This window comes from Sciurus vulgaris (assembly GCF_902686455.1).
Source record: "Sciurus vulgaris genome assembly, chromosome: 10".
Classification (NCBI taxonomy): Eukaryota; Metazoa; Chordata; class Mammalia; order Rodentia; family Sciuridae; genus Sciurus; species Sciurus vulgaris.
The window spans coordinates 117090925-117163013 of record NC_136470.1 but is presented as its reverse complement, the minus strand read 5'-3'; the positions used below and the strand labels follow the sequence as shown (position 1 = coordinate 117163013).

At 40.5% G+C, this 72089-nt stretch overlaps 2 protein-coding genes across 2 annotated transcripts; both read right to left on the bottom strand.

The window, feature by feature from the left end:
- Positions 1-781: 781 nt before the first annotated feature.
- On the bottom strand, positions 782-3634 carry IQCF3 (IQ motif containing F3; the record flags this gene model as incomplete). Its single annotated transcript, XM_079100446.1, has 2 exons — positions 782-1174; positions 3602-3634. 2 exons carry the CDS (start codon positions 3632-3634, stop codon positions 782-784), a joined length of 426 nt encoding a protein of 141 aa, XP_078956572.1.
- A 9048-nt stretch (positions 3635-12682) lies between these two features.
- On the bottom strand, positions 12683-68375 carry LOC306638011 (IQ domain-containing protein F5-like). The gene is made up of 6 exons (XM_079101059.1): positions 68084-68375; positions 66973-67051; positions 47878-47964; positions 21066-21143; positions 15848-15949; positions 12683-14787 (listed from the first exon to the last, which is right to left on the bottom strand). The coding sequence occupies exons 2-6, from the start codon at positions 67006-67008 to the stop codon at positions 14359-14361; spliced, it is 732 nt and encodes a 243-aa protein (XP_078957185.1). The 5' UTR covers positions 67009-67051; positions 68084-68375; the 3' UTR covers positions 12683-14358.
- Between the last annotated feature and the right edge of the window lie 3714 nt (positions 68376-72089).

Sequence of the window (72089 nt, the reverse complement as noted above, 5' to 3'; positions counted from 1 at the left end):
TCAGTCAGCATACTATAGAGATACTAGCATACCCATGTTTATTGTGACACTCTTTACACTAGACAAATTATGGAATCAATTAGGGCATGATAGTAGAAGGAGGATTATGAGAGAAAGGGAAGGGGACCAGGGGGAGGTGGGTTAAGAAGGAGGTAGGGAGGATGGATATGATCAAAATATGTTATATGCATGTATAAAATTGTCACAAGGAAATCTATTTTGTACAATTAATATGCACTAATAATTATGGAAGAAGTCAGTGGCACTACAGCAGTGACAAATTTTTCTGAAAAGGGTCAAATATTAGGTATATTAGAATTGATGTTCATGCAGTCTCTGGTGCAACTATTTGGCTCCAGGCCATAGTTCTCTGACATTTGTCTTAGAGGATAGAAGGCAATAAAAAATGAGACACCAGGGTGGCTAATGTGAATATTGTTGCAGTGAGCATTTATAAAGTGGTACCCAGAATCATCAGGAATTCGAATCCCAATCCCTCCCAATTACAAGTTCAGAAAACAGGAACAGTGCTGGGGTTCTATATAGGACACCTGGATCTGCATATATGCAGCTTTGGGCAACAATTTTTTGGTTTGAATGTGGGATCAGACCAAGAAGGGGTCATAGGAAATTGTTGGAGGTGTAAGACTTTCCCCAAGTAGAGGACAGGAGCAAAGCCTGAATGCCTGAGGTCCTCGTGGTTGTGGCAATCACTGAGAATCACAAAATCAGGTCAGACATTTATTGAGGCACTGGAGCCAATTCTTGATGCTGCAGGCCTTTAGATTGATACAATTTCAATGTGGAACTCTGGTTGCTTGGAAACAACTTTACATTGTACCTGCAGAACATCACTGTTCTGGAAGATAAGGCTGCTCTTTGGGGTTTGGGACACAGGGAGAGTGTATTCCGGTTGGTAATATTGACGGCACTGCCACATACGAACACAGGACTGGAGTTTGACGGCTGACTTCTCCTGGATTACATACAGCCTCAGAAGGCATTTCTGATGCTTATGTGCCCGCTGCAGCAGGACCATCCTCCACCAGCCCTGAATCATCCAGGCCCTGAGGGCAGCGACAAGCAGGGTCCGTCGCACCAGGTGGCCACGCCACCAGGCCTGAATCTTCTGAGCTGCCCGGACCCTTTTTTTGTGGCGTTTTTTAAGAAGCAACTAACCAAGCAAAGCAGAGAATAGCCAGTGAATTTGTCACCATCAAAAGCAGGCAGTTCTCTTAACAGCCCTTTCCCTGGAGGTGGTTCTGAGAACCCCAGAAAGCTGGGTGGAGTTTTGCCTTCATTTCTGTCTTGCCCATGGGTATGGACATATCTGCTCACCTTCTAAACCACAGGGTCCTCATCTATGAAATGGGGATATGCTTGCTCTGTGTACTCACAGGTTCATGGAGCCAGGGCAAATACTTTCTGATCCAGAAGTCCCTCTGCAGGTGTGAAGACCCAAGGGATCCTCACAAGGAAGAACCTCTGCATCTATGGGCTGCATCTCAGTCCTAAGTCAGCCTGTCATGCTGCCTCCTACAGCCTCATGTAGTGCCACAGCCCTCTGGGGTCTTCCCTTCCCTGACTTCTGTGGACATCCACTCCTGCCTTTCCATCACTCCCTAGCCTTCACCTGCTTTTCCACTTCTCATTGCACTGTGCCACCTTCCATGTGGTTTGTGCACAGTTCGCCCAGGATAGGGAGAGGATTTAGGGGACAGGAGAGCAATGCTGAGCCAACCCTGTGGGAGCAGAGGGGAGAAGATGGCTCCTCCACTTCCAGGGACCCTGAGGTCAAGTAGGGGGAATCAAAGACCTCCTCATGTCCCTTGTTTCAACCTACCTTCTTTTGCCTTTCGCTCTCAGTTACTTGTATCTCTGGACCACACTTCTGCAATCAAAATGGTGGAGGGGGGCATATGTGAGGACAGCCTCTGTGCAAAACCCCCACAGCCCCAATGCCCCCTGCTTTGCCTGGGTTTCCCTCTGATATGGACATCTCCCTATCCCTGGGGGAGTGAGTCTGATGGAGTCTTACACAAAATTTACAGCCCATGGTGGGGGGCAGATGCTCAGGTGGTCATCCCCCGTTGGTGGTTTTTCCTCTAATCCCATCAGGGGCAGGATGGGTGGTGGAGGAGATGGCCATGATGTCACAAGGGCAACTGTTACCCAGGGACCAGGATGTTTTCTTCAGGCTCACAAATGATGAATGGAAAGAAAACACCTGCCATCTCCCTCCTTCCAGGGATGAGTCCTCAGGACTAAATCTGCTTTGGCCCAAGGATGACCTCTGGTCTGTCCCATCCTTGGAATCATCCTATCAGTCATCAAGGAGAGCAGCCCATGTTTTCACAGCAAGGAACATGGGGCTCCCACTACTCTGACTCAAGCTGTCTCCCCATTTCCCATGCTTTTCTACCATGGTGCCCTTCCTTGGGAATGGGAAAGCCCTTCTTTCAGTGGATACCTCATTGATTGTGGGAAGTAAATATGGGGGCCGGGAAACATCCTTGAGATACCTTAGCCAATCTCTACTCTCCCTCCTGCTATTGGCTAGCTTACCAACCTATGTCCTGTAACACAAGCCCTTCCATTCTGTGTCTGAATCTTCTTGGGGCAGAGGGATTTTCCAAAAAGAAGTCACTGTGTATGAGAACAGTTCCCATCCACCGTAGAGTCCTCAGGTGATGGCAGTGGTCATGTTTCAAGGGCCCATTTGTACTCCAGGCATCTACAAACCAGCCACTTCTGGCTGTTTCCACTGCCACTTATAACTGTATTTCCCAGCTGTGACATGGCCTCTTCATGTCAAGACACTGCTGATCACCTTCCCACATGGAAGGGAGAACTGGTGGCTTCTGTCCCTCCCCAGACAACCCAGTTGTCTTCCTCAACTTCCTGTGAGGAGATTTGAATTTGAGGTCAGTTCATGATTTAGTCTTCACGTTGTCGTAACCATGAGAGTGCAACTGAGGGCCATGCCGGGAGCACGTTCCAGTTCCCCATTGTTTCCTGCACAGCACCATGAAATCCCTTTTCATCAGGAAAATGTTGACATGTATACAACTTGACAGACAGGGACCCATGACCAGCATGTCTCCTATCTTCTTCATTGATGAATTAAGATCCGTGTCACCTCCAGTGATTTTCTATAGCACTCATGCCAAGATCAGTGGCTCACTGATGTCCCCAAGTAGTTGTAGGAGGTGTCCTGTAGGGTACATATCCTGGGTGACCTTGCTGACTTACAGGACAGGTTACACAGAATACCACTAGGTCCTGACAGATTGATCTCCACAGTGGCACCACTGGCCTAACCTGTGTCTAGCCTCCTGTTATTTGCTGAACTGTAAGATGTTTCATGTGTGTTTCTCTGAAGAGGGATATGATACAGTACCTGGGCTCCAGTCCTGACATAGCCTCTGCAGGCTAAGTGTACCTGAGCAAGTCTTCCAGGTTCTTGGTATCTTGTCTCCTGCCTTGTAAAGAGATAGTACCACCTCTTGTGGCTCTAGGTGAACTCATAGGCAAAGAACCTGGGTGGTGCTGGGTCCTCGAACCTGCTCAGTGTCTTCTAACTCTTTTCGTTGATACATACTGGCCATTGGAGTCTCTGTGTTGATTGACCCATTTCGTCTTTGATCTGTTTTTCTACTGATGCCTATTTTTCTTGTCTGATTTCCTTGGATAAAAGTTTTGCTAATACCCTTTGCCAGAAGGTCCTCTGACTTTTAGCTTTTTTATGTATCTTTTTCTTTCATTCCACAGTCTTACTTTTAGTTTGAGGTCACCTAACACTTAATTTTAATCTTAATATAAAAGAATTTCATGAAGCTAGTTTTAAAAATTTACTCTACAATGCTCACCAGTAAAAAAGTAAAAAGCAATCAGCAGCCTCCTGCCTCATTCCCTCTCCCAAAATTCTATTGCTGAGATCATTGCTTTTTTTTTTTATATATATAGTTCTGTGATTTACCTCAATTACGTGCTATATTGAAAATTTTTATTTTCTATCTTTCCATGCTGATGAAGACTTACCTTTCTTGCCTTTCTCCCCTCTCTCAGTATAATTATAGCCACACTTTTGAAGATAAAATTAGTAATCAGCATCACCTCATTGTGATCACGTGTACTGTTCAAGGCTCAACAAGGGTATATTAGTACATTTTCATTCATGAACTTTCTCACCATTCTTCTGGGAGCTAGTAATTGTCTTGTTTCTATTAATTCATCCCCAAACTATTCACAAACTTGTTATTGGAATAATTTCCTTTTTCGTGGAGCTCTATTGCCTTTCTCTCATCTGCCTCAGCTGTTCTTGTGTCTGCTACCTTGTCCTGTTTCTGTAGGGCCCCTCACCATTTCCTTCCCCTCTCCTGGGAAGACCCCTAACCAATGGGATTACATCAGGGATGCAGAGCCACTGTAGGATAAAGGATTACTGCAGTAACTGGACCTTATTCAAATGTGCCAACAGCTGAGAAGAGAAGGTCTGGAAGAACAGACTGCCAGACCAGAGGAAAGGCCCTGGGCAGCCCTATCATTGCCCTGTTGGTGACTTAGTTGGAGCTTCCAGGGGAACCAGACACATCCAATTGCTGACATGACACTGTGATGTGGAAGATCAGGAGAAGTCTAGGAAAGCTTTGCCTAGCTGGGTACATCATCAAGTATCATGTGGTTGGACTGGGGCTCAGTTGGTTAGCAGGCAAGGAGAAAACCTGGATGCAGAGCAGGGAAAGCAATAAAAACTAGAAGGCTCTGGACATTTCTGTGTATCTGCCTCCATATCTCATTGCAGGAAGACCTCCTGCCTCTCAAGTCTAATGCAGGTTCCCATCCTCCCATTCAATCCCAAAGCCACCAGGAACAGGCATTCTGGGAAATATGTTTTTTTGTTAATTTTTTTTATTTAAAAAAATTTCATACTTGTATATGGGGTAATATGTCTGTCTCATTCTGCCATCCTTTCCATCCCCACCGCCCACGCCTCCCCTCACTCCCCTCTGCATAATCCAAAGTTCCTTCATTCTTTCCTGCCCATCCCCCACTATGGATCAGCATCCACTTATCAGAGAAAACATTTGGTCTTTAGTTTTTTGGGATTGACTTATTTCACTGAGCATGATATTCTCTAGTTCCATCCATCTACCTGCAAATGCCATAATTTCATTCTTCTTTAAGGCAGAGTAACATTCCATTGTGTATATGTACCACATTTTCTCTATCCATTCATCTGTTGAAGGGCATCTAGGTTGGTTCCATAGTTTAGCTATAAACATTGATGTGGCTGTGTCACTATAGTATGCTGATTTTAAGTCCTTTGGGTATAAACCAAAGAGTGGGATAGTTGGGTCAAATGGTGGTTCCAACCCAAGTTTTCTGAGGAACCTCCATGCTGCTTTCCAAAGTGGTTGCTCCAATGTTTAGTTCTACCAACAATGTATGAGTGTACCTTTTTCCCCACATCCTTGCCAACACTTATTATTGCTTGTATTCTTGATAATTGCCATTCTGACTGGAGTGAGATGAAATCTTAGAGTAGTTTAGATTTGCATTTCTCGGGATGGCGGGATGGGGAGATAGCTCAGTCAGTAGAGTGCTTGCCTTGCAAGCACAGGCCCCAGGTTTGAACCCCAGCACTACATACACACACACACACACACACACACACACACACACACACACACACACGTGCGCGCGCGCACACACACACACAGATTAGCATTTCTCTAATTGCTAGAGATGTTGAACCTTTTTTCATGTGTTTGTTGATTGAAATTTCTTCTTCTGTGGAGTGTCTGCTCAGTTCCTTAGCTCATTTATTGACTGGGCTATTTGTTTTTTTGGAGTTAAGTTTTTTGAGTTCTTTATTTATCCTGGAGATTAGTGCTCTGTCTGTGATAAAGGTTTTTCCCATTCTGTAGGCTCTCTCTTCACACTATTGATTGTTTTCTTTGCTGAGAAGAAGCTTTTAGTTTGAATCCATCCCATTTATTGATTCTTACTTTACTTTTTGTGCTTTAGGAGTCTTGTTAAGGAAGTCAGGTCCTAAGCCCACATGATGAAAAATTGGGCCTACTTTTTCTTCTATTAGGTACAGGGTCTCTGTTCTAGTGCCTAAGTTTTTGATCCATTTCGAGTTGTTTTTTGTGCTTTTTGAGAGATAGAGGTTTGATTTCATTTTGTTACATATGTATTTCCAGTTGGGAAATGAGTTTTTAAACAAATGTTTTCTCAACCAGGTTGAAAGTTTTCTGTTAGATTCTGATTTACTGTTTACACTGAGATCTTCACCAAGTGATAGGAACACAGTCCCACATACATGACTCCCTCTTTTTTTGGATATCATCTCCAATTTTCATAGCTTCTTAGAAAAGCATGAGTGGAAATAAATTATAGAGTGTTGCATGTCTAAAAATAACTTCTTGCATGTCTAAAAATAACTTCTTCTTTGGTGACTTTACAGAGTATCAACTTTCAGATGGAAAATTATTTTCCCTCAGAGTTTTGAGGACTTAATTCCAATTTCTTCTTTAAGTCTTATTTTAATCATCTGTTTCCTTTTTCTCCAAACTCAGACCTGTTTTTTCCTTCTGGAAACACTTAGAAACTTCTCTTTAATCCTGTTATGAAGGTTCAAAATGAAAAACATAGAAATGAGATCTCCCCCACTTCCTTCCTTTGAACATTCATTGTGTTGGACACTCGATTTCCTATTGGTTTAGAAATTCATATCATTCAACTCTGGCAAATGTTCTTGTATTAGTTTCTTGATAATTTCTACCCTTCAATGTTCTTAATTTTCTGCTTTTAGAAATTCTATTAGCCAAGCTGGGTGTGGTGGGACACATGCAAGTTCGAGGTCAACCTCAGCAACTTAGTGAGACACTGTCTCAAAATAAAAAAATAAAAAGGGCTGGGGATGTGGCTCAGTAGTAAAGTACCCTTGGGTTCAATCCCAGTTGTTGTTGTTTTACTTTTTCTGTTCTGTTCCCAATGTTATTTCTTTTAAGCCCTTTAGCTTTGTTTTTTGTCTTCAATATTTCATGTTAGAAGCCTTATGTTGATGATCCTTGGTTGACTTGAGTAAGTAATGACATTTATCTATAAGCCTTAACTTCAGAGGAAGTCAGTAAACTTAGTGGAACTTATTTTCTGGTGACATTCAATATAGATTTGATAAGGTAGAGAGGTTTTGCTTCAGTTGGGAATCCCAAGTATCTATATCCATTAATTCTATTCCTTGATGTTTCTGGTAGATCATGTTAATGACCCTAAATTCACACCTTTTGTTATTGGATTTTGATTTTCTTCCCCAAAGGAGATGGGATAGATCTTCCTGTGCCTTTCGTTATGTGACTTGATTGGCCAATAGATAAGGTGGAATGATGGTGTGCAAGTTCTGGCCTTGAATGCTTTTGCACATATATCTTTGCTCCTTTGCACTTCTTCCATTGCCAAGATAACAGGTTGTCCGGAAGGCTGCTGGGAGGGGGAGGATGAGAGTCTTGTGGAGCAGAGCTTCTCCAGCCACACCACCCCAGCTGCATGTTTAGGTGACATGTCACTGAGGCTCAAAGTTGTTTGTTATGCCGCATTCTTGTTGCACTATGGGACTTATTTGGCCTTTCCCTTTCTGCCTGTGGAGGCCTGTTGGGATCAGAACTTCTAAAAGGCAAATATGTCTGGAAGATTGTGGTACAAGGCCATTTTGTTGGCTGCAAGTGGGGTCTTTGGAACCAAAAGAGCACTCAGCTCTTCTTAAAATTGAAGGTGTTTATGCCAGAGATGAAACTGAATTCTACTTGTATAAGAGGTGCTAATGTGTACAAAGCAGAAAAACAACCCAGGGGCTTCTGCAGGAAAGCCAAACAAAACCTGGATAATCTGAGAAAGGTAACTAGTAGCCATTGAAACAGTGGAATGGTTCATGCCAAATTCAAAAGTAACCTTCATGCTAAGACCATTGTTCTTACAATCCATATGATGCTGTGCTCCTTAAAGATTTGAACCAAAGAAAAGTGAATAAATAAAAGTGGATTTGTACTCTTATAAAAAAAAAAAGGAATTTATTCCCCAGAGTCTCAGATTCCCCAGAAAGTGAGCCTAGAACTTCGAACTAGAGAGTAGGAGAGTGAAGCTTGGCTGGAAGCCCTCAGGAAGGGATTAGAGGCCTCTCGTTTTAGTCTGCACACTTCCACTTATTGCCTGTTTTCTATATGGTGCTTCACCCCTGCCCTCAGTCATGCCTGAATTCCCTAAATTCAGAGGTTGTCTGATTCAATGTGTGCAGAAAATCAAACTTTCTGTCAGGTTACCTATCTAGAGGTTGGAAGTAGGAGAAGAGTGGACCCAACAAATCCATAAGTAAATATTTATTGCCCACCTTAGATTCTTAACTGCACACTGTTATTCTTATGGTTTTGTAATGCATTTTAGTGCGACTGAGCATGTTCCTTTCCCTTGTCTCTTCTTTCTTCAAAATACTTGCCTATAGCCAACTTTCATCATTTGATATGAATTTTTTTGCATCAGTTTGTCAGTTTCTCAAAACTCTGGAAGTTGACTTTAATATTATTTAATTGGAATCTATATTTAACTGATTAACTTGAAGAGGACTAACAACCTTACAATATTAAGTTATTATGTCAATGAATATAGTATATATCTCTATTTATTTGCTCTTCTTTTATAGCATTCTGAGCTGTGAGCAAATAATGGCTCATGGAACTTAATAGACATGCCCTTAAAGAGAAAGAGGAGAAATACCAGTTTAGTTTTGTTTTTAAATTTTTTTTAGTTGCAGATGGACACAACAGCTCTACTTTATTTATTTATTTGTTTTTATGTGATACTAAGGATCAAATCCTCACACTTGCTGGGCAAGTGGTCTACCACTGAGCTACAGCCCCAGCCCTCAGTTTAGTTTTAATTTGCATTTCTCTAATAGCTAGAGATATTGAACATTTTTTCATGTACTTGTTGAACATGTATTTCTTCTTTTAAGAAGTGCCTCTTTAGTTCCTTAGCCCATTTTTTGATTGGGTTATTTGTTTTGTTTTGTCAATCTTTTTGAGTTCTTTGCATATTCTGTAAACTAATGCATTATCTGAGTTGCGGGTGACAAGGATTTTCTCCCATTCTGTAGGCTGTCTCTTCATGCTCTTGATTTTGCTGTGAAGAGTTTTGTAGTTTGATACCATCCAATCTATTAATTTTTTATTTTACTTCTTGCACTGTAGGAATCTTGCTGAGGAAGTTGGTTCCTAAGCTGACATGTTGGAGTATTGGGCCTATATTTTCTTCTAGTAAGTACAGGGTTTCTAGTCTAATACACTGAGATTTCACCTCACTTCAGTCAGAATGGCAACTATCAAGAATACAAGTAACAATAAATGCCAATGAGGATATGGGGGATAAAGGGTACACTCCCTGCAAATTGGTGCAACCACTCTGGAAAACAGTATGGAGAGGTCTCAAAAAAACTAGCAATGGAACCCCATTTGACCCTGTTATACCACTTCTCAGTATTTATCCAAAGGAGTTAAAATCAGCATACTACAGTGACACTGCCACATCAATGTTTATAGCACTTTAATTCATAATATCTAAGCTATGAAACTAACCAAGGTGCCCTTTAATAGATGAATGGATAAAGAAAATATGGTATATATACACAATGAAATATTACTCAGCCATAAAAATGAATGATTTCATGACATTTGCTGGTAAATGGATGGACCCGGAGATTATCATGCTAAGTGAAATAAGCCAATCCCTAAAAAAACAAAGGTTGAATGTTCTCTCCGATAGGTAGATGCTAACACACAAGGGAGAACAGGGAAGGATAGATGTTCACTGGATTAAACAGAAGGTAATGAAGGGAAGGCAGGGGGGGATAGGGATAGGAAAGACAGGGGAGTGAATATGACATAACATCTCCATGTATATATATGAATGCACCACAGTGAATCTCCACATCATGTATGTCCACAAGACTGGAATCCTAATTAGAATGATGATATTTTTAGAAACATGGCATACTCCATGTTTGTATAAATATGTCAAAATTGACTCTACTGTAATGTATATCTAGAAAGAACAAATAAAAATGCAAAATATAGAAGGAAGACAATCTCTTAACATGTTCAGTTATATCCAAAAGTATATTAGAACCAATAAAACTAAGTTTTCTAAAAAAGAAAAAAAAAGAGAAAGAGGAAGTCTTGGTTCTTGTCTCTCTTTCTTGCAGCTGATTGAATTGTGGATATAATTATTAAACAGAAGGATCATTCTTGGATCATTAATTGACCTTGGAATTGATGGCAACATAAGACAGAGTAGAATGGTTGCTGGGCCGACTTACTCACCCTGCAGAGCATCCTACTGAGCCTGGACAAGCTATTTGTGTTTCAATGTAGGAAAGAGAAATATTTTATTAGTTCATACCACTATAACATTAGTTGTGCTACTATTCAAGTTACCTTAATCCTGATATAGCTAAGCTCTGCCCTGTGATTATCGAAGAAGGGTTCCCAGGACCGTAGACAGACATGTCATTACCTGGAAACTTCTTAGAAAAGCACATCCATGGATCCCTGGCATGTGGAATAAGAAATGCTGGTTTGGGCCCAGAATTTCAGAAACCCTCCCCATGCTATGTTTGTATACTAAAGTTTGGAAAGCACTTTTTTTATTCTCTCAGATGCAACCCCCACAACAGGATCTCTCTATATGGAGACTGTAAACTTTCTTTAGGAAGCAGATTTCAGAGGTTTTCCTGGAAGCTGCCCTATGCATGCTTTGCATGGGAAGAGTAGAGGCCATGAGAAGCCTCTGTCTCGTTTATCTATTCTTAATGTTGTGTTTTCATCCACGGTTGATGAAGGCCCCTGGCTCCCCTCTGCTGGCTACTTAAAAGAGGCAAATTTTAAAACTCTTAAACTACAGCTAGCCTAAATTCAGGCATGAATCCAGAGTCTGAATGGAAACCTCATGAGTTAATCTCTCTTTCTATGCCTTGGCTGTACTTTGTTCTGTATGTTGCTTTCTTAGCAGCTCTGTGTTTATCATCTTTATAGGAGGATCCTTGTGAAGGAGTTATGGATGTTCCCTCTCAAGCCACATTGTATATAGGTTACTTCATCCTGAAATCCTGAGGCCCTGTAACTTCAGAAGGGGCCACTGGCTGTCTATCTCTACACCCAGCAAGACATAAAAGATTATTTTGAAAGGGGTGTCTTCTCTATCAATGTGGGAAAATAGCTTTATTTAACAGAGACTAGTATTTGGGACTGTAATGAACCTAAAAAATAAACTAATCAGTTGAATCCTTTTCTTACACTTGCTTTATTACCCTCTTCCCTCTTACACACATTTCCAGAATTTACTAGACTACTCTGGAAATCTACTTGTCCTGTTATTCTTTCAAGAATTCCTTCATGAATTTAAATGATAAAAACATCTTGCTTTGTTTATGTCTTCAGACATATTCTTGTGAAGATCCCATGTACAGGTGAATTTAATAAAACTTGTACACTTTTCTCTTATTTATCGGTTCTGTATTAATTAAGTCCTAGATCCAGTCAAACAGCCAAAAAAATTAACTAAGGGATGGTAGAAAGTATCTTTCTTTCCTAAACTAGTAAACACAGAAGTTTCAACCTAGCACCAGACCTGACTGTCCTCGTCCTGGCTTTTTTAAATCTCTGAACCAATCATATCAATTATCTATCTATCTATCATCTCTCTATAATCTAGCTATATTCTCATATTCTTAGTGCTTGCATAACTTAGACTGGGCCTTGGTAAGTAATGCCTTAAGCACCCAGGAACAATAACATTGGTGCTTTTCTGAGGTGTCTCCATCCCTTCTTGTGGGGCTATCAAGGAAAAGGGGCCAACTGCACACTGTGTCTGAATATTAGCAGATTAAATATTAATGAGCTTTACCAGAAAATACACACTCAGACAATTCATTGAGTTATATGCAAGAAGACATCAGAAAAAATGTTGACAGGTGGGGAAAAACCTGAGGGAGAAAAATACTGAGAAACAAAGTAAGGATAAGGATAAGGATAGTGAAAAGACCACATTATGAGTGGTAAACAGAGACAGTCATAGACACACACAAAGACCAGTGAAGATAATGGGTTGCACAGATGAAATGGAGGGACAGCAATGGACTCTTATTCATCAACCCTTCCCACCACAGAGACATTGCCAGATATAAATGATAACTCAGAGAGGCTGAGGACAACATGCCTCTTGGGTATGAGGGGTCTGGGGTATTTTCTTTCTTTTTAATTTCTTTTGTTCTTTACTCTTAGTCTTAGAGTCAAAATCTGCTCTCACTCCCCCCCCCCCCATATCTATCTTTTTATCAGTGCACTATAATTATACATAATCATGGTATTTGTTGTTACATATTCACACATGCACATGATATAACACTATAACATGGTCTGTATTGTTCCCAGTATGGGATGGTTTTCTGAGAGAATTGTCCAGGGATTGTGGGACAGTGGTTCATAAGGAATAGTATTTGAACTAAAGTGAAGCCACAAATTCAAAACCAGGGTAGAATGGTGAATCATGTATTTGTTCATTATGGAAATATTTATTGAAACAAAAAGATAAACACATTTCAATTAAAATAATTTCCCAAGGGCTTGAATAAACATTTGTCCAAAGAAGATACTACAAAATGGCCAATAATACATAAGGATGTTCAATATCTTTAGTCCTTACAGAAATGCAAATCAAAACCAAAATGAAATATCACTTTCACACCAGTAATTTCAATGAATGTCAATGACGTAGAATATGTGGAATATTTGTACATGACTGGTGGGATTTTGAAATGGTTGCCACTGCTAACTATTCATAATGACATTATTCAAAAGAACTAAAAGGTGAAAACAATTCAAATGTCCATCAATAGATACTTGAAAAATAATGTGATTTATCCATATGTTGGAATATTATTGTGTAATGAAGTACTGATGCAGGCTACAACTTGAATACCATATTCAGTGAAAGAAGCAAGGGAAAATGCTGTACAAGTGTGACTCTATTTATAGCAAATAGGCAGAATAGGTAAATCTGTGGAGATAGCACATACATTGGCAGTTGCCAGGCAAGCACTCTACCACTGAGCCACAACCCCAGTCCTGTTTGTTTGTTTTTTAAGACCAGGTCTCACTAAATTGCTGAGGCTAACCTTGAAGTTGTGATCCTCGCATCTCAGCCTCCCTAGCTGCTGGGATTACAGGTGTGCACCACCATGCCCAAGCAAGGTTGGTATTTTTCTAAGTGATGGTCAATTAGCCACAAGAGGAGACACAGTAGCAGCTCTGGAAAGTAGTTCATTGCATTCACAGGTGTGGGAGAAGGGGTGGAAGTGTGCCATGGAGAGCTCTGGGTTTTGTGAGATGGCATCAGACAGGAGCCCAGGCATTTCCATGGAAAGGCGAGGCAGGCCAGTCAAACAGCTTAGGACAGAATAGTTGCAAAAGACAGAACCACTCAGTGTCAGGCACTCTGCCAGGTGCTGGCCCCAGAGTCCTGCTCCCCTGCAGCTCACCCTCTAGGGGGAGGGAGAAAACAGACAAGCAATGAGGTAAGATGACCTCAGGTCCTAATGAGAACTGAGCCCACAGGAAAGCAGAGTCAGGAGCTAGAGCCAAGAAGAGGTGGGCAGGGAAAGTCATCTGCATCAGGTGGACAAAGGAAGCCCCTCAGAGGGAGCATTTGTGTAGACAAATCTGAGTGGAGGGAGAGCTCCTTCAGAGGAGGACACCCTAGGGTTGCAGGTGGCAAGTGCAAAGTTCTGAGATGGGACACATTTGGGATCTTCTGCTTGGGTGTTTGATGGATAGCAGAGCATTGGGGGAGGACATTGGTGTGGGGGGGGTGATGGCTAGAACCAGAACATGCCAGGTCACATGGACCACAGGGAGGGATTTTGAATTTATTCTAAATGGAGTGGGAAGGTGTTGGAGGATGAAGGGCAAAGGATGGCCCAGGCCTCCGCTTTGCACAACTACAGGGGTGTCATTTGCATAGGCCACAGTGAAGGAGTCTATCTGGAGCTGGCCTCCTTGGCCACCTCCTGACCCCAACCCTCCCACCTATGGCAGACCTTGCTGATGGATCTCAGGCTCTGCTCCTCCAGGAGGGGCTCCCACCTCCTTAAAGACTCCAGCACCCAGACACACCCTGCTGATTCCCCCAAGTAATCATGCAAGACGCTTTGTACCTTCCATCATTGTCCTGGCCCTTTGCTGAGATGTGGACCTCCAGGAGCTTGTCTAACAAAGATCTAATGACACACGTTTGGAGCAGACCTGGTCAGTTCTTTATTGGGAAGGGGATGCAATCTGTGATCCGACAAATGTGTGATCCCATAGAAATGTCAAGACGAAGGTTTAGCTGATTTTCTCTGAGCTCATAGTTGCCCTGGAAAAATCCATGGTTCTGACATGTTTGGTCACGCCAATAATCCTGGGTGATGCGAACAGCAGTACATAATCGACAGTATTGCTGCCGTACAAGCCACATTCGAATCCAGGACTGCAGCTTAACAACGGCCCTTGTTTCCTGTGCATACAACTCCAGTCCTGTCCTCTGCTTCTCTTCCCGCAGCCTCATCGATATCTTCCTCCACCAGCACTGAATGATCCAAACTCTCAGGGCAGCATGCAGCAATGTACGACGCACCAGGGTGCCCCGCCACCAGGCCTGGATCTTTGTGGCAGTGAGCTCAGAGTCAGAAGGCACCTAATTTTTGAAGAGGAGTTACAAGAAAAAACAAAATGATACTCAGGATGTATTCTCTGCCAACCTCAAATACGGGGAGTGCCAGGAAAGGGCCCTTATTCTCTGTCAATAATTGTCCCTTTCTCTGAAGTTCATGAGCACTGAGAATGGTCACACCTGGACACGGGAGACCAGGAAATTGTCCTGCTTCTGACTGCCTCCCTCTGCTATGTCAGTTAATACACATACACACTTCATCTTGACCTCTGAGGTTCAAAAGACCCATCTATAGGATGGGATTCGCATCAACTGGTTTGCCATGGATTTGGTTTGCCAGTGCAGAGCAAGAACCCTGTAATCCATATGCTCCACTTGAGCCTGACCATCCCCTTCATGTCCTCCCACCTGCTGGGGAAGTGTCATCCTTTGCTTGCCCTGCCCTTTCCTGATTCCACCTCAATCTACAATCTGCTCCTCCTTTTGTTAGGTCCTCATATTAAAAGTTTCCCTGCTCCATACAGTTTGGGGTCTCTCTCATCTATTTATCACTTTCACTTCCTTTGGTTCCTACACCTAGACCTTTAGTTAACACACACACACACACACACACACACACACACACACACACACACGCATGCATGTGCTCACTCTCACCCACGCAGTTCTGAACTTGGGGCTCCCTATACTTGGCTATGCATTCCCCGACCACAGCCCTCCAAGTTTGCATGGTCCAGTTCTCACTATTTGGGGTTTCTCCTCCCACAACTCAGAGTTTTTGCTTCTGTTATTTGCCCTTCTCAAGTTGCTAAGGCAACTGAAGAAGAAGACAGCCAAGGACAACTCAATACATATTCATTCCAGCCTTGTATAAGGCAACCATTGTCCTGGTAGGTTTGGGACACTCTTGGTTTCTGATTGTTGTTCTGATTAATAGCTAATACCCCACCTTTCATTCTCAAGATGGACATAGTCCATGATCATCCATGCTATGAGCCACAGAGACCACCATCACTCTGGGTGTCATGGACAGAGGTATGGCAGGTCAGAGGTCATCCCCACCCTTGTCATCTTCACCACCTACCTCTGATTCCTGTGGGGGTTCTTCTGCCTTACTGCTTTTGTCTTTTGTGGACTTTTTTCCATCATCATCATCATCTTTGGTTTTTTTATCCTTCTTCTTTTTCTGTAATTGGAGTTGAAGGGAAGACATGGGGATAGGCTTTTGGTGTACAATGTGTACAATGTGGTGCCAATCCTAATATACACACAAACTCCTTATTTGCCCAGTGTTCCTTGTCATAAGGCTTGTATCCTTATTAACTGTGGAAATCTATTTTCTCCTATATGTGAATTTAGGTGGATTTGTTGTATCTTACCAAAGTTTGTCCCTTGCAGGTAGATGGTTCAAATCCCCTAAACTAGCCATGGCTGTGGGCAAAAGAGCTCCATTTCTTTAAAGTCCACATTCCTTTGGTCACAGGTCTTGCAGAAAGAATAGGGGAATATATCCAGGCACAAGGAAACTTGTGATATAAAATAGACACAATGTAACCATCTGTCCTCTATTAGATTTTCATTACCATAATGAAATCCCAGGGCAACTAACCATCAAGAGAAAGGATTTATTTTAGCTCATGCTCCTAGAGATTTAAAACCATAATCAGGTGACTGCAGGCTTTGGGGCTCTGTAGGCAAGGGTGGCATATCATGGTCGGTGCATGTGGCAGAACAGATCACTCACCTCATGATCAAAAGGAAGAAGACTGTGGTTGCAGAATTCCATGGAGGACATACCTCCCAGTGACCTGTGGGCCTCCCATAGGGCCACCACCTAAAGGTCCGTAGCACCTCTCAATACCACCATCCTGCGGACCAAGACTTTTACACAAGGACCTTAAGGGATAGTCAATATTCAAACAATAGCACTTCAATAGGGATTTCAATGACATGTATTTTAGTTCAAACAATGAAACCAAATGAACTTGTGGCAAAATTACAAAACAGAAGCTTTGCAAAAGACTCATGAATGGCTCTGAATCACATGAAAAGATGGCCAACATCATTAGTCACAAGGGAACTGAAATGAGACCACCATGACATACATACCCATAGACATCCTAGAGAATGGCTTAAGTAAGAAACACAGAGCAATGAATGTTGGCAGGGTCACAGCAGCAGCAACTCTTCCATTCTGCTGGTGGGAAGGTGTGGAACAGGAGAACCACTGTAGAAAATTGTTTGGCAGCTTCTAAAAAGGTTGAATACATATCCACCATAGATTCTGCAGTTCCACTCCTAGGTACTCACAGATGAAAGATGAAAACACTGTCTACAAAATGTGCATGCATGAATGTTGATAGCAGCTTTTGACCAACAGTCAAAATGGAAAATAACCCAAATGTCCCAACAGATAACTAGATAAAGAATTAGTCATGTATTCATATAATTAACTAATACCCAGCAATAAAGATGAACACACTAACACAGATTAACATAGATGAATCTGAAAATTTGTATACTAAACTAGAGAAGTCTCACTTAAAAGAGTACCTTCAGGAGGGAAGGATAGAAGTTCATTGGATCAAACAAAGAGGAATGAAGGGAAGGGAGGAGGGACGGGAATAGGAAAGAGTAGAATCAGACTTACTTTTTCCTACATTCATATATGAATATATAACCAGTGTAACTCCCATGTACAACCACAAGAATGGAATCCTAATTAAAATAAGTTATACTCCATGTATGCATAATATGTCAAAATACACTCCATCGTCATGTATATCTAAAAAGAACAAAATTTTGAAAAGAATAAAAGAGTAACTTCCAGGTGATATCAGGTGTATAAAATGCTGAAACAGATAAAACTAATCTATAGATAATATAAATTGCCTGTAAATAGCACAAAGAAACTGAGAAGTATACTATATCTCTTCTTGGTGGTGTTTATGTGGGAATATGGAATTGCAACAAATCATCAAGAAAAGCATGTTTATTGGTACTTTTTAGTTATACATGACAACTGGATCCATTTAGATACAATTATACAACATGGAATATATCCTTTTCTAATTAGGACCCCAGTCTTATGGATGTACAAGGTGGTGGGATTCACTGTGGTGTATTCATATATGTACATAGGAAAGTTTGTCAGATTCCTTCCACTGTCTTTCCTTTTCCTGTCCTCTCTCCCTTTCCTTCATTCCCCTTTGTTCTAATCCACTGAAGTCTGTTCTTCCCCCAATCCCTATTGTGTATTAGCAGTCACATATCAGAGAACATTTGACCTTTGGTTTTCTGGGATTGGCTTATTTTACTTAGCATGAATCTCCAGATCCATCCATTTATGGCCAATGCCATAGAGCCATTCTTCTTAATTGGCTGAGTAATAGTCCATTGTGTATATATACCACATTTTCTTTATCCATTCATCTATCTGTTGAATGGCACCTAGGTTGGTTTCATAGCTTAACTCTTATGAATTGTGCTGCTATAAACATTGATGTGGTGACATCACTGTAGTGTGCTGATTTAAAATCCTTTGGGTGTATACCGAGGAGTGGGATAGCTGGATCAAATAGTGGTTCCATTACTAGTTTTCTGAGGAATCTCCTTACTGCCTTTCAGAGTAATTGCACAAATTTGTAGTCCCACTAACAACATATGAGTGTACCCTTTTTCCCACATCCTCACCAACATTTATTGGTACTTGTATTCTTTTTTTTTTTTTTTTTTTTTTTTTACAGAATGTCTTATAATTTATTAACTCTTTTTTTCAGAGGCTTTCCAAGTATTTACAGATTATATTCACTATCTTACAAACCATAGTGCAACACATGTCCTATGTTTATACATACTGTATTTTCTATCTTGATAATTATTCTGTCTGGAGTAAGATGAAATCTCAATGTAGTTTTAACTTGCATTTCTCTAACTCCTAAAGATGTTCAACATTTTAAACCCCTTTCTATATTCATATGCATGTGACATAAAGTCATTATTAAAAAAGGGGAGGATGAAGATTAGGAAGAAATACACAATAAAAATTGAGCAATGAGTTGGGTATGGTAGTGCACATCTGTAATCCCGGCAACTTTAGAGGCTGAGGCAGGAGGATCACAAGTTCAAGACCAGTCTAAGCAACTTAACAAGGCCGTAAACAACTTAGTGAGACCCTCTCTCTGAACAAAAAATAAAAAGGGCTGGAGATATAGCTCAGTGTTTAAGTGCCCCTGGGTTCAATCTCCAGCACCAAAAATAATAATAATGATAAAGATAATAATAATAATAAAATAAAATTAATCAGTGATTTTCTTTGATGAGGACAGTGGGATTGAGGGTAACACTCTATTCATTCACTGTGGCTATATACCCTGTCTGGCCTATCTCAGGGGCACCAGTTTTCAGTCTCCTGGGACACATGCAGGCCAGAAAATCCTTGAGGCCCCATTTAAGGTTGAAATGTCTTTGTTTTGTTTTTCTCTGTCCTTGAGGGCCCCAAGGTCACAGTCAGGAGGTGGGTCAGGGAGGCCAGTATAGAAGCAGGGCTCCATCTGTGCCTACTGCTGGCCCCTTAAACCCCACCTGGAGCAGCAAGGTCATTTGGAGCACAAGGGCCTGGGGGTGGCCCTGAAGCCCTGGTCTCCTCAGAGCAACTGCAGCAGGGGTCACTGAGGGGTGCATGCGGAATGTGCAGGTGAGAACGTGGATGGCTGGGTGGGGCTGCAAGGGAGCGTGGGGAATGGCAGAGGCCCTTCAGGCTGGGGTGTCAGTGTGTAGCTAGTGAGATGAGGGTCACTAAGGTGGAGGACAGGGGAAGTGTTGGCAGGAACACCTAGGACAGGGAAGGTGCAGGAAGCATCTGATGGGCAATACAGGTGGGACAATCCCAATGCCAGGCTTGAGCTCTGGACTTCTCTCTTACTTTGGATCATGGCCCATTATCTTTAAAAATTTTTTTCATTTAACTTTATTCAAGCAGAAATTTTGAAAATAAAAACCGTGATCAGCTTTTCCTGTGGTGTTTGGCTAGAGTTGAACAGACCTAGTCTAAAAGATTTGTCATGTTCTTCTGCCTTTTTCTGGTGTTCTGGCTAGAAAGGCCTTGTTGTGATGTTTAGGATGTCCCTTTATCTTCACCCATTGCTATTTCCTGGTTGACAGCCTCCCTAGCTCTGCACCTGTGACCAGTTGATATAAGTGCAGAGTCTAAAAACGAACATGTATAACCTTTTATAGCAAATTGAAATAGTAATATTATTGTTGTTCCACCTCAAGATTAAACACATAGGTCGTATTCTGTGTGGTTTCTCCATGTAAATATTTCTCAAAACTTTTTTATTGTTTTATAAAGGAAATGGTTTGTGGTGTATTAGAATTTTTTTAAATAGTCACTCAGGAATCAGGGATCTAAGATGAGATCACAGGGTGGGTGAGCAGGAGGAAGTTAAAGTCACTGGGAAGTGAGAGGCAAGTGGTTTGGGAGCACCATCCAGTGAGAATTGAAGGTATTAAGAATGGTGCCACGCATGGGGAAGGAGACAGCCCGGAGCCTTATGTGTGTTCAGCACCTTGGGAGGCTGGTACTGAGGAGGGGGAGGGAAGAGGGAGACTGGACCATTTATCCAACATGTTCTGCAAGAAGCAACTAACCAAACAAAGCAGAGGATGTCCAGTGAATTTGTCACCATCAAATACAGGGAGTTCTGCTAACATGCATCCTTCCCGGATGGTTCTGAGAACCCAGGAGAGATGGGTGGAGTTTTGCCCCCACTTCTGTCTGGTCTGTGGCTATGGACACATATGCTTACCTTCTCAGGTGTAGTATCCTTGCCTATGAAGCGAGACTATGCTTGCCCTGTGTACTCACAGGTTCATGGAGCCAGGGCAAATACTTTCTGATCCAGAAGTCCCTCTGCAGGTGTGAAGACCCAAGGGATTCTCACAAGGAAGAACCTCTGCATCTATGGGCTGCATCTCAGTCCTAAGTCAGCCTGTCATGCTGCCTCCTACAGCCTCATGTAGTGCCACAGCCCTCTGGGGTCTTCCCTTCCCTGACTTTTGTGGACGTCCACTCCTGCCTCTCCATCACTCCCTAGCCTTCACCTGCCTTTCCACTTCCTCATTGCACTGTGCCACCTTCCATGTGGTCTGTGTGCAGTTCACCCAGGATAGGGAGAGGATTTAGGGGACAGGAGAGCAATGCTGAGCCAACCCTGTGGGAGCAGAGGGGAGAAGATGGCTCCTCCACTTCCAGGGACCCTAGGATCAGAGAGTCAATGGTTTCTGATGGTCTCACCTACCTTTTCTTTTGCTTTTCCTTTTGATTTTGTTTCCTTTTCTGTTTCGGTGTTCTCTGAATTGGTCTCTGAATCAGGCTTCTGTAATCAGAATAGGGGGTATGGGTGAGGACAATCTCTGTGCAAAGTTCCCACAATCCCAGCTCCTCATGCTTTGTCTGAGTCCCATGGAGTCTTGAAGGGCTTCCCTCTGACAGGGGACATCTTTCTACCCCGGCAGAAGTGAGTCTGATGGAGTCTTACACTGCTCTTACTGCCCATGGTGGAAAAAGAGAGGCTCAGGTGATCATCCCCTTCTGGTTGCTGCTCCTCTAACCCCAGCAGGGGCAGGACAGGTGTTAAAGTAGGAGATGGTCATGATGTCACAAGGACTACTGTGACCCAGGAACCAGGTTTTCTTCTCCAGGCTCATTGGTGTTGGATAAGGAGGATACAGCTGTCTTTTCTCCTCCTTTCAGTTATGGACCAGAGTCCTTAGGGCCTGTGAGCCTGTCCTGGCCCAAGGAGGACCTCTGGTCTATTCTCCTCCTACCTTGGTCTCATCTTGTCAACAGCTCATGTTATCACAGGAAGACACATGGCCCTCACAACTACACTGACTCAGGCTGGTTTTTTGTGTCCTCTGCATTTCCGCCATGGTGCCCTTTCTTGGTAGGGCATCATGGTCTTTCCTTCCTCTCTCCCTCCCTCCCTCCCTTCTTTCCTTCCTTCCCTCCCTCTCCTCCCCCTCCTCCTCCTCCTCCTCCTCCTCCTCCTCCTCCTCCTCCTCCTCCTCCTCCTCCTCCTCCCCCTCCTCCTCCTCCTCCTACTCCTCCTCCTCTTCTTCTTCTTCTTCTCCTTCTTCTTCTTCTTCTTCTTCTTCTTCTTCTTCTTCTTCATTTATATACTGGGAATTGAATCCAGGGGACCCACATTCCCAGTACTTTTTATTTTTTATTTTAAGACAGGGTCTTACTAAGTTGCCTAGTGTCTTGCTAAGTTACTGAGTCTGGCCTCAAACTTGTGATCCTCCTGCCTCAGCCTCCTGAGTTGTTGGGATTACAGGCATGCACCACCATGCCCAGTGGGAAAGTCCTTCTTTTAATAGCAACCAGAGTGAGTATGGAGGGCAAGCAGGTGAGACTGGGAAAGCATTCTGATAAGATTCCTCAGTCAATATCTACTATATCCCTCCTGCTACTGTCATCTCCTTCCATTTCTTCTGTGGCTATGGTACCTTAACTTTCCAACCTATGCTCCTTAACATGAGACCTTCGTCCTGTGTCTGAAACTAACTGGGGCAGAGGAGTTTTCCAAACTGAAGCTACTGTATGTGAAAATAATCCCCTGTCCTATGTGGGCTCCTCTGCCATATTGGTCATGTTTTAAAGCATCAATAAATTCTCTAGGCTGCTGCAAAACAGCCATCTCTGGCTGTCCCCACTGCCACTTCTGACTGCATTTCTCAGCTGTGATGTAGCCTTCTCATGTCAAGACACTGCCTACCTCCTTCCCATAGGGAAGGAGAGATGGTGGCTTCTGCCCTTCCTGGATGACCCATGTGTCTCCCTCACCTTCCCATGAGTTCTGAAATTGAGATCAGATCATGATTTAGTCTTCACATTGTTGTGACCTTGAGTGTGCAACTGAGGGACATACTGGGGGCACACTCAGATTCCCTTTAGTTCCCACACAGCCTCATAAAAGCCCCTTTCATTAGGAAACTGTTGAAATGTATACAATTTAACAAAACAAGCAGTGACTCGGTAGGAACACATGTCAAGAACGTTTCCTATCTTCTTCATTGATGAGTTAAGATTCAGGTCACCTCCAATGATTCTTTACAGTATCTATGTCAGAACCAGTGACTTTCCGCTGTCCCCCAGCAGGTATGGGAGGTGCCCTTCAGCACACATGCCCCGTGTAGCACTATGGAACCATAGCACAGGTTAGGGTTACTGTCTTCTTCAAACTCTTCAGTGTTTATTATTTTCATTGTAGATGCCCTTCTCATCCTTAGTTAGGTTTAACCTAAATATTTTAATTTTTATGTAACTCTTGTGAACAGGATTACTTTCCAGATGTATCTCTCAGTGAGTTCATTATTGGTGTATAGAAAAGCTACTGATTTTTGTATTGGTAATGTTTCCTTCTACTTTACTGAATTTGTTATCAGTTCTGATAATCTTTATGGAGAGTCTTTAGTTTTTTGTATGAAACAGGAATAATTTGACTTCCTCCTTTCCTATTCGTATGCCTTGTATTTCTTTCTCTTGCCTAATTGCTCCGGCTAGAATTTCTAGTAATATTGAATAAGAGTGGTGAGAGCAGACACCATTATCTTGCTGCTGATCTTAAAGGAAATGCTTTCAGTTTCTCAGTTTGAGATTGGCTATATATATATGTCCTTTATTATGTTGAGGTATGATCCTACTATATCTAATCAAATATCCTAGTTCACAAAAAAACTAATCCATGTAAAATAACTGGTTTCACAAATGCTAGAGATGAGAAGAAAAAAAATAGACTGAATAAATATTTGTGTACCATTAAGGTCACAATTAAACAGTGAAAAAGAATTTAAAAAAAAAGAAAAAAAATATTGATGAAAAGCTAAAGAATTCTTTCCATTGCAATTTAAACATTCTCAGCTTCTCTTCTCAGCATTTTTATGTGGGGTCTTCTGGAGTGTGGTGCTCCATCCTCTGGATTGCTGGAGTGAGGGGGGTAATCCCGTAGATGGAGTTCCTGGAGACAGGGTTTAGGCTTAGGCAGGCTCCAGGCTCTTTGCTGAATGCTAATTGTTCTGGAGATTTTAAATCAACACACCTCCAGCTTCCAGTACTTGCTGGTCCATGCTGGAGGACTTTACCCCAGGGCTCTCCCCTGGGTTCCACTCCTTTGGTGGGGGAGCCAATTCTTAGTCCCTTTAATTCCCTTATCCCTCTACTATGCTCACAAAGGGAGCTCTCTGGCTGGAACTTCTGGCCTGACTGTGGCAGTGGCTGTGCCACTGGGGATTTTTTCCTCATTTTATTGTATCCAACTTCCTGTGCTCTGAATGTCCAGTTTTAGGTTCCAGTAAAGTCCCTCCCACCTTTCTTTTGTTCACCCACCTTGTGGAGGAGCTGTCTGTCTGCTTTCTTGGTTTCACACCATGGAGCAGCCAGGAACTCAACCTCCTCTATTCTGCCATCTTGGATCTCCCTGATCCTACTATATCTAATTTATTCAGGGTCTTATCATAAACGGATATTGAATTTTATCAAATTCTTTCTTCTGCATCTATTGAGATTGTCAAGTAATTTTTATTTTTTATTCTCTATGTGCTGTATTACATTTCTTGCTTTGCATATGATGAAATATCCTTGCATCCCTGAAATGAAACCAATTCGATCATGGTGTGTGATCTTTTTAATGTGCTGCTGAATCTAAATTATAAGTGTTTTGTTAAGGACTTTTGCATCTATGTTCATCAGGAGTATCGGTCTATAGTTTTCCTGTCTTTGTTGTTTACTTGTCAGATATAAGTTACAGGGCAGTGCTGGCTTAATAGAATGGGTATGAAATGGTCCCCTCCCTTTTGATTTTATGGAATAATTTGAGAAGCATTGGTTTTAGTTCTTTAAAAGTTTGGTAAAATTCAGCAGCAGAGCCATGCGGTCCCATGCTCTTCTTTACTGGGAGTTTGTGTGTTTGTGGGGTGTGTTTTACAGTACTAAAGACATGGGTGCTCTACCACTGAGATACATTCCCAGCCTCTTTTATTTAATTTTTTTAAAACTTCAAGACATGATCTCACTAATTTGCTCAGGTTGTCCTCGAACTTATAATCATCCTGCTTCAGCCTCCTGAGTAGCTGGAATCACAGGCATGTGCCACTGTGCCCAGCATTAGGAGTCTTTTGTTTGGTTGTTTACTAATTCAATCTTATTACTTTCTTATTGGTCTATTTAGACTTTAAAATATCTTCTTGGTTCGATTTTGGTAGATCATATGTGTCCATACATTTTCTATTTCTTCTAGTCCAATTTGTGTCAGTTTTCCAAACTATTCCCTAATGATCCCTTGAATTTGGGTGCCCCCCACCTGGCTCTCATTTTGGTTAGTTTAGCTAATGTTTGTCAATTTTGTTTATCTTTTCAAAGAACCAGCTTTAAAAAAATTGATCCTTTGTATCTTTTAGCCTATTTTTCATTTACTTATGCTCTGTTCTTATTATTTCTTCTACTGATGTGGGGTTTGGCCTGTTCTTGCTTTTCTAAGACCTTGAGATGCATCATTAGGTTATTTATTTGAGATCTCTAGTTTTCTTAATGTAGGCATTCATTTCTGTAAACTTTCCTCTTAGTAGTATTTTTTTTTTCTGTATTCCACATGTTTCCCTATTTGTTGATTCAAGGAATTTTAAAATTTCCCCTCTGAGGGCTAGGGTTGTGGCTCAGTGGTGGAGCCCTTGCTAGCACATATGAGCCACTTGGTTTGGTTCTCAGCACCACATAAGAAGATAATTAAAGATATTTTGACCATTTACAACTAAAAAAATTTTTAAATTCTCCTCTGACTTCTTCAACTACCTGTTTGTTCAAAGGTGTTCAATTTCCATGTCTTTGTGAAATCTCTGTAGTTTATCCTGTTGTTGATGTCTAGTTTCATTCTATCATGATTAGAGAGGATGCAGGATACTATTTTAATTTTTTAAATGTGTTAAGAACTGCTTTGTGCCTAATATGTGGTCTATTCTATAAAATGTTCTATGCACCATTGAAAGAAATATATATTCTGCAACTGTTGGATGGAATAATCTGTAAATGACTGTTAAGTTCATTTGATCTAGAATGTAATTTAACTCTGAGGTTTCTTTATTGATTTTTTTTGAGGGGAAGTCTGGATGATCTATCTATTGGTGAAAGTAGAATATTGAAGTCATCCACTTCTATTGGGTTGCAGCTTATATCTTACTTTATGTCTAAGTAGTGTTTGTTTTATAAAATTGGATGCTTGGTGCACACAAATTTATGATCATTATATCTACTTGATGAATTGTTCCCTTGATCAACATATATAGCATCTTTTTACTGTTTTTGTCTTACAGTCTATTTTTTCACATATAACTACTCCTGCTTGATTTCAGATTTCATTTGCTTGTAATATCATTTTACAACCTTTCATTTTCAATCTGTGTATGTCTTTACAGGTGAGGTTTCTTGTAGGTAACATATTATTTGGTCTTGTTTTTAAGCCATTCAAATAGCCTATATCTTTTAATTGGAGAATTGAGGCCCTTTAAAGTCAGAGTTGTAACTGAAAGGTACGGGCTTGTTCCTGTCATTTTGTTGGTTTTTTTTCTGGTTATTTTGCATATTTTTGTTCATTTATTCCTCTTTCATTCATCTTTGAGGTATGATGGGTTGCTGAATTGATAATATTTGATTCTTTTTTTAGTCCTCACCTCACTTACATATCTGCACTTCTAGTGGAATTTATTCTTTCCTTTGCTCCTATGATTGCTCTTTTCTTTCTTCCTCTCCTGGGTGTAGGAGTACCTAAAGCATCTTTTTATTTATTTATTTATTTTAGTTGTCAATGGACCTTTATTTATTTATTTATATGTGGTGCTGAGAATAGAATGCAGTGCCTCACACATTGCTAGGCAAGTGCTCTATTACTGAGCCACAACCCCAGTCCCCTTTTGTACTGATGGTATAGTAGTCATGATTTCCCTTAGTTTATGTTATCTTGGAAGGTCTTTCTTTCTTTGTCAATTCTGAATGATAGCCTTGCTGGCTATAGTAATCTTGGTTTCAATTATTTTCTTTAATGATTTGAAATGCATCATTGCTTGCCCTCTTGGCCTTTAGAGTTTCTGCTGAGAAAACTGCTCTTAGTGTAATAGGTTTGCCTTTAAAGGTAACTTGGCACTTCTCTCTTACAGATTTTAATATTCTTTCTTTTCCTGTACCTTTGATAATTTACCTACTATATGTCATGGAGACATTCTTTTTGTAGTTCTGAATGCATTCTATACCTGAATGTCCTTGTCTTTCCCAAGATTTGCAATATTTTCTTATATTATTTCATTGAGTAGGTTTTCTATTCCCTCAAGGTTTGGTTCTCCCTAGGGTATACTGATGAGTTGGACACTTGATCTTCTAATAGTGTCCCAGATATCTATTAATACTCTCTTCATTCTTTCTTATTTTGTCTTCATTTCTGTATGAACATAATATTCTGAAGACCTGTCTTCAAGCACCAATATTCTTTCTTTCACTTGGTCTAGTCTGTTGCTGAGGTTTTCAACTGAAAATTTGACTTATTGACCTTGTCATTTACAAAATTTCTATTTGGTTCTTTTTCAAAATCTCTATCTCTTTACTGAATTTCTCACTCATATCCTGTAATATCTTTCTTATTTCATTCAACTGTTATCTGTTCTCTTGGATTTCATTGAGCTTTTAAAAGTCATTCTTTTAAATGTTTTTATCCAGCATTCCATCTGCACCAATATCTCTGTTACTAGAGAGATCTCTGTTACTAGAGTTATGAACTTTAGCAAATGTCATAGTGCCTTGTTTTTTCCTACTTCTTATGTCTGTATGTTGAAATTTGCACATTTGTTGTGATGGTTGTCTCTTCCATTTGATGTGATAACCTTCTTAGGAAGCAGCTTTCTCCTGACAACATGCCTTAGGGTATGGATTTGTTGTGTAATGTTAAGTTTATTTCCAACTGGACTCTGTAGTGTAAAATCTCTGTAGCTTTCTCAGTTGTGATTCATGGGTTTGGGTACATACAGCCCAAATTAGAACTAGACAGACTCACTGTCTCTGCAGGTCACTTTCAAGAGAGAGAACACTATGGCAAATCAGGAAGATGTGTAAGCAGCAGGTTGTATTAAATGCACCCTCCTACAATGGAAGTGTTAGCCTCTATCAGGTGTCGAGTGTTTCTGCAGGACTATTGATATTGTCTCTGTTACTTGAAAGCAATTATGATGCTGGTTGCTCCAGTCATAATGAGGGGCCTGAACCTCATGTCCTTTTATTGGACATAAATGCAGATCCAGGTGATGCATGGAGAGAGAAGAGTAATGGAATCACATTCTTGTCAGCAATGTGTGCTCTGCCAAGGTGCAGATGTAAGTGATGTAAAGAACCTGTATAGGTATGGTTTCATCAAATGTTGTTTTTCCTCTCTGCTACTTCTTTGAAGGTGTCTTCCCAGGGGCAGGACCTCGGAATTCCCCAATCAGCTGTGCCTCCCTGGGGATGATTGAACAACTGGGTTCTGATATTCTTTCAGTAGAAATGTTCATCAGGGTTCAGGCAGGATAGGGTCATAGCTAGAATTTGACACTATTCCTCTCAGCTGGGCTGGGAGTATAGCTCAGAGACAGAGCATCCACTCAACATGTGAGGCCCTGAGCTCAATCCCCCCAAAAAGAAAAAAAGTATAAAAATAAAAAAGAGAAAACATAAAAATAAGAAATGATAAAATTGGAGAATGAAGAAAATTAATTAAAATTAATATAATATAGAGAAAAAAGAAAAATTAAATAAAGGAAAAATAAAAAATATTTTAAAAATAATAAATTAAACAGGAAGAGCAAGGAGAAATATATATATATATACACACACACACACACACACACACATATATATATAATTTTTAATTTTAAAAATTCTTCCTGAAGCTCTTGGAAACACCAGCCAGGGTGGATGATTGCAGACTTTGATAATCAAAGCTTCTCTCCAGTCTTCTTAGGTTGTGAAAGCCAGAAGCAGGAAACTGGCCAGGGATTTTTCGCCACCATCTTCTTCTGTTCTTTCAGCAGTGATACTCACTAGGAATCAGTGGGAGTGAGTCTCAGCTGCAGCTTCTTGAAATTCCTCTCACCTGAATTTCATGCTAGAAAGAAGGCTGAATTTGAGCATAGGTTCTCTCTGGAGCTTCTTGTGCTGCATGCTCCAGGGGCAGGGCAAAGGCTGTAACTGCAGAGAACCTCCAATGCCTCCAGGGGCAAGTGGGGGGCCAGTGGCAGCAATGGAATCATAAAGTTATGTGCTGATGGTGGGCAGTAGGAACCATGCAAAGTGCCACTCTCGGTCGTGGCGTCTTCATTCCTGGCCTCCATGTGAAACCACAGGGGCTGGTCACACTCCAGTGTCACAGGGCAGATTCCCTAATACATGGATCCCAGAGGCTGGTGCCCTCTGCTGTCTGTGTTGCAGCCCATGCTCTCTTCAGTACAGAGTTCTTGGAGAGTCTGTGTCCGAGTCACTGCCCCAAGCCAAGACCATCTTGTGAGGACACCTCGTTTCCAGGCAATCCAGCAGAGTGTCACAGGATCCCAGAGATTTTTCTGGGAGTTCTGACCTTGAGAGCAGTACAAACTTGGATAAGAGGACCCTTCTCAGGTGGCTCCTGACTATATCACTTTAGGGGATGACTGAGAGATGAGTACTCTGGAGAGCCAGCAGTTCCTAACAGAGCTTACCAGGTCTCTGAAGTATACCTGCTGTGTAGACTCCAGGCCTCTTATTTATTTAGACTCTGTGTCTTCAAGGTACAGGCTTCTATGTTAGCTGGAATACTCTCACCTCTATCCCCTCAGCGGGGAGAATTCCCCTCCCCCAGCCACATGTAACTACACCTCTGTTGCTGTGGTTCTGTTTGGGAGAGGAGCAGTCAAGTGCTGGGTGTAAGGCAGCTTGGGACCCGTGGCGATTCTAGCCGCCCCTGCGCACTCTTGCTGAACTGCCATCCACTCTCTCGTCTGAGTTGTGGCTCGCCAATAGCTCCCAGAAAAATGCACCACGGATACGAGTTCTCACGCAAGAGACTTTATTATGCAGACGACTAACAAGTCCGCTCCCGATGAAAAGAAAGAAAAAAAGAGAAAGATGGCATGTAGCTTCTCCCAGATATTGGAATCTCGCGGGCTGGAAGGAACCAATAGCGGAGGAGAATACTTACAAGCTGACTGGTAAACCAATAGCTATCTAGTATGTTAGGACATAACGTGGAAGCAGGAAAATGGCGGCAGTGTAAGCCGGAAATTCCTGCAACGTAAGAGGCAGGCAGAGCACAGATTGACAAGTGGTTGGGAGGCGGAGTATCGGCTTTATATTACACTGGGTGCCTCTATTCCACCATCTTGCCTCCTCTTCTGCCAGGTTTTGGAAAGTGCTGTTACCTGGCTGTATGCATGAAGGATGGAATAAACCCACCAAATCCATAAATATATGTTTATTGTCTACCTTAGATTCTTTTTTAAAGCTTAGAATCTTCATTCTTGATATTTTGTAATATGTTTATCCTAATGTGGTTACACATACTTTCATTTGGCTAGGGGCACTCTTCCAAACTTGCTTAAGAAAGTATGATGATAAAATTATACAACCTGGTGGAAAGCAAGTCCATGAGATAACACGACTTATAAAATTGTCAGGTTTCAATTAGAACAACCTAGAAAATAGGGCTAAAACATTCAGTAATCACTTCCAGAATTGTTATTGCCAAACTATTAAAATGAGGTGGGTAATGGGGGAGTGGCGCTCAGTGGTAGAATGCTTGCATAGCACGTATGAGGCCCCAGATTCTATCCCCAGCACCATAAAAAAAGGGGGTGGGTGGGAAAAGTAATGCATAAGAGACAGTGCTGATAGGCAGGTGTTTAATGATACATTGCTCTTCACAGAGATGACTACAGAGACTTTTTAAAACTATAATTTAGAATATATAATCATGCATTGCAGATCTGAAATAAACTAGTTTCTTACCACAACTACTTTGTAAACATTGCAATCTTTCTTCTCTCCAAAATGACCCTTAGGGGTGATATTATATCACATAAAAAGTTATCAATTGGGGAACCAGAAACCTAGATTTATGGATAAAACTATAAACAAAAGGAAAAATAGTAATTCAGTGGCTTGGTAAAAGCAGGGAATTCAGTGCCCTTCAGCAGGCTGCTCTTGCTCTTTTTGTCTCTCCAGCCCATCCATGTTAGCTCTCAATGCGTTTGAATAAGCCATCAGAGACTTATTCACTTCTTTGTTGCTCACCATTGTGCTGATCTTTTTCCCATCCATTGCTGTGAATGGACACGTGTCTGAGGGCTCAACGCCCTCCACAGAACCCATCCTCGGTGCAGGGTTCGTTTGACCATCATACTTCTTCAACGTGGTATACACACTGCCCGACAGCCAACACTTCCGAAAGAGCCTGGTCAGCCCTGTTAGGAACTGCCTGCTCTCCAGCAGCTCCATCACAGTACTGTGGGACCCTCCCAGTCAGCATTCCACCTTAAGATTCCTAATAGCTGGTGCCTCAATTCTAGACAACATTATTGTTTTAGTTTTATAATTTTTTTAATGTGAATCTTAAAATAGGCTTAACAAATTGTGGACATTTATTCTTTGAATGTGATATTTTGCATCAGTTTGTCAAGCTCCCCCTTACCCCCACCCCATCCAAAATCCTTGATTGCAATTGAATTAATTTTATTTTATTATTATTTAACTGACTAACTTGGAGATAATTAACAACTTTATGATGTTAAGTCATTCTATCAATGAATATTGTTTATCTCTCCATTATTTAGTTTTCTTTTATATTCCTCTGAGCTGTGGGCCCAAGTGGCACATCAAACTTCAAAGATACACCTGTAGAGAGAATGGGGAATGCATGTTTCTTGTGTCTCTTCCTTGCTGCTCTCTGCATATGAATGTAATTATTGAGTGGAAGCAGCCATTTTTGGATCCTTAACCTCCCTTGGGAGAGAAGGCAACACATGGCAGAGTAAAATGATAGAAATAGCCAAGGTTGTTCACCCATGGACTGGTGTACCAGGCCTGGACCACTTATTTCTGAGCCTATTAGGGAAAGAAAAGTAAACTTCCCATTTGTTTGTTTAAACCACTGTAACTTTGGTCTTGCTGCTATTCAAAGTCACCTTAATCCTGATATGACCAATAGTTATCCCAGTCATTCTAAAAAGAGGGGGACCCTGGAATAGTAGCCATAGCATTGCCTGAAACCTTCTTAAAAACACACATTCATGGACTCTAGGTAGAAACACTGGGTAGGGCCTGGGTATCTTTTCACAGGACCTTCCTGTGATTGTGGTGTGTGCTAAAGTTTCAGAAGAACTCTTCTCACCATTTCTTTCTCAGATGCAATCCCCACAACAGAAGATCTCCATGGCAAAATTGGCTACTTTCTTTAGAAGACAGAGCTCAGAGATTTTCCTGAAAGTGAAAACTACCCTTGTGTTTGCTTTGCATAAGTGGAGTAGAGGGAAAGAGAAGGACAGGATCACTTCATCTATACCTGATGCACTAGATTAATGACTGGCTGATGAGTGCCCCTGGCTTCTTCCCACTGACTTATTGAAGAAAGCAAATTCTAAAACTCCAAATCTGGCTCATAGGTAACCCATCCATGATTCAATGCACCTTAGGGCCATTCTGAATCTAGATGATTAGTTGATTTGGCTGCTAATCCACAGTACTTTCCTTTTTCACTACACAGTATTACAAGAATATTTTGATCCGAGAGACTGTTCCACATTTAATATCAAGAATTGCCTAGGAAACCTTCTTATCAAGAGTTTGGAGGATGCTTCTTAGCCAGGGTCCCCATGAGCCAAACCAACTAGAATCAAACATATCAGAGAATGAGCCAGACTAGGAATCTACCCACTTTTTCCAAGCAGTTGAAGAGGTTGGAATAAGACTGCCCATCATCATGAAACTCTTGCCTCTCTTAATTTTAGCTTGCTTACACCTACATCTTTTTCTTGATGGGATTATGGTATAATAAGAATTTTGGTCAATAGTCTTTCCAAGTAACTTGATGAAGTGTTGATTCTGTCATGACAAACTCAAATCTTTGTAAGATATAAGAGATCTTTGCCCCACCAAATGGCTAACTTTAGCAGCCCCCTGAGGCAACGGTTTAGATGTATTAGTGGTTCTTTTTAGACTCGGACATCTAGTATCACATCTTCTTTCCTTCTTTTCTTTCTTTTTTCCTCCATCCCTTCCTTCCTTTCTTTTTTCAACTAGGCCCACTTATCTATGTGCAACAAGAAGTATTATCAACTGCACAGTTTCTTCCTCCTTCAACTGGCAGGTAGTAATTCCATAATACAGTATGTTATCACAGGATTAAATTAAAATGGAAATAGAACATATGACTCTAAGAAGGACCACTCACAGTCTGAACAGTTGCATCAGGGTTGCTGCTGAATTTAGCCACTGGGTTTGTCATGACGGATCCAAAATTTCATCAAGTTACTTGAAGAGACTACTGATTGTGAAATTCTAATTATTGCATAATCCCAGCAAGCAAAAGATCTAGGCATAAGCAAGGAAAAATTAAGAGAGGCAAGAGTTTCATGATGGGTAGTCTTGTTGCAACCTCTTGTGGAAAGTTACCCACAGCATGAGGTCATCAACTGCCCATCCTACTTTGTAGTTTGAATGTCTCTTAATTATGGCATAGGGCCACACTTTGAGTGGCCCACACATCGGGCATAAGGATTGTCCCTTGAAATTTACAACTGGCTGTCCACTTCAGTTAACAGGGCTTCAGGAACAGAGCAGTTCTTGTCCTTGGTTGGAGAGTTATAGATGTTGGAGGAAATGAGAATAATTCAGGATCATGTTCTGTCTATAGATAAATAATAAAAACTCAAAAGCAATGAATAGTGCTACAATATAACAGGTATATTATAATATTTTCTGAAATATAATTTTTCTCCTTATATGTATACTGACTTCTACCAAAGATAATCAGAGTAAGGCTAATTTGCATGCAAAATAAGGTTAGTTCCATCAAACTTGGTATGACTATTTGCATAAGTACAACAAGAAGAGTGATTTGCCACATAGGCTTTCTATAAGCATGCTTTGCTGAAATTTTCATGAAGAATCTGAGATTGGTCTTTTGAAAGCCTACAAAGTCAAACCACTGCAAAATTCAGAATTTTTCAACACTACATATAGATTTGAGTAAATTAATTTCTTCCTGGGGTCCTCAAAATATCTTGAGTTTCCTGGACCTACCAGAAAGTGACAGATTTACTCACTCAGTGTAAGGCTGGGAATACTTGGAGATAGGCATTCTATACACATTCTCAAATATGACATTCTAGATAAAGCCTTGGTAATATAATCAATATTTCCAGTTGTATCTTGTTATAAAGTGAACAGAAACTTCTTATTAACTATATTGCCATAAAATAAGAATATCGACAAGTAGCTTTTTAAATTCTGGAGGGATCCAGTAGGGATAAAAAGTGAACATTTCATTTCTATTTACAAAAGTAGACATGACCAAATTTCTATAAGCTATATAGAAAGCCTAAAATTAAGAAGTTTAATTAAATCTGGAAAACAAATCATTAAAATAAAGAACCAGCAAAATTTCAAATAAAAAGTCATAAAAATTAAACTCTTCATTTAGTTTCATGTAACTCTCAGTTTTCCTGATTTGGAAAAGCAGCTTCTTCAAAGTTGAAGCACTTTAGGATTATAGTTGCTTTCTAAAGCCCTCAGAAAAGCATCAGAATAGCATAGTTAATTATCTGTGAGCAGCAAGACTTAAAATGCCTATGATTAAAAACCTGATGAGAGTTCAGTATAATCAATTGATGGGAAATAACACTTCAACATAAAACCAGAATATGACTAATAGCACTATATAAAGACATCTCAGATTTCTAGGAATTTCCTGTAATTTCTAGAGCACTGACATCAAAAATATATTCATCCAGTACAACTTAAGGTTTAGTATCATTTATTATTTGACAATGTTTACCATAGAAAGTAACATAAAAAAAGACTTGTTAGTTTACTGTCACTATTTTTTAGCACATATTTTTAATGACTTTTTAATTTATTTTTTTGGTACCAGTGATTGAACTCAGGGGTGCTTAACCACTGAGACACATCCCCAGCCTTTTTTATGTTTTATTTTGAGACAGGGTCTCACTATGTTGCTCAGAACTCATTAAGTTGCTGAGGCTGCTTTGAAGTCACAATCCTCCTGCCTCAGCTTCCCAGGTGTCTGGGATTACAGGTATGCACCACCATGTCGCGCCCTTTTGAGACATTTTAAAGGCCCTCTGGAACCCTCCAAAATTAGTTTGAAGTCAAAAGAATTTGATTTTGGAAAGTCTGTCAAAATGTCACAATGTTTAAAACATTTGATCAATCAGAATCACAGTCATGATGAAACAGGCAAAGGCAGAAAAGCTACAAGGTTGTAAGCATAGGGCTTTGTTATTTAGAAATTAAAGATCTCATTTTTATGTTGACTTTTGAGTCTCTCTGAGCTGAGGAAAAAGCCTGAGAGGGAACTGACATGAGTCTGGGTCATATTATGTTTTCAGTGTGCTTCATGATACAGAAATTTTCTTGAGGCTGGTGGGTGACCTAATATCAAAATAACCCGTTCTGTGCCCAGCTTGTCCTTTCTCAGGAATTTCATTTCTAGGTGGTAGGGCACTCTTATTAGCTTTTACATGTCTGGCATATGCCCAACACTCAAGTCATCTCTTGGCTGAGATTCCTTTGACCAGCTTCTCCAAGTTCAACATGCAAGAAAGAGGGAAAAAAAAAAGAGGACAAAAACCAAATCCTTGAGAATTCAGAAGCTGGGCTCTTACACCTCATGCAGTAATATCCACTTACTGTAACCATCTTCAGTTACCTATAAAATGTCAAAAAGGTCCCGTACCCCTAACAGCACATGTCAGTGCTTGTAGCCTAGTTCATGCACTCTCACACAGCACAAAACTAACTATTGTGGTTTAGATTTTAAATGTCCTCCAAAAACTTGTGAGTTAAAGGCAAGGCAGCCATATACAGAGGTAAAATGATTGGCTCTTGAGGGCTCTGACCTCCTCGGTGGATTAATAGATTTGATAGATTAATAATTTGTTTGTTTTTATTGTAAACAAATGGGATACATGTTGTTTCTCTGTACATTGAGTAAAGGCAAACCATTTGTGTAATCATAAATTTACATAGGATAATGTTGTTTGATTCATTGTTATTTTTTTCCTTCCCCCCGACCCCTCCCACCCCTCTTTTCCCTCTATACAGTCCTTCCTTCCTCCATTCTTGCCCCCCTCCTTAACCCTAACCCTAAACCTAACCCTAACCCTAACGCTAACCCCTCCCATCCCCCATTGTGTCATCATCCGCTTATCAGTGAGATCATTCGTCCTTTGGTTTTTTGAGATTGGCCTATCTCACTTAGCACGATATTCTACAATTTCATCCATTTGCCTGCAAATGCAATAATTTTATCATTCTTTATAGCGGAGTAATATTCCTTTGTACATATATGCCACAGTTTCTTTATCCATTCATCAATTGAAGGACATCTAGGTTGGTTCCACAATCTGGCTATGGTGAATTGAGCAGCTATGAACATTGATGTGGCTGTATCTCTGTAGTATGCTGATTTTAAGTCCTTTGGGTATAGGCCAAGGAGTGGGATAGCTGGGTCAATTGGTGGGTCCATTCCAAGCTTTCTGAGGAATCTCCATACTGCTTTCCAGAGTGGTTGCACTAATTCGCAGCTCCACCAGCAATGTATGAGTGTACCTTTTTCCCCACATCCTCGCAACACCTATTGTTGCTTGTGTTCTTGATAATAGCCATTCTAATTGGGGTGAGATGGAATCTTAGGATAGTTTTGATTTGCATTTCTCTTATTACTAGAGATGTTGAACATTTTTCATATATGTTGATTGCTTGTACATCTTCTGTGAAGTGTCTGTTCATTTCCTTAGCCCATTTGTTGATTAGATTATTTGTATTCTTGGTGTAGAGTTTTTTAAGTTCTTTATATAATTCTGGAAATTAGTGCTCTATCTGAAGTATGAGTGGCAAAGATATTCTCCCACTCTGTAGGCTCTCTCTTCACATTACTGATAGTTTCCTTTGCTGAGAGAAAGCTTTTTAGTGTGAATCTATCCCAGTGGTTGATTCTTGCTTTTATTTCTTGTGCTATGGGAGTCCTGTTAAGGAAGTCTGATTCTAAGCCAACATGTTGAAGATTTGGACCTACTTTTTCTTCTATAAGGTCCAGGGTCTCCGGTCTGATTCCGAGGTCCTTGATCCATTTTGAGTTGAGTTTTGTGCAGGGTGAGAGATAGGGGTTTAATTTCATTCTGTTGCATATGGTTTTCCAGTTTTCCCAGCACCCTTTGTTGAAGAATATATCTTTTCTCCATTGCATATTTTTGGCACCTTTGTCTAGTATGAGAAAATTGTATTTGTTTGCATTTATGTCCATGTCCTCTATTCTGTACCATTGATCTACCTGTCTATTTTGGTACCAATACCATGCTGTTTTTGTTACTGTTGCTTTGTAGTATAGTTGAACATCTGGTATTGCGACACCCCCTGCTTCACTCTTTCTGCTGAGGATTACTTTAGCTATTCTGGGTTTTGCATTCTTCCAAATGAATTTCATAATTGCTTGCTCTATTTCTGTAAGGTACACCATTGGGATTTTAATTAAAATTGCATTGAATCTGTATAGCAGTTTTGGTAGTATGGCCATTTTGACAATATTAATTCTGCCTATCCAAGAACATGGGAGATCTTTCCATCTTCTAAGGTTTTCTTTAATTTCTTTCTTTAGTGTTCTGCAGTTCTCATTGTAGAGGTCTTTCACCTCTTTTGTGAGATTGATTCCCAAGTATTTTATTTTTTTCGAGGCTATTGTGAATGGGGTAGTTTCCCTAACTTCTCTTTCTGAAGATTCATCACTTATGTATAAAAATGCATTGGATTTATGAGCATTGATCTTGTAACCTATGACTTTACTGAATACACTTATGAGTTCTAAAAGTTTCCTGGTGGAATTTCCAGGTTTCTATAAATATATAATCATGTCATCAGCAAATAGGGATAGTTTGAGTTCTTCTTTTCCTATTTATAGCCCTTTAATTTCTTTGGTTTGTCTAATTGCTCTGGCTAGAGTTTCAAGGATGATGTTGAATAAAAGTGGTGCAAGAGGGCATCCCTGCCTTGTTCCAGTTTTAGTTTTTCACCATTTATAATGATATTGGCATGGTCTTAGTGTAGATGGCCTTTACAACATTAAGGAATGTTCCCACTACCCCAATTTTTTCTAGTGTTTTGAGCATGAAGGGATGCTGTATTTTATCGAATGCTTTTCCCACATCTATCAAAATAATCATGTGATTCTTAACTTTAAGTCTGCTGATATGGTGAATGACATTTATTGATTTCCGGATGTTGAACCAACCTTGCATCCCTGGGATAAAACCCACTTGATCATGGTGCACTCTTTTTAATATATTTTTGTATGCAATTTGCTAAAATTTTGTTGAGAATTTTTGCGTCGATGTTCATTAAGGATATTGGTCTGAAATTTTCTTTCCTCGATGTGTCTCTGTCTGGTTTAGGTAACAGGATGATATTGGCTTCATAGAATGAGTTTGGGAGGGTTCCCTCCTCTTCTATTTCATGGAATACTTTGAGGAGTATTGGAATGAGCTCTTCTTTATAGGTTTTGTAGAACTCGGCTGAGAACCCATCTGGTCCCGGACTTTTCTTTGTTGGTAGGCTTTTGATGACCTGTTCTATTTCATTGCTTGAAATTGATTTATTTAAGTTGTGTATGTCCTCCTGGTTCAGTTTAGGTAATTCATATTTCTCTAGAAAGTTGTTGATGTCTTTGAGGTTTTCTGTTTTGTTGGAGTATACATTTTCAAAATAGCTTCTAATTATGTTTTGTATTTCACTCGTGTCTGTTGTGATATTTCCTTGTTCATTCCGAATTTTAGTAATTTGAGTTTTCTCCCTCTTTCTCTTTGTTAGTGTGGCTAAGGGTTTATCAATTTTGTTTATTTTTTCAAAGAACCAACTATTTATTTTGTTAATTTTTCCGATTGTTTCTTTTGTTACAATTTTGTTGATTTCGGCTCTGATTTTAACTATTTCCTGTCTTCTACTACTTTGGGTGTTGGTCTGCTCTTCTTTTTCTAGGGCTTTGAGCTGTAGCGTTGTTTATTTGTTGATTTTTACTTCTTTTGTTGAATGCGCCCCATGAAATAAATCTTCCTCTAAGTACTGCTTTCATAGTGTCCCAGAGATTTTGATATGATGTGTCTTTGTTCTCGTTTACTTCTAAGAATTTTTTTATTTCCCTCCTGATGTCTTCTGTTATCCATTCATCATATAATAGTGTATTATTTAATCTCCAGGTATTTCTGTTTTTGTTTCTGTTTTTTAATCTGTCATTTATTTCTAATTTCAATCCATTATGATCTGATAGAGTACAAGGTAGTATCTCTATCTTCTTGTATTTGCTAACAGTAGCTTTGTGGCATAAAATATGGTCTATTTTAGAGAAGGATCCATGTGCTGCTGAGAAGAAAGTGTATTTTTTCTTTGTTGGATGGTATATTCTATATATGTTGGTTAAGTCTAAATTGTTGATTTCTTTATTCAATTTTTGTTTGTTTGGATCTATCCAGTGGTGAGAGAGGTGTGTTAAAAATCACCTAGTATTATTGTGTTGTGGTCTATTTGATTTCTGGAACTGAGAAGGATTTGTTTGACGTACATGGATGAGCCAATGTTTGGGGCATAGATATTTATGATTGTTATGTCTTGCTGATTTATGCTTCTCTTAAGCAGTATGAAATGTCCTTCTTTATCCCTTCTGACTAGTTTGGATTGAAGTCCACATTATCTAATATGAGGATGAATACTCCAGCTTTTTTGCTGTGTCCGAATGCATGGTATGTTTTTTCCCATCCTTTCACCTTTAGTCTATGGGTATCTCTTTCTATGAGATGAGTCTCTTGCAGGCAGCATATTGTTGGATTTTTATTTTTAATCCAATCTGCCAGTCTATGTCTTTTGATTGATGAGTTCAGGCCATTAACATTCATGGTTATTATTGTGATATGATTTGTGTTCCCAGTCATTGGACTCATTTTTGTTTTTTGACATGATTTGGTTTCTCCTTTATTTGGCTATTCCTTTAGGCTAGTTCCTCCCATTGCTGATTTGCATCGTTGTTTTTCATCTCTTCCTCATGGAATATTTTGCTGAGAATGTTCTGTAATGCTGGCTTTCTTTTTGTAAATTCTTTTAGCTTTTGTTTATCATGGAAGGATTTTATTTCGTTGTCAAATCTGAAAGTAAGTTTTGCTGGGTATAAGATTCTTGGTTGGCATCCGTTTTCTTTCAGGGCTTGGTAAATGTTGTTCCAGGCCCTTCTAGCTTTTAGGGTCTGGATTGAAAAATCTGCTGATATTCTTATTGGTTTCCCCCTTAATGTAATTTGATTCTTTTCTCTTGCAGCCTTTAAAATTCTGTCTTTATGTTAGATATTTTCATAATATGTGCCTTGGTGTGTGTCTGTTGTAATTTTGTATATTTGGAGTCCTATAAGCCTCTTGTATCTGGTTTTCCATTTCATTCTTCAGATTTGGGAAATTTTCTGATATTATTTCATTGAATAGATTGTTCATTCCTTTGGTTTGTTTCTCTAAGCCTCCCTCAATCCCAATAATTCTTAAATTTGGCCTTTTCATGATATCCCATAATTCTTGTAGATTCTGTTCATGATTTCTTACCATCTTCTCTGTTTGTTCAACTTTGTTTTCAAGATTAAATATTTTGTCTTCAATGTCTGAGATTCTGTCTTCCAGGTGTTGTGTCCTATTGGTTTCGCTTTCTATGGAGTTTTTAACTTGGTTTATTGTTTCCTTCATTTCAAGGATTTCTGGTTTTTTTTTTTTTTTTTTTTCAGTATCTCTAACTCTATTGAAATGATCTCTTGCTTCCCGTATTTGCTCTTTTAACTGTTGATTGGTGCGATCATTTAATGCTTGCATTTGCTCTTTCATCTCCTCCTTCAATGCCTGCATTTGCTCTTTCATCTCCTCATTTGCTTCCCTGATTGTTTTAATTATGTACATTCTGAACTCCCTTTCTGACATTTCTTCTGCTGTGCTGTCATTGGGTTTTATTGATATAGTATCTAGGTTTGTTTGGGACATTTTCTTCCCTTGTTTTCTCATGTTGGTCAGATATCAGTGGGACTCTGAGATATTGCAGATTTCCTCTATTGGTTTATAGTGTCCCTGTAGATTTCCAGTATATCACCTCCCAGCCTTCAGTAGCCTGAAGTCTTCAAGGAACTTGATAATGCAGTGCTTCCGAAGAAAGCTGCCCCTAGCCCGCTACTGGTTCCAGGCCTGGGGCTGGCTCTGTGGAAAAGCTCTTACTGGGTGGGTCTGCTCCGAGGAGCTGGCTGTAGATTGCACCTGCCGCTTGAGGGAGCAAGGCTGCTTGGGGAAGTCTCTGGCTGCCCTGCCCTGGTCCCAGAAGCTGCATACGGTCCAGCACCCACCACTGGTTCCAGGGCTTGGAGCTGGCTCTGTGCAGAAAGGCTATCACTGGGCGGCCTTCTCCAAGAAACTGGCTGAGGAACGAGCCTGCCGCCGGAGGGAGCAGGGCTGCTTGGGGAAGACTCTAGCTGCCCTGCCCTGCTCCGAGAAGCTGCCCCTGTCTGGGCCTGCCACCCGGGCTGAGCTTTACCCAGTGGGAGCGACTCACCCCGCGGCTCTGTGTTAGTCCGAGTCTCTCAATGCCTTCCCTTCTTGAATCCTGGGTTCTGGAGCGACGGGAGATGCAGTCACCCTCTAGTCCACCATCTTGGATCTTCTAGATTAATAATTTGAAAGGACAACTGATTGGTGTAACTGTAGGCAGCCTGGGCATCATTGGAGGAAGTAGATCACTGGGAACATGGCCTTGGGAACTCCATCCATCCCTGGCTGCTTCCTGTTTCTCCTCTGCTTCCTAGCTGCCATAAACTGACAACTACCCCCTGCCCCATGCCCTTCTCTATCATATTTTGTCTCACCTCAGACCCAGAGCAATGGAGTCGGCTGTCTGTGGATTGAGACCTCTGAAACCATCATCTAAAATAAACTTTTCCTCCTCTAAATGAAAAGCTGAATAACATGCTAACCTGGGATTTGAAAACCAACAAAAAGTTCAGTGGGCTTAGTGAAAAACAGAGTATAGTTTGAACTTAGGAGTAATTTAATTTACAACCTAAGGGCTCTTAGGAAAACAGGAAATCTCACAAGAGGCTCCATGATGCCTCACCTGTGTTCTTCAGGTTCATCACCAGCATCCTTTGGATCCTTTCATAGGTTGCAAATAACCCTCAAAAGACAAAATAACAACAAATTTAAAGACCAAATTGGCTTTTGTGACTTTAGAATTGAGCAACATCTCATTCCTTAAAATAAATTCAATGTTCCAATGAGTAAAGGAACATGGCTTTCCAGGCAGAAAAGAGCTGATAAGAGCGGAAACATCATAAACAAGGAATTGATCGTTCCAAAGTTACTTTAGGGAATGTAAACCAGTTTTCTATTACTATATCAAAATACCAGAGATAATTAAAAAGAAAAGGTTTGTTTTTGGATCAGAGTTTTGAAGTTTCCTGTCCATGATTTATCGGCCATCATGGTGGGAGTGTATGAGGGGGCAAAACCATTGACTTTATGGCTAGAAAGCAAAAGAAAGGGAAAGAAAGGGGTGATATCCCACTATCCCCTTCAAGGGCATGCTTCTGATGACCTAAGGTTCCCTTTTAGGGACCACCTTTCCAAAGTTCCACCACTTCCCAATTTCAGTGCAAGCCTGGGGACCAAGCCTTTAACACATGGGCCTTTGGTGGACATTTTGGATCCAAACTATAGTATAGGATTAAAGAAAAGGGGACTTCCTAATGCCAGTTTAGGAAATCTACACCCCTTTTGATAGGCTAAGTCTCATCTCTTTTATTTTCATTTCTTCCTTTCTTTCTTTCTTAACTGGCCTGTTTCAGAGTTGATTACATGGCACCCAGCATTAATAACTTCTCTATGATTTGGTCTGGTGTGCTGGGGCCTAATGCAGGAGGCTAGTCCAAAAGAGTGTCTTACCAAAACCTAGTTTAATGGCTAGATCAAGGGGTTAAAAAAATTCTTAGTACCTAGTTTTTCTCTACTATCCCTTGGCTCTACTTTCCTCTGTTGGTTTCATTCTCAGCAAGTTTTTTTCTATGTGGAGTCCCCCAGAGCTCTGGTTATACGATCCTTGCAGTTAGCAAACCAGTAATTCCAACACAGCACCAGAACTGACTCTCATTGACCTGGCTTAGCTCAGGTGCTCATCCCTGAACCAATCATGACCATATATATATAGTATTCTGTTGAAAGACTCCTCAAGTCCAAGAAGTAAGATCAAGAATCAATAAATGGAATGGTATCAAAATAAAAAACTTCTTAACAGCAAAGGAAACAATCAAAAGTATGAAGAGAGAGCCTACAGAATGGGAAATCTTTGCCACCTGCACCTCAGATAGAGCATTAATCTCCAGGAAATATAAAGAACTCAAAACCTAAACGCCAAAAACCAAAATAACCCTATCAATAAGTGGACAAAGGAACTGAACAGATACTTCATAGAAGAAGAAATATGAATAGTCAATGAATATATGTTAAAAATGTTAAACATCTCTAGCAGTTAGAGAATTGAAATTAAAATTACATTTTAAAATTAAAATTACATTGAGATTTAATCTTGCTCCAGTAAGAATGGCAATTGTCAAGAATATAAACAACAACAAACGTTGGTGAGGATGTGGGGAAAAGGGTACTCTCATACATTGCTGGTGGGGACTGCAAATTGGTGCAACCACTCTGGAAAGGAGTATGGAGATTCCTCAAAAAACTAGGAATGGAACCACTATTGGATTCAGTTATATCACTCCTCAGTATATATCCAAATTTTAAAATCAGTGTACTGCAATAACACAGCCACATCAATGTTCACAGCAGCTCAATTCATAATAGCTAAACTGTGGAAAAACCTCAGCGCCCTTCAACAGATGGATAGTTGAAAATGTTGAATATATACACAATGGAATATTACTCAGCCACAAAGAGAATGACTTTGACTTTTGCTGGAGACCAGCATGCTAAGTGAAATTAGCCAATCCCAAAAAAACCAAAGACTGAATGTTCTCTCTGCTATGCAGATGCTAACACACAACAAGGAACAGGGGGAGAATAGAAGTTCAGTGGAGTAGATAAAGGGGAATGAAGGGAAGGGATGTGGGATGGAAATAGGAAAGATAGTGGAATTAATCTGATATAATTTTCCTATGTTCATATATGGACACACCAGAGTGAATTTCAACATCATGTATATTCACAAGAATGGGATTCTAATTAGAATAAGTTATATTTTGTGTATGTATAAAATATGTCAAAATACACTCTGTCATAAATATCTAAAAAGAACAAATAAAAAATTGAAAAAAGATGTACATGGAAAGAGGCAAAGAACTGAGGAAAAATAGAGGAACATAAGGTAACTATAAGGAAAGATCACATTATAAGGTATAAGTAGAGACAGAGACACAAACATCAATAGAAATAGAGAGTGGTATGCACACATGAAATGGACAGCAAAAGGCCCTCCTGTAGTCACCCATTACACACACACACACACACACACACACACATATCCATGTATGGTCAGTTAGCCATTAGAGAAGACACAGAAGCAGCTCAACAGAACAGTTTATTGCACTTGTGGGTCCTAGAGAAGGAGTCACTGTGTACCCACAAAGTTCCAGAAGGAGCTCCAGGTTTTGTGAGATGGCAGCAGATGGAGTAAGGAGAGAGCTCAGGAACTACTATGGTTGATGTTTCCATGAAAAGGCAAGTCAGGCTGAGCAAACAGCTTAGGACTGGCTAGTTGGAGAAGACAGAACCACTCAATGTTGGGCACTCTGTCAGGTCCTGGTCCTGTTAGGGAACAAAGATGAGGAAGGTGGGAACATGAAGTTAAGAGAATAATTCTATAAAATGGGCCCACTGTGCTGACCCCCACATGCTTTCTTTTCCAAGAAGCAATTTACTTGCAGCCTACCTGGCCTAAGTGGACAGGATATGTTACATTCCTCAACAAACTACCTGTTCACTATAGGAGAAATGCAGGCCCAAAATAATATTGATAAGAGGAACTCAAGTTATCCTGAAGGAGACTTTTGTTACCAGATTCTGAAACTTTGGGATATAAAGAATAGTTCCTCCTAACCATAAAATCTGTAAGAATGTATGGTTAAGAATCCAATTAGAACTGATGAGCATGAACCAAGGTGACCTACAGCTGCCCATGACAGTGGGGACTTGAAAGTCTGATGTCACCATGCAGTCAGTTAAAAGTCAAGAGGTAGACCTGGGTGTGACTCTCTGGAAACGTCTCTGGGCTTCCCTACTTCCCCACTTCTCTGGAGTGCAGGAGAGGCACAGTTTTACTCTCCTCTCTGAGAGGACCCACTCTCTCCCTCGACAGTATCCTTTTCCCACTTCCTAACCCTTCAATAAACTTATTCCTATTACTCTGAGTGACATGTCTGAAATCTTTCTGACTTGATCACAAGAATCAGAGTTTGAAGAGGGGGTCTTTGCAGTGCCTCAGTTTCTTGGAAGGGCACAGAGTCCTGCTCCCCTGCAGCTCACCCTCTAGTGGGAGGGAGAAAACAAACAAGCAATGAGGTAAGATGACCTCAGGTCCTAATGAGAACTGAGCCCACAGGAAAGCAGAGTCAGGAGCTAGAGCCAAGAAGAGGTGGGCAGGGAAAGTCATCTGCATCAGGTGGACAAAGAGCCCCTCAGAGGAAGCATTTGTGCAGACAAATCTGAGTGGAGGGAGAGCTCCTTCAGAGGAGGACACCCTAGGGTTGCAGGTGGCGAGTGCAAAGTTCTGAGACGGGACACATTTGGGATCTTCTGCTTGGGTGTTTGATGGATAGCAGAGCATTGGGGGAGGACATTGGTGGTGGGGGGGGTGATGGCTAGAACCAGAACATGCCAGGTCACATGGACCACAGGGAGGGATTTTGAATTTATTCTAAATGGAGTGGGAAGGTGTTGGAGGATGAAGGGCAAAGGATGGCCCAGGCCTCCGCTTTGCACAACTACAGGGGTGTCATTTGCATAGGCCACAGTGAAGGAGTCTATCTGGAGCTGGCCTCCTTGGCCACCTCCTGACCCCAACCCTCCCACCTATGGCAGACCTTGCTGATGGATCTCAGGCTCTGCTCCTCCAGGAGGGGCTCCCACCTCCTTAAAGACTCCAGCACCCAGACACACCCTGCTGATTCCCCCAAGTAATCATGCAAGACGCTTTGTACCTTCCATCATTGTCCTGGCCCTTTGCTGAGATGTGGACCTCCAGGAGCTTGTCTAACAAAGATCTAGTGGCACATATTTGGAGCAGACCTGGTCAGTTCTTTATTGGGAAAGGGATGCAATCTGTGATCCGACAAATCTGTGATCCCAGAAAGATGTCAAGTTGAAGTTTTAGTTGGTTTTCTGTGATCTCATAATTTCCCCGGAAAAAGCCACGGGTGTGGCAACTATGCCAGCGCCAACAGATCTGGATGGTGCGGACAGCATTGAGCACACGACAGTATTGCTGCCGTACAAGCCACATTCGGACCCAGGCCTGCAGCCTGACAGAGGCCCGCATTTCCCGTGAATTCAACTCCAGCATTATCCGCCGTCTCTTCTCCAGCAACCTTGCCAATACCTTCCTCCACCAGCACTGAATGATCCAAACTCTCAGGGCAGCATGTAGCAATGTGCGACGCACCAGGGTGCCCCTCCACCAGGCCTGGATCTTTATGGCTTCCAGTTCATTGTCAGAAGGTGGCTTCATTGTGTGCAGGAGGGGAGATACAAAGTAAACAAATGACACTTAGGACATATTCCCCAACAACCTTAAGCCAAGAGTATGCCAGGAAGGGCCCTCTGTCAATAATCGTCTCTTTCTCTGAAATTCATGAGCACTGGACAGGGCAATACCTGGACCCAGAAATCCAGGTAGGGGCCCTCCTCTGCCTGCCTCTCTCTGCCATGTCAGTTAATGCACACACACATTCATCATGACTTCTGAGGCCCAAAGTACCCATCTATAGGAAGGGGGTTCACCTGACCTTGTTACATCACCTGGTTTGCCATGGTCCTGGAGAAAGAACCCTATGATCCACAGGATCCACTTGAGCCTGACCATTTACCTGGGTTTATCACCTCTCCTTCATATCCTCCCACCTGCTGGGAAAGTGGCAGTCTTTGCCCTGCCCTGTCTTCCCTGACTCCACCTCAATCCACAACCTACTCCTTCCTCTGCTAGACCCTCATATTAAGTTTCCCTGCTCCACACAATTTGTGGTCTCTCTCATCTATTTATCACTTTTATTTCTTTTGATTCCCACACCTAGGTCTTTAGTTAACACACACACGCACACACACACGTGCTCACGCACATACTCCCACACAACTCTGGATGCGTGGGGTTCCCTCTGACCTCGCATTTCCCAAACTCAGCCCTCACTGTCTCACTCTCCAAGTTTGCATGGTTTGGTTCTCACACTTTGGGGTGTCTCCTCCCCACAACCAAGTCTGCTTGCCTCAGTCATTGGCCTTTCTCAGGTTGCTAAAGCTACTGGAGAAGAAGACTCAATCCCTATTCATTCCAGCTTTGCATGGGGCAACTCTTTGTGTTGACCTGGACATTTTTTATTTCTAATGTTTGTTCTGAGTAATACACTTTCAAATATATCCTGGGTGAATAAATTCCATGATTATCAACTGCAATGAACTTCAAGAAAATAAACACCACTTATGGGTGACATAGATCAGAAATGCAGGAGGTCAGAAGTCACTCCCAGCCTTGGAGTCTGTACCACCTACCTTTGGTTTTATTTCCTCTGGTTCTTCCTTTTTCTTCTTGACTTCTTCAACATTTACAACTATGATTTCACAAGGGTTGCCATCCTTCTGTAACCAGAGTTAAAAGGGAGAGGTGTGGGCAAGCTATTCTTTGTACAACAGGGTGCCAATTCTAACACATACATCCCTAGACATAAATCTAGTATCCTGGTTGACTGTGGACATCCACCTTCCCCTCCCTGCAACTTTGGGTGAACTGGCTATATCTTACACAAAATATATTGCCCATGATTTGGAGACGGATAGTTCAGATCCCCTCAGGTCTGTGATCCCCTAAATTGCCCATGGTTAGGGGCTAGGTGGTTCCATCATGCTCAGGTCTGCATTCCTTCTGCCACAGTCTGGCAGGAGGAGTGGAGGAGGGGAGAGCACATTGATGTCATAAGAGCACCTATGATGCAGGTACCAGGGGCTTCCAATAGTTGGACCCTTTTTAGTGAAAGAGTCTATTCTTTCCTGCAGAAATGCCTAAAATTTGGCTGGGCATGGAAATTCTGGTTCATTGACATAAATGTGTACAAAGTTATCATTTTTGTCTAGTTGAAAAAAGCAAAATTGAGACAACTTAAATATCCATCAGTAGGGAATTCAAAACATGGATTTCAGTTAAATCATACAATGGAAACAAAAAATGAAGCAAAAGAATTTGTGACAAAATAATTAACAAGTGCTTCACAAGAGGAAATTTATGAATGGCTCAGAAGCACATGAAAAGATGCGCACCATCATTAGACATGAGATAACTGAAAGTGAAACCAAATGAGGTTCCCCTTGATATCTAGAGAATAGGTGAAATAAAAAACATTGACAGCAATGAATGTGAGCAGGGACCCAGAGCAGCAGCAAGTCTTCCCTCCTGCTGGTAGCAGGTGTGGGACCCCAGAACCACTGTGGAAAATGGTTTGGCAGCTTCTGAAAAAGTTCTAATATGTATCCCTAAACTCCATAGTTCCACTCCTAGGTACTCACAGATGAAAAATGAAACCATGTGTCTCTCTCCACATAAAATAACAACTTTGCTCTGAGAAAATGAGAAAAAAGTTTATTCTGAGCCAGATATGAATGATCCAGGCAGGAACACAGATTCAAGTTACTCAACAACATGGTTCCCCATGAAAGTCATGACATGAACTTTCACAGTTAGAAAAATAAAAGTAGGTGGAGTCATCAAGTAGGCAGACTTACAAAGAGATTGGGAGATCTCTTCTATAGGATTCAGATGTTGGTGGGGAAATCTCTTCTGCAGGATTCAGGTTTTGTCTTTAACAAGTGAAACATATCAAATTAAAAAACAGTATGATCCCTTTCTATGTTTGTATTCATGTGTTATAAAGTCAATAAAGTTATAAAAGTTTATAACTTTATAAAGTTTTTTAAAGGGGAGGATGAAGAATAGGAAGAAATACAGAATAAAAAGCAATCATGAAATTCATCTGGAAAAATAAGAGACCCAGAATAACCAGCAATCCTTAGCAAGAAAAGTGAAGCAGGAGGCATCACAATACCAGACCTCAAACTATATTACAGAGCTATAGTAATAAAAACAGCATGGTATTGGCACCAAAACAGACACATAGACCAATGGTACAGAATAGAAGACACAGAGACACATCCACATAAATATTATTATCTCATATTAGACAAAGTCACCAAAAACATTCACTGGAGAAAAGATAGCCTATTCAACAAATGGTGCTTGGAAAAATGGAAAACCACATGTAACAGAATGAAATTACACCTTTATCTCTCACTCTGCATGAAATTCAACTAAAAGTGGATCAAAGACTTAAGCACTAGATCAGAGAGCCTGCACCTACTAGAAGAAAAGGTAGGCCAAATCTTCAACATGTTGACTTAGGATCTGACTTCCTTAACAAGACTCCTAAAGTGCAAGAAGTTAAATCAAGAATCAATAAATGAGATGGATTCAAACTAAAAAGCTTCTTCTCAGCAAAAGAAATAATCAATAATGTGAAGAGAGAGCCTATAGATTGGTATAGATTGAGAGAATATCTTTACCACATGTACCTCAGATAAAGCATTAATCTCCAGGATATATAAAGAACTTGAAAAACTTAACACCAAAAAAAAAAAAAAATCCACAAATAACCCAATCAATAAATGGACTGAAGCTGACACTTCACAGAAGAAGATATACAACTGACCAACAAATATATGAAAAAATATTCAACATCTCTAACAATTAGAGAAATACAAATCAAAGGATCTCATCTTGCTCCAGTCAGAATGGCACTTATCAAGAATACTAGCAACAATAAGTCTTGGTGAGGATGTGGGGGGAAAGGCACACTCATACATTGCTGGTGGGACTGCAAATTGGTGCAACCATTATGGAAAGCAGTATGGAGATTCCTCAGAACACTTGGAATGGACCTACCATTTGACCCAGATATCCCACTCCTTGGTTTATACCCAAAGGACTTGAAATCAGTATACGATATAGTGACACAGCCACATCAATGTTTATAGCAGCTCAATTCATAATAGCTAAACTATGGAACCAACTTAGATGCCCTTCAACAGTGAATGGATAAAGAAAATGTGGTACATATACACAATGTGGTTTTACTCAGCCTTAAAGAAGAATGAAATTATGACATTTGCTGGTAAAAGGATAGAGTTGGAGAATACGCTAAGTGAAATAAGCCAAACCCAAAAAACAAAAGGCCAAATGTTTTCTCTGATATGTGAATGCTAATTCACAATAAGTTGGGGGCACTAGAGAAGAATAGAGTTACTTTAGATTAGGTAGAGGGGAGTGAAGGGAGGAGATGGGGTATGGGGATAGGAAGGACAGTAGAGACATTGTTACCTCATGTACACATATGACTGCATGACCAATGTAATCCTACAATATGTACAATCAGAAAAATGAGAAATTATACTCCATTTACATATGATTTATTACAATGCATAAATGCATTCTATTGTCATGTATAAATAATTAGAACAAATAAAAATTTTTAAAAATTGAGCAGGGATTTTCTTTGATGAGGACAGTGGAATTGTGGGGGGCGGGTGTCAGGCTCCACTCCCTCACTGTGGCTGGATAACCTATGTCTGGCTTACCTTCAGAGCAACCAGTTACCAGCCTCTAGGGAGATCAGGACACATGCAGGTCAGAAAACCCTAAGGCACCATCCCAGTCTCAAATATCTTTGTTCTGTGTCTTTTTCTGTCCTTGAGGGCCCCAAGGTCACAGTCAGGAGGTGAGTCAGGGAGGCCAGTATAGAAGCAGGGCTCCATCTGTGCCTACTGCTGGCCCCTTAAACCCCACCTGGAGCAGCAAGGTCATTTGGAGCACAAGGGCCTGGGGGTGGCCCTGAAGCCCTGGTCTCCTCAGAGCAACTGCAGCAGGGGTCACTGAGGAGTGCATGCGGAATGTGCAGGTGAGAACGTGGATGGCTGGGTGGGGCTGCAAGGGAGCGTGGGGAATGGCAGAGGCCCTTCAGGCTGGGGTGTCAGTGTGTAGCTAGTGGGATGAGGGTCACTAAGGTGGAGGACAGGGGAAGTGTTGGCAGGAACACCTAGGACAGGGAAGGTGCAGGAAGCATCTGATGGGCAATACAGGTAGGACAATCCCAATGCCAGGCTTGAGCTCTGGACTTCTCTCTTACTTTGGATCATGGTTCAATGATTTTTTTAATATACTGTTTCTTTTCAGTACCATCAAACAGAAAACTTTTTAAACATTTGGATCAGCTTTTTCCGTTATCTTTAGCAAAAGGACTCATCTGAATCAGCACATCATTATCAGAAGTGGGAGTGTCTCCATGCTGGATCTTTACCCATTGCTTTATTTTCACCTCCCCTCTCCCTTTGTTAACAAAGCACAGGTGTGTCTGCTTGCAGCCAAGACAGTCTCTATTTTAATAGACAACTAATACAAATTCACATACACTTCAATTTCTGTTATGTCTGGACATTGCCACATTGTTCCCCCGGCCTCTTTTTTTTCCTACAGATGACCACCATCACCCCATTTTCCCTATCTATTATTGGACTTATTTAAGAATTCCTCGACATTTTATTCCTTTTATTATTTTAGAAGTCGAGGTGGGATGTTGGTTATCTAGTCAGAATTCATTTTTCCCATTTTCCTCATCAATGAAACTATAGCTATTTGGAGCTCATATGCCAAGATTAGACAGCAGGAGAAAAAAAAAATAGATGACCTTCATCAGCCTATTTTGCCACTAGGGTTGTCAAATGACTCTCACTGCCTAATGAGATGTCAACAGAAGTCACTGAGTAATGTTCTGAGAAAATGAATCTTCCTGGGGCAAGGATGGCCTTCTTGCCCTTAACCTCTAAACCTCTTATTTCCTGAAATGTTCACATGATAGCAGGCACTCTGTAGCCATTTTGAGACTGTGAGAACAATAGTCCAATTATAAGCATGGGAAAGTCTGGACACTAGGATCACATCAAGGATAACATTAATCCTCTCATTTTTTTTTAGCCACTGTCGTGTTGGTTTCTATCATAACAACCAAATGTAATTCCTGATGTTAAAATTATGCATTTAATTTTATTTTTACAATATACTTCAATGTCAATATGTGTATTTTATATTATGATTTTCTATTAAATTCTGGAGCAAATCATTGTCTCTTGTCTCATCTTAAAATCAGGCAAGAACCTTACTCCACCTTCCTTTTTCCTCCACTCACTCTTACAACAAGCTCATATATTGTTAACATCTTGAATATTATTTTAAAATTGATACTGAATTTTTACAGTAAAATCTTGCTTAGACTAAAGAGTAAATTTTTATGACTTCTCTGCTTACCGTGTGCTATGATTGAAATTCCAAAATCCATGGTGAAATTTTATTCCCATTGCAATATTAAGAATTAGGGCCTTTAAGAAATATTCTTTATAAATGACCCAGTCTGGAGAATTCTGTTATAGCAGCACGAATGGACTAATACATGTCTTCCTTTTGTGCCATTTCCTTCTGAGGTTTTCACTGTTATTTACTGAGCCCAGTAAATATTTCCAGGCACTATAGAAAACTTTTGGGGTTTTTACAGATTAAAAATAGTCAGCTTTTTTGTCACTGTGTCCAAAAGACCTGATGAGCAATTAGAGGAGGAAAAGTTTATTTAGGGGCTCACAGTTTCAGAGGTCTCAGTTTATAGATGGTCAACCTCATTCCTTGGGGTACGAGGTGAGGTAGAACATCATGGCAGAAGATGTGGTGGAAGAAAACAGCTCAGGAAATGGCATCAGAAAACAGAGAGAGCTCCGCTCAACAAGGACAAAATATATACCCCAAGGGCATGCCCCCAGGACCCACCTCCTCCAGGCACACCCTATCTACCTACAGTTACCACTCAGTTAATCATTATCAGGGAATTAATGCACTGATTAGGCTAAGGCTCTCATAACCCAATCATTTCACCTCTAAACTATTTTTGCATTGTATCATACATGAGTTTTTTGGGGACACCTCATATCTAAACCATAAAAAATCATACTTCATTTGCCCTTCCACTTGGACAACATTTGGAGGTGTTAATAATCATGTACTAAAATATATATTTCTTTAGAGAGTTAAGTTGCTTCTCCTCTCTCTCTTTGCAACTCTTGTCACTACTGAGAACACAAGTGTCAGTCTGACTTACTCCTGGATGGGACACTGTTGCCTTTATTTCCTCTTTAAATATTTCATTATTTCATCTTCAGCAATTGAGATTTTGCCAGAACATGTTGGGTTCATCTGTTTTCAGTCATCTTGGTACAATGGGTCAACTGTATTATACTATGATTCTAAAGAGTCTCTTTCAGACTGCTTCATCAATCGTGGGAAATCTTCTTGTCAATGCTTGGAGTATTTCTTCCCCCCATTCTCTATACTTCCTTTCTCAGGAGTGCATGTTTGAACAACACTGAAACCTCTGGATCTTCCATTTCTAGGGAGTGGGCTGTGAGGAATAGGATGTCAGTGGGTAGTCTTTTGGTCATGGACCTTCCTGGATAAAGGGTATCATGTGGCACCTAGACCAGTCATGCCTCCCAAAACCAGCCGTAGATCCTCCTGGAGACAGGTAGTCTCGTGCCAACTGGATGATTATATGTTTCCTTAAGGTTTGGAATGAAAATGTTAATGCATGTTTTACCGATTTTGCTGAATATTTTCTTATACAGATGGTATCTCTCTTTTTTCAAATAAAAAAAAGAATGCATTTCTTCTTATACTTCCTTTCTTTGATTTCCTGAACAATAAGTCTAAAAGCCATTAAGTTGAGCAACACAATGTAGGTGTACCTGAGGGGAGGGGGAAATAGTCACCATAGCAGAGGACATCAAGAATGGTGAGCAACAGTGGTAGCATTTGCCTAGCACTTGCAAGGCACTGGGTTCGATCCTCAACACCACATAAAGTAAATACATAAAATAAAGGTATTGTGTTCATTAAAAAACAAAACAAAACTATCTTCTTTAAAAAAACAAAGAAGAATGGTGAGCAAGGCATTGACCTAGGAGAGGTACCCATCAAAGAAACCCGGTAGAGGGAGGATGGGTTCACACAGAGGTCCAAGTTCATATCAGTATTGCATATCATATCCAGTGGGATAAGGAAGGTTTGTAGGAAGTCAGAACTTTAGCACTATGAGGAAGATATCCTTACAGAGGATGTCCTGAATTTCTGTGTCAGCTCAGGTTGATGAAGGGAGCATCTAAGTAGTCATACAGAGCAATGAGGGAACAAGGAGCCAACAGCTGTGGGGAGCATAACTGTGTAGGGGCTGCCATTGTTGGATCCTGGAGGGTAAGAAACGCATCCACGTGGGTGATGGCCTCGCACAGTGATGATAGAGCCTGGACAGCGTAAGGCAGGGTCTTCACAAAGAGGGACATCTGCCAGGGAAGTCAGAGCCCAAACAGAATGAGGAGGGTACACACATGAGAGTGGGGCAGAAGCAGCAATGGAAGCTTGGTCACAAAAGGGGAAGATGGATCAAATCAGAAAATTAATTTTGAATAATTGGGAGCCATGAGTCTCACTGTCAGAAATAAGAGTTAGAAATAAAGAGGGATTCCAGATGGCTAAAAAGAGAAGCTCGGCACTTACCTCCTCCTCAACAAATAAGAATCCAAACTAGCAAATAGCTGCATTTCAAGATGAGTGGCTGAGGGAGAGCACTGGAACTCAGCAAGGGAAACATGGGAAACTTGGAAGACAGGAAGACCTGGGATGACCACTGAGAGAGGAATAAGGCACACTAGCAAACATGACCCCAGCTCCCTAGCTGGGGGTACTCCCCACATCCAGGGAAAGGGTAGATGGAAGAACCTTATCCAATCCCCATTCCCATGAAAACTGTCTGTCATCACAGGAAGTGAAGTCCACTTAAGGAAGTTACCTGAAAGTATGCAGAGTGGCTCCACTTCAGAGAAGGAACCTACATCATCTCCCCACAAACTCCCAGAACCCAGACTGCTGCAGCATGTCATCATTTTCAGAATGGAACCACATACTTCCCTGGGAGCCTCTGCATATTCCCATTCTTAGGATCTTACCAACATTCCTCCATGCTGCACAAAGGGCTGCAGTCCCATGAACCCAACTAGACCCAGAAGTGCAACTGTGACCACAGCATCCCTGTGCACTGCACTATAGAGGAAAGTGGCTCTGCATGCTGAGGGATACCACTCCCATGACCTGAGAAACAAAAGCATTTGCCATTAGGACCTGGGACCTAGGACCAGTTCTCCACCTTTAGCCCTGACTACCTGCTGCTACTGTCAGCTCATGTACCACTGCTGGGCCTGCAGACACATTCACCACACACCCCCTCTACCACTGCCCATGCATCACTGTTGAGCCTGAGAGTGTTCACTGAACTCTCACTGCTCCTGCCAGTGCCCAAAGTCACTGATTACAACTGAAAAATATTTAGGGTGAGTACACTATGGCACCCAAATGCAATCAACATCAATATAACCTATCAAACTGATGCACTTGGACACAATTTCCAGGGAAGTTCTGTTACTACAAACGCCACCTTATAAAAGTGGTATAAACAACTGATGTGCCAGATGCACAAATATTAATGTAGGGACACAAGAAGTATGAAAAATCAAGATAACAGGATGCAACAACTCTTTAGCAACAGACACCAAAGAAAAAGATATTGACAAAAATGCCTGATAAATAATTAAAAAGAATTATTCTAAAGAAACTCAGTGAGATGCAAGAGAATGCAAACCAATAAATATAGGAAAACAATTCATGATATGAGTAAGAAATCCAGCAAATAGTGATCATAAGGAATCATACAAAAAGTGTGTAACAAAAGAACTCAATAAGTCAAAAAACTACAGTTGAAAGTCTCAACAATCTACATCAAGCAGAAGAAAGAATTCCTGGACTTAAAAACAGGCCTTTTGGAAATGTCTCAGACAAATAGACAGACAGACAGACATAAAAATAAAGAATGAGGAAAGCCTCCAGGAGTTATAGAACAACTAAATGAAAAAGATTATTGAATTGCAGGGCTCCCAGAAGTTGAGAAGAAGGGGGAAACCACAGAAAACTTATTCCATGAAATGCTAGCTGAAAACTTACCTAATCTTGGGAAAGATATGGACATTCAGGTCCAAGAGTCCCAAAGGATCCCTAATAGATTTGACTCAGATAGGTACCCACCCTAGCATATTATAGTTAAACTGTCAAAAGTCCCAAAGAAAGACTTCTAAAAAGAGACTTGAATATAATAATGACTGGAGACTTCAACACCCCCCTGAGCTTCCAAAACTTATGAAAATAATAGAGATAATAGGAGAGATCCATAAAATTGAAAATAGAAAAACAATAGCATCCATGAAACAAAGATCTTTTCTAGGAAAAGACTGACAAAATAGACAAACCTCTAGACTGAAATGACTCAGGAAAAAAGGGGCTGGGGAAATATGTTACCAACATCAGGAATGAAACAGTAGAAACCCTGTAGAAACCAACTTTACTCACGTAGATTTAACTTGTGGACCAATATATCAAAAAACACAAGCTACCAGAATTTACTTGTCACAACCTCAGTTTCCCTGAGCTAGGGCAGTGAGTCAGATTAGAAATATTAAAGGTATGAAAATTTTAAGAAATAAGACAATACATGAAAATAACTGAAAAGTGGGATCCGATGGGTATGAGCTCTGATGGAGACTGGGTCTAACTTCCCAAAATGGAGTCTGCTGGGCTTTATTTGAATGGATAGGAACAGCAATGGGATTCAGTATAAAGAACTTCCTGAGGAAACAGGAAGAAAATGGCAGAAACAACTTGGTTGGAGTTTAGCAGGGTAAGCCCACCTCCTCTACCTCTGGGTGACTGTGTTTGAACCTAGGGCTGTGAGTGAAGGCAGGGTGTCAGCATAATCTGAGCATTTTCTAACCTGGGAATTTCACCAGGGATTTCCCAGAAAAGCAACCCCACTGCTTTGTAATGGCTCAAACAAACCCATTTTTCATATACAGCCTCCAACATTTACCCAATATGAAATAGATAATTGAATAGTCCCGTATCTGTGACCTAAATAAATTTATAATTTTGAAACTCCCCTCAGAAAAGAATCTCCAGGTTTCACTAGAGAATTTTACCAAATTTTTAAAGAATGAAAAATACTTTGCCCAATCTTTTCCAGGAAATAGAATAGGTAGCATTTCCCAACTCATTTAATGAAAATGGTATGTCCTTGATACAAAAATCAGGAAAAAATTACAAAGAAGAAAACTATGTACCAATATTTCTCATAAATATAGATGCAAAAATCCTAAACAGTATGGTAAGTATAATTCGTTATTAGATACAAAGAATTACACAACATGATCAAGTAGCTCTTATTCAACATTCAAAAATCAATTGAGGGCTGGGGAGATAGCTCAGTTGGTAGAGTGCTTGCCTCACAAGTACAAGACCCTGGGTTCAATCACCAGCACTGCAATAAATAAATAAATAAATAAATAAATAAATAAATAGAATAAACACATTGTGTCCATCTACAACTAAAAAAAATATTTTAAAAAATCAATTGAGGTAATCAACTGTATTAATAGGCTAAGGAGGGAAATCCTATGATTATATTGATTATTATGGTTTAGATATAAAGTATCTCCCAAAGACATGTTAAAGGCTCATGCTCAGTTGAACGATTTTCAGAATTGGGACTTTTAGGAAATGATGGAATCAAGTGGGCCATAGTCTCATCAATGAATTAATCCATTTGACTGATTAATAATTTGAGTGGACTATTGGGAAGTGATGGAAACTGTAGAAGGTGGGGCCAAGTTGAAGAAAAGAGTTTTTGGAAGTGTGCCCTTGGGGACTATATCTTGTCCCTGGCCCCTTCTTTTCTAAAAGCAAGGACAGAAGAAGCTTTCTGCCACCATAAACTTTTACCATGATATTTCTGTCTTAGAACCAGCTGATGAGAAACTGAAATCTTTGAAACTGTGAGATAAAATGAAACATTCCTCCTCTAAGTTGCTTGTCACAGTAACTAAAAACCGATTAACATATTGATTGATGCAGAAAACCATTTGACAAAAATCCAGGGCTGGGGTTGTGGCTCAGTAGTGGAGCGTTTGCCTAACACATGTGAAGCACCTGGTTCAATCCTCAGCACCACATAGAAATAAAAAAATTAAATAAAGGTGTTGTGTCCATCTACAATTAAAAAAAATTTAAATCCAATACCCAATCATGAAAAATCTCTCATAAAAATAGTAATAGAAATAGTAATAGAGGGGAACTTCCTCAACTGGAAAAAGAGAATACACAAAGAAAGCAAAACAAGATAAAACAAAAAATCCTCTGACCAACATTACACTTAGTAGTGAGATGCTGAATACTTTCTCACTAAATTGGGAAAAGGGCTGGAGTTTGTAGCCAGTGAAAAAAGGCAAGGAAAGGAAATAGAGTGCAAAATGATCATAGAGCAATAAAGAAAACTATCAACCTCTAAGTTGATATGGTTTATATATAGAAGATTTCAAGTAATCCACAAAACAAGCAAAAATTCATCCTAGAAAGAAAAGTGAGTTCATCAAGGTTCTAGGATGCAAGACAAACAAAAATCAATTGCTTTTATACATATTAACAATAAATACAAGGTCTCCAATTTAAAAAAAAAAATACCCAAAGAGAAAGAGGGAAAAGGAAAAGGGGGTATTCCATCAAAACAGATCAGCAGACTAGATGAAGGAGACTGAAGGGAAGGGAGAAGGGGTGGGATAAAGCAAAAACAACAAAGTGAGTTTTTCTATATACATATATGAATAAATCACAGTAAATTTCACCATCATGTATACACATAAGACACCAAAAAAAAAAAAAAAAAAAAAAAAAAAACTAAAATAGCAAAAGGTCAGTAGAGGGAAGGGGATCAGGGAGGGAAGAGAGGTGGGAAAGGAGAAGTACTGGGACTGAATTAGAGCAAATTACATTCCATACTTTTATAATTATGTCAAAATGAATACTATGTTATGTATAGCTAAAAAGAACCAATATAAATAAATAAACAAACAAACAAACAAACAATTTTGTTTAAAATGAAGAATCTGCTGGGCTTGGTGGCAGATGCCAGCAACTTGGAAGTTTGAGGCAGAAAAATTGCAAGTTTGAGGCCAGTCTCAAAGACCTTTAAGACTCTGTTCCAAAATAAAAAATAAAAATGGCTAGGGATATGGGTCACTGTTAGCATGTTCCTGGGTAAAAAAAATAACCATTTACAATATTTTAATATAGTGAAATACATGTATAGAACTCATATGGTAAAAACTGCAACACACTGTTGAAAAATTTAGAGATCTAAATTAATGCATAGATAAGTCATGCTCACAGATTGAAAGACTCAACATGGCAAATATACCAATTCTCACTGCATTGTAAAACTTTCCATTTACAGCTGCCTCCTCAATCTTCATTGAAACCACCCCAGCAGCAGGGTGGGGAATCTCACTGCGCCCTGGGAAATGTGGAAGTATAGGTTGCCCACTCTGCCTTGGCTAGCCTGATTTAGGGTGAGACCACAGATTTTTCTGTGCTGTTTGGCTAGAGTTGAGTGGTTACTGTCTAACAGTTGCGTTGTGTTGGTCTGCCCTTTCTCTGGTATTTTGGCTGGAGAGGGCTTGTTTTTGCTATGTGGGGAAACCTCTTTTGTCTTACCCATTGGTGTTTCTAGGTTGCTGACTCTTTCGGTTCCACATCTCTGATGTGTGAGGCAAAATAAGCCCCAGGGAACTCATCCTGTCATTTCTTGGGTCCTGAGGCCTTCAACCAGTTGCTTTCTTCCCTCTACGGTTCAGTTTATGTTGAGAGTTTTCAATTGAACACCATGGAGTTTTAAAACTCTAAAATCCAAGCTGAGCATAGTCCCTGTTTTAGCCAGCTTTGTGTCACTGAGACCAAAGACTTGACAAGAACAACATAGAGGATGAAAAGTTTATTTTGGCTCATGGGTTTCAGAAGTTCAGTCCATGGTTGGCCAACTCCATAGCTCTGAGCCCAAGTGAGGCAGAAAACATCATGGTGGAAGGGTGTGGCAGCTAAGAAGCAAAATATAAACCCCAAAGGCACATTCCCAGTGACCTATTTCCTCCAGCCACACCCTAACTGAGTATAATTACCATTCCGTTAGTCCATATCAGAGGATTAATCCACTGATTAGGTTTCAACTATCATAATCTAATAATCTCACCTCTAAACTTTCTTGCATTGTCTCATTCATGAGCTTTTAGGGGACATCTCCTTTCTAAACCATAAAAATCCCCATTAGATTAAGCTGTATCTACTTGCCACTTCCCTAGGGAGTTATTTTCAATTGCTGTCTGGTGTTACCAGCTTAAGGGCTTCAGGGGTGGGGGAATGCTGGACTAATTAGAGTAAAAGCAATCTCTCTGTATGCCCTGTTTCCTGTTAAAATTTTCCAAATTCAAAGAGAACTCTGGACTGCATGGGAGAATTGGGCTGAGACTGGTCAGTGGACTTCAGTATGAAAAAGGAGTGTCTCTCCTCATGTGTGTCTTCTGTCTCACTTGGGTCCAGTTTCCACAGCTGACTACTGACAACCTCTACCCACTCACAGGCACAGGCCCTGAGATTTCTTGGAGGTACATATGCTGGGTGGGTGTTGAGGAGTCGGTGGTTTCCTGCCTCTCCTTCCTGACGCATGCTGTGTGACTCCAATGGCAGGTGCCATCTACCTGGAAAACTGTTTTGACAAATGGTGCCCCTTTTTCTTCCTCAGCCCCATCAGTCTTCAAACCCAAGCTAGCAGATGTTTCCACAGGTTGTGTACCACCCCGCTTAGATTCTAATTTCATTTCAAATTTTTATTTGGATCATTATGCAGCAGAAAGAATGACTCACTTGAGCTCACTGAGTGTTTAGCTTAACTCCTCAAAGCCCAGATTTTAAGCACACTTTATCCTACCCCAGTAACATCACCAGGGACTTGTCATGCAGAATTCTAGGTACAACCCACCTTACAAAGCTAGACATTCAAAAGCGGGCATAGCTCCCACAGTGATGGCTTGGGAGGAGGAAAAGGAAGCTATTCTAAAGTACCCAAAGAAGAGAGCCCCTCAGATGAGAGGCCAGTCAAAGGCAGTACGTCATTGGCTGAACCTTTGCAACCTGCATTGCCAATGGTGATGAGCATCATATTTGACCTTGGACCTGCAGATATACCTAAACTGTCCTGGAGACCACCACCACCCTCAACACAGAAGGCTTGGGATTGGGGAAAGTCACCCCCAGCTATGAGAAGACCCTAGCTACATTAAGACCTGCTCCTCCCAGCTGGTCCTCCCACCACTTATGCAGGGTCCAATCATTAAAAGACCCTGGAGAGGGTCACAGACCTCAGACTTGCAGGTTGGAAGTTCAGAGACAAATACCTGGGAGACCCAGGATGAAAGTGAAGGACCTCAGACTTGGATGGTAAACAGACTGTGAGACACCAACTGAGAGGTGGTTTAGCCACAGAAGCCTCCAGAATTTATATGGGGAAAGCTAATCTTCAATACCATAGTATTAAAAGGTGGGGCTTTTGAGAGATGATTAGGACGTGAAGGATGCAAGCCTCAAAAATAAGATTTGTTTCCTATAAAGGAGATTTCAGGGAGACAGTTTACTCTTCTGCTGTGGAAGGAAACAGCATCTGTCCCTAGTAAGGATGCAGCAACAAGGTGTGATTGATGAAGTAAAGCAGCCTTCACCAGACTCAAAATCTGTCAGTGCTTTGATCTTGTCAGTGCTTCCTAGCCTCCAGAACTGTGAGAAAAAAAATTTCTATTGTTACCCAGCCTAAGGTATTTTGTTTATAGCAGCATGACTGTATTATGACAGGATCCAGGATAATAAAAATTATGGAATAGAACCATCTATGACATTATCAATCATGTGTGTAGATGTGTTCGTACATGAGAAAAAGAGACAGAGACTAAAACACAGAGAGATAGAGATAGAGAACAATGAAGCTAATCTGAAACATGACTTAAGACTTGCTTAAGGTTTCCTGAAGGCTTAAATGATGAAATGCCAACTTTTTGAAAGAAACAAGGAAGACAAATGGTGATAAGTCAATTTCCAGAAACTCAGAGAACCAAGTGAAACATGTTCATTTATATAAGGGTGGGAGGATGTCTAGCCATGGAGGATCTGCAACCAAAGGTGGGGGTGCTGGTCACTAGAGCATATACAACCATAAATAAAGATTATAGATGATTGGTATGATGTCCTGACATAAACATGGATGTCTATCCATTGGTAACATATCCAACCATAGAAGAATGTCTACACAATGGCAGAATGTCCATCTATGGGGGAGGGACCTTCAGCCATTTGTGAGACATGTAACCTTTGGTGGGGACATTAGCCATAGTAAGGATGTCCTGGTGGGTTGGGATGTTCAGTAATAGAAGAGGGTCCAGCCATTGTGTCAATACATAGCCATAATTAGGACATCCAGCCATGAGTTAAAATGCCTGTCAGGAGCTCAGTTGAGCTAACGAGAGCTAAGCTGAGATGTGACAGAATAGGCAATTATGACAACAAGCCAAAATGTATGTTAGCATTCAAGCTTTTAATGATTACTGTGATAGTATAAACAAGAAGCTAAACTAGAGAAAACACTGAATCTCCTGTACTCCTTTTCCCTGCGTGGGACAGCATATCAATAGAGGGGTCAGGTTGATTGGCATAGATGAAGGGATCTCACTGCTGCAGCAGCCCTGGAGTGAAGGCTTCTGCAGTTATTATTTATGTTTTATTTTTTGAGTCCAGGGGGTGGGAGGAGGGAGAGTGAAGGACTAGTAGTAGAAATGTACTGAATAGTTAGTTAGAGTAGAGAAAATACCTTTAAGACCCCTTCACCCACCCACTCTTCACTCAATTAAGGAGATTTTGTCAGAGGCACCTACAAAATTTTACTCCACATAGTTCGAGCCCAAGGCCCCCAATAAAGAGGTCTCCAAATGAAACCATCTGAGCTCGAACTATGGAAAGTCAGAGGGTCCTGAGTCTTTAACTGTAACTCCCTTCAAAGATTACACTGCCTTGGCTATACACCAAGTCTGGCATGTGAAGGACCATCTTTCCTGTGAATCATGTGGAGTAAAATTTTGTAGTTGCCTATGGTGAGGGCTGAAAACTCTTAGGAGATGGGCTACTCAATGTCCAGGTATGAAGAGGGATATCCATCTGTGTGTGGAGATATCCAGCCTTGAATTGTATCCACCCAAGGGTATTCAACAATACATGTTTGTGGATTTCCATCAATGCATTAGGAAAGCCAAACATGTGAATGTGGCCAGTTATGTGTGGCATTGTCTTTTCAAGGACATAAACAAGCATGCATGAGGGTGTCACTCCCAGCAGAGGGAATGTTCAACTATGTATGCTTCCAATAATGTGAGACAATATCCTTGAATGGAAGTATATAAACATGGTACCAAGGGTAAACACTTGGAACTTGTCTCTGTTACACATCATGTCAGCCTTGGACCTCAGTTTCTAATTTATAGAGCAGGTCAGTGATGTATTGTCATCATCAGCCTGCAGAAGTCCTTGGAGTACGAAGACTTGAGGAATTTTTAACACACACACACACACACACACACACACACACACACACACACACACACCCCCCAGTTCAGATTTTCATAGGTTCTCCTTTTTGGGTCTCTTCTTACCAGATTTCAATGTAAAACCCATCTACTTGGAAATGATTTCATATTACTCCTGGAAAAGCCTGTGGGCCTGGAATGTGCAGTATCAACATCAGTCCTGGATCATGCGCCATAGCACTTGGTAGAAGTTTGGATGGAGGTTTGGATATCTATATAGAACCCCCACCTCCAGCTTCAAGCTGCCAGCCATTTCTATTCTAGCAGCCTCACCAGTCTTGGCCCCAGTCACCACTGAATGATCAACATCATGAGCAGTGCAAAAAGCAAGGCTGTACCCAGTATATCATGTTCAGGTGGAATCTTCATGGCTGCTTTGTTCTACTGTGCACTCTTTGGTCTTTAGGAAGCATAGCAACTTGGAAGAAATAACTACCCACACCTCAACGTAGTATTTGCCAAAAGGGGGCCCTGGTTCTCTTCCTTGGATAGTTCCAGAGAAGTGGACGAATGCTTGACTTTGTGTCTAGCTTTTAGCAAATGATTTTCTGAGTAGGTACATCCTAATCTGTAAGTAGAAGTAGACATGTCGTGTTCCCCTGCTAGGTGCAGCATCTGACAGGAAGACTATAATGACCTGAAGGATACCACATTAATATGACAAACCTTGTTCATGATTCTAAGACCCATTAGATTTCTCAGAAATTTGGGGCCTACACTGTTGTTGTTTTTGCCTTGATTAAAAAACAAAACAAACAAACAAAAAAAAAACATTGAACCCAGGGCCTTGTGCGTGATAGATAAGCACTCTATCCCTGAGCAATATCCCAGCCCTGCCTTGATTTTTTATTTTGTTTCTGCTATTTTCTGTCCTAAATATCTCTATTATTTTTCTCCTTTTGCTTCTGTTAAGTTTAAGTTGCTTTTATAACTTGAGATACATAATTAGCTCATTTTTCTATCTCATACATTTGAAATAATGCATTTCTCTCTTAAGCACATTTTAGCTGTATCCCACAATTTTTGATAATGTAGTATTTTGTTATCACTCAGTTCAAAATAGCCTGTAATTACTATGTTGATTTCCTCTTTGATTTACAGAAATGGAGGGTATAATTTTCAAACATTTGGAAATTTTCTAATTGTCTTTGTTATTACAGAGTTCTGACTAAATTTGACAGTGGTCATAGAACCTAATCTTTATGATTTAAATTCTTGGAAGCTTATTGAAACTTGCTTTATTGTCCAATTTTGGTAAACATTTCATGTGTGCTTGAAAATAATGTGTGTTTTTATATTTTCATTAGTGTATTATATTTATACATAATATTGGGGTTCATTTAATTATACTGTGTGTTTTATATTTGTTGAATGCAGTGTTATTCACATGCTAATTAGATCAATGCTAATTAGGTTGTTTATTCCATTTTCTTACTTATCAATTTTTCCTTCTAATTCTGTCAGATATTGAAAGAAGTATGTTAGAATATTCCATTATATTGTATGCATATTTCTCCTAGTGATCTTATCAATTCTTGATTTATATATTTTGAACCTATTTTATTAGAGGCACACAAATTTGGAATTGCTGTGCCATCCCTGTGAGAAGATATTTATCATTATGAAGTAAGCATCTTTATTTCTAGATGTTTTTGCCTGAAAATATGCTTTGTCTAATGTTACTAATTAGACCAACCTCCTTTGGTTAGTGTTTGTATGGTTTGTAATTGTCAATCTGTTTACTTTCCATCTTACTAGATTTTTGTCTGATAAGCAGCATGTTGTTTTGTTTTAAATCCAATCTGACAATCCTTATATTCTAACTAGAGCCCTTTGTTCATTTATGTTTTAATATAATTACTGGGTCTTTAAAATTTTTATTTGCTGCATTCTAATTATACATAATAGTGGAATTCATTATACCATTTTCATACACGCATATAACATAATTTGATCAATCCCGTTTCTCAGTACCTTCTTTATCCCTCTTCTTCTCCCTCCCATGATTCACTTGCTCTGTACTACTGATCTCCATTATATTAGTATTTTAATTCGTTCATTATAATTATATAAGCAGGATTTATTGTGGTATACAAGGATATTGAATAATTTGGTAGATTTCCTTTTTACTACTTCTCCATTTCCTCCTCCCCCTTGATCTTTTTTAAAAAAATTTATTTGTACTTTTGAGATATACATGACACATGTTCAAAACACTAGAAAAACTAGGAGTAGTAGGAACATACTTCAGCATTGTAAAAGCTACATACTTTAAACCCAAGGTCAGCATCATTCTAAATGGAGAAAAACTGAAAACCTTCCCTCTAAAAACTGGAACAAGTCAGGGGGGCCCTCCCCCTTGATCTTGATACCATTCCTCTATTGACCTCATATTTTTGTGAGATCCCTTTTATCAATTCCTTTCTCCCCACCCCACCTGCCCCACATATAAGATGAAACTTTGAACCCTTGACTTTCTGAGTCTATCTTATTTCACTTAGTATGATATGCTCCAGCTTCCATCCATATACATCAAAAGACATCATTCTTCTTTATAGTTGAATAAAACATCATTGTATTTATATGCCACATTTTATTTATCCATTCATCTGTTGTTGGGCACCTAGGCTGGTTCCGTAACTTGGCGATTGTGAATTGTGCTGCTGTAGTGATACATGCATACCACTAGTATATACATGCACAATTTACTGGTATATTTATATTTCAGTCTACTGTTTTACTTTTTGATTTCCATACCTTTTCTTTTACTTCATCTATTCCACATTTCCCACCCCCATTATTTCTTTCCCTTTTTGACTTGATTGTTATTTTCCTTGCACCCTTAAATTTATTAGCTTGTAAGTTAAACACTTTTTTTATTACTATTAACTTAGTGAGTACCTTAGACCAGCACTGTCCAATAGAAATATAAGGCATGTTGCAAATGTAATCTGTGAGCCAATGTGAAATTTTAAATTTTCTAATAAAAAAAGCATAATAGGTTAATTTTAATAATATACTTTATTTAATCCAACATATCCAAAATATTTTCATTTTAATATACAATCAATGTAAAACTATAAATGTTATCATTGTCTCTCTCCTTTTTTGCAGTAAATCTGAAATCTGGTGTATGTTTTATATTTATGGCACTTATTAACTAGGAGTAGTAACATTTCTAAGTGTCACTAGTCACGTGGATTGGGCTACCATATTGGTCTGAGCAGCTTTCTAAAGCATACAATATGAATCCTTAACTTTTATAAATATTTCTATCTCACCTCTTCACAGATACCTCAAGGAGCTCAGAACATTTTAATTTCATTTACTTTCCTTCTCAACTTATATAATTATTGTTTAATGAGGTCCACATTCATTTACATTTCCCCCATATTTACTATTTTCATTGATTCTAAATTTTCATCTGCCATCTAGGCTCATTTTTCTTCTGCCTGAAGAATACCGTTTTAGTCTGCTTTCTGTTGCTATACCAAAATACCTAAGACCGGATAATTTATAAGAAAATGAGGTTTATTTTGGCTCATGTTTCTGGAGGTTAAGAGGTCCAAGTATTTGGCACTGGCATCTGCTCAGCTTTGGGTAAGGACTTTGTGCTGCTAATGGCAGAAAATGTTAGGGCAAGCCAGTGCATGCAGAAGAGATAAATCACAAGGGGCAAACTTGCTCTCATAAAAATTCACTTGTAGTGAATTTTAGCTAGCCCTCTTGGTAACTATTCCCTACCAATTGAGTGGACATGTCTCCTATACAAGGGTAAAAACCCATAGCTTTATTCAATCAGGCTCAGTCATCTAGCATAGGTAAGGAGTGATGGGGAAATTACGAGATCAAAAGTGGGCAGAGCCCAGGGATTAAGATACTGGACACATAGTTGAGTCTTCTTTAGGAAGAGGTTCTATGGAAGAAAATGTAAAACGTATCCATTTCCTGACTGTCAAAGATAAGTTAGAGGTGGAATAGAAAAATGTGACATATGAATCTCGTCACTTACCAGAATCTACTCCCAGGTGTTTCATATACATCTCTTTCTTGTGTAGTTTGCAAAGAAAACAGCAAAGACCGAGGCCACATTACTCCTTGGCGACCCTGTCTTGTGCACTTTTCTCAGGCCCTACTTTGCCCTATGCATACTTTTGTTGCCCCTCATTCCTTGTGCTATGGTCTAGTCTTTTTCTTTCTGTGGGCTCTTGAGGATGTTCCTACTGGATAATTCTATATGCTGCCCAGCATGCATCTTTCCAGCTCTCCTCAATGATTCCCCAAGAAGCACAGCATTCCTTTTTATTTTCAAGATTTCATACATGGGGAAAATAGTGAAGAGGGCATTGTGACAAAGTTTGTATCCTTCACACAGCATCCATTTCCTCATTCCTTACTACACATGAGATGGCACAAGAAACCTAGGTATTTGCCTGCTTATGTTACTATCTCGGGGTGGCCTCTTTGATGTAATATTTAAATATTTATATTTTTATGTATTTTTAGTCTCTTCTGGCCATCATGGTCACAACTACTCAGTCCTACCATTAAGACTCAAAAGCAGCCATAGACAAAGGGATTGATTGTGTACCAATAAATCATTTTTTAATAAAAGCAGGCAGTGGATTTAATGAGTCCATATCAGTTTGCCAACTGATATTTCTTGTGATGTTTAAATTCCTTTTCTTTGCAATCTCTTCCATTTGTTAAAATTTGCCTGCTATATCTTCATTTTATTTCTGAGACAGAGTCTTGTTAAGTTGTTGAGGCTGGCCTTGAACTTGCAATTCTCCTGCCTTAGCCTTCCAAGTTGCTGGGATTAAAGGCATGATCAGCTTCTATTTCTTTTCTTTCAAACTTTATAAACATTATATAGATCCAGTTAATGTAATTAACCCACTCTATCAACTTACTTGCTACCTGAAGAGGCTTTTTTTTTTTTTTTTTTTTTTTTGGTTGTGCCAGGGATTGAACCCAGGGCCTTGTGCATGCTAGGCAAGCACTCTACCAACTAAGCTATATCTGCAGCCCCTGAACTTAGCTTTTAATTGTTAAGTTTAACCCATTACATGTGCTGTGATTCCTAATCTGGATTTATTTCTGTGCTCCATCTTCTATACAGGTCCATCCCACCACCAGTAGTATTTTAGTCAGCTTCTTATTGCTGTGGCCAAAATACCTGACAAGAACAATTAGAGAAGAAAAAGTTTATTTGGGGGCTCATGGTTTCAAAGATCTCAGTCCAAAGAAAGCTGGCTCCATTCCTCAGGGCCTGAGATGGCACAGAACATCATGGTGAAAGGGTGTGGCAGATCTAGGGACATGATATCCAGAAAGTAGAGAAAGAGAGAGTCTCCACTCATCACATGCAAAATATATTCCCCAAAGGCAAACCCCTAATGACCCACCTCCTCCAGTCACATTCTACCTGGCTACAGTTACCATCCAGGTAATCCCTGTCAGGGGACTAATGCATTGATTAGGATCACTCTCATAACCCAATCATTTCACCTCTAAACCTTCTTGCATTGAAACTTTTGGGTACCACCTAATATCTAAACCCTAACAAATAGGGTAGGTTAGCAGTCAAACTCCAGATACTGCAGACTTGAATCTAGCACTGAGTGTTCTTAGCTCTGTAGAAGACATAGGTCAGCTTGCATGGGAGCTACAGTCTCCTGGGAGTCCCAGCAACTACTCATACATGCAGATTCTTGTTCCTCCTCTCCTTTATCCACAAGGAGCAAGAGGGGTGCAAACAATTGCCAGAACGAGATTGAAGCATGTGCAGTTCACCTTGACACAGGGCAACATTGCCTTAGTTTCCCACTGGTCTTCTATGTCATTCTAATCACATAGGTACAAATCAGCATTCCATTCTGCAACTCTCCCAGTCCAGAAGGTTCATAGCAGTCAGGACAGATAACAGTCCATGGTGTACAGCTTTCTGTCAAGCACACACAGACATATGACAAGAGAAAATCAAGTCCAAGTTCTGAATGATCCAATTGGTAAGACACAGTGTGCCACTCTACATTCAGATAGTTTAGGTGGCTCTTGTCTCACACAATAAAAGGAACAGCACAAAAGGGGCCCAATGACTAACATAAATTATGAGAGACCTAGTTGCTGAGAAGCCAGTTTTAGAGAAGCTCTTTGCAAACCTCCCATCCTCTCCCATAACAGGAGGATCACAGATGTTCTGTCAAGACTCAGATGAGTCTTTGCTTTTGCAGCATGTCTGGACATGTGCAAGGTTACCATAGCAAAGTCCTTCCCTACAATTCCATTCTCTGTCTTTCACATATATAGATAAGAATTCTCAGGATCCTAGCCACCCCCATTAGATACCCTAATTTGTTGTACAGATTGGTGCCTGAACAAGTCCATTTTATGTGTTTTAGATGACATTGGATGACAGTGACCATCACTCTGACTCCTAGTAAGGTAATCAGGCCCACTTAGAGTATTGACTACAACAAGGCTTCCCATGTAGGGCCAAGTTCACCAAGTACGTCATGAATCCAGATGCAGCAAAAAGTGTTGGCCACAGCACCCACCCTACCTCAACTAGCCAATAGGAAGTCCAGGGCAATGGCATTGTCCATTTCACACTAGAAAGTTCAGAACAATGAAAAGCTTACAAAAGAATCTAACAATAAGAAGAAGAGGCCAAAGGTAATCATACCACTGTCCCAAAAGTTAATCTTGTTTTGTCATCTCAAGCAGAGACTGTTCTTTTCTGGCTCTTGGGAGGTTTAGAGTTTTTAGATGAAGATTTTTCATTGGTCAGTGAGGGAATCTGGGTTAAGGTAGTTAGATGTCCTGAGGACAAGAGGTGGGAGAGATTCATGGTCCCTCTTTCCAGTTCTGAATATTCAGAGGCTAAGTGTTCTCTCCTTAGCTGGGCTTAGTTCAGCAAGGATATGGTTAGCAGATTCTTCCTTATGGACCCTGTGCTATCCTAGAATATCTCCCACTTCTTGACATATGGGCTGCATTGGAATCACCTTAGGGGTGGTTACCTCATATTCATCATTGGTTGCTATCCAAGTAAATGGCCCCTAAGAAGGCAACCTGGAGGCCACTTTGGGGAGCAGGGGTGTCTGTAGGAATAGCTTGCTTTTACCTTGTATTCACAAGGTCCTGGTGGAAAATTCTCTACCATTTTCTCTAGGTACTTCACATCTGTATGACACACCTTTCTTACTCATCTCCTGTCCCTCCCCTCACCATCCCTTTACACTGCTTCTGCCACACCAGCCACTTCAGTCTTATTCAAACATGCTGGACCTTTTTCTGAACCAGTGTCTTCTTACCTGATAGATCCCCAGACAGCTGCCCAATGCCCTCCCTCCCTCTTTCACCCCTCCGTGAAGCTTCCTCTGGTCACCCAGGTAAAAGTGAGACCTCTTCTCCATCCTGACATGCTCTGCCTCCCTTCCCTGCTGGACTCTTCTCCACAAGTACTACCAACTAAACACCATCTATGTAACTTGCCTATTTTTTTCACCATTGGGACCCCAGCCGTGCAACAATGTCTTGCACACATGGATGCTCAATAAGCAAGTGTTGAGTGAATAAATTTGGTCTAATAAATTTGGTCTAATAAATTAATCCCACCTTCACCCCCAACCTTACCTCAGGCCACCCAGCCCTAGGTCACAGACAAGTGCCTGCCCTTGGCCAGAGGGCCTGATCATGGATTTCAAGCTATAATAAGTTCAGAATTTCTATTCAAAGGTTTGTTGATTGATTCAGAATTACTGAAATCCATGTGCCAGGTACAGTTGTAAGCATTAGTTAAAAGAATGAATAAGACAGGCAAAGCCCTACCTGCACAGAAGCCACCTTCTCATTAGAGATGAACCAAGATGTATGCTTTTTCATGCATTGGAAAAAATGGCTGTTTGTGACATCTGTTCACTGACAATAGGGTTTATGGAGCTCATGATAGAATCTAACAATGCTAACCCTTGACAACATGGGTCCGTGGATTTAAAAGAGTTCCATGGTAC

Coding starts and splice junctions, on each gene's coding strand:
- LOC306638011 (XM_079101059.1), bottom strand. CDS start 67,008: ATGCCTTATATTTCTATTGGACAGTGCTGGTCTAAG. Junction 47,965..66,972: donor TTGGACAGTGCTGGTCTAAG/GTACTCACTAAG, acceptor CTCTGGTTACAG/AAGGATGGCAACCCTTGTGA. Junction 14,788..15,847: donor AACCCCCACAGGAATCAGAG/GTAGGTGGTGAA, acceptor TTCAAAAATTAG/GTGCCTTCTGACTCTGAGCT.